Source organism: Ochotona curzoniae, unplaced genomic scaffold (assembly GCF_017591425.1).
Source record: "Ochotona curzoniae isolate NIBS_2020 unplaced genomic scaffold, NIBS_Ocur_1.0 patch433, whole genome shotgun sequence".
NCBI lineage: Eukaryota > Metazoa > Chordata > Mammalia > Lagomorpha > Ochotonidae > Ochotona > Ochotona curzoniae.
In genome coordinates, this window is record NW_024467010.1 from 843,890 (window position 1) to 895,080 (window position 51,191).

Sequence of the window (51,191 nt, forward strand, 5' to 3'; positions counted from 1 at the left end):
GGCTGTCTATTAGCTATTCAGAGGTCCGAAGGCCAGGAAGTCCCTCCTGGAGTTGACCTCGATCTTACTTGCTGCCCCCTAGGCTCCTTCCTGTGGGCTTTGACCCCTATGGACCCCTATGGACAGGGAGCCCCTGGGGTCCACCTTAGCCCCACTGAAGCAGGGAAAGTCGGGCCCTCCTTTTACCTCCACTTCCCTCCCAGGTTACCAGCCTATGCATGGCTATGGACCCCCAGGACCAGGCCCAGAACTGGGTGAGCGGGTGCTAGCCTGAGGTCCCTCCCTGCACTCCATCCTACCCCTTCCTTTTGCCAGCCCAGGAAGGGGAAAGCAATGCCCCTGCCCTTGTCCCTGACCCATGGTGTCCTCCCCACAGGCTTTGGTGGTGGCCTCCCCACAGGCTTTGGTGGTGGCCTCAAGCTGCAGAAAGCTGGTGAGCCCTCTCTCCACACCATCCACCAGCCCGCTCTCCTCTTTCCCATCTGCACTTTCTGACTACCCTGGGCTTCTGGGGTGGTGTGGACAGGTGTGATCCAGTCTCAGGTGAGGGGATAGTGGTGAGCAGTCAGTCAAGGCAGACTTCCAAGAAGCGGTACAGGAAGATGCACCCTGGGGCTAGTGGGCTGAGGGTGAGTGGACACAGCTCAAGGCCCCCGGAGGTCTCTACTGGGCTGTGAGCCATGCCATCCCTGCCTCTCCTCACTCTGGTCCCCTCTAATCTCTCTCCTGCAGGTTTTGGTTATAGAAGAGCAATTCTGGGACTCTTTCCTGATGCCCACCCACAGCCAGGTGCCTGGGGGGCTGGCGTGGGACAGAGCACCAGGCTGGAGGGGCAGGGGGCATTGTGGGAGGAGCGTCTCCCTGATGTCTGTCCTTCCCTTAGGGTTTCCCAGGGCCTATGGCTTTAGGAATGGTGAGCAGGGCCCAAGGTGGGGGCGGTGGGGGGAGACCCCCATGAAGGGGGCTGGGCAGGTGTAACTAGGATCTCTCACAGGGTACACAAATTACAGAGAGGAGGCCCCTGTGTACTCCCAAGTGGCAGTGGCAAGCCCTGAAGGAGATGGTGAGAAATGAGCTATCAGGAACCAGCTGGCACTCAGCAGGGTCAAGGGGGCCGGGCAGAGAGGGTGGGCACTACACGGTTTCATGGGGTGGGCTGAGGGTGTCGAGTACCCATGTCAGCCCTTCTCCTGCAGGTCAGGCCAGGGACCTTATGGGTTCACCTTGGCCTGCCAGTCAGCTCTGGGCAGGCGGCAGTGTGAAACCAGGATATGGATACGCAAGGCCCAGGAGCCAGCCAGGTGCCGCAAGGGGAAGCATGCATGGTGGTGGGGCCAGAGGGGAGCTGTGTGCTGGGTGCAGACAGGGAGGGCAGCAAGGGCTGCTCAGCTCCCATTCTCCTCCCTTCACCCCAGGGCCCTATGGGCAGTTGAGACCAGAGCTGGGTCCCAGGCCCTTGGGTGAGTGGTAGTCTCCCTGGACCTGGAGAGGGGGTTGGGGCACTGTGGGCTGGGCAGAAATCCATCAGTGACTCAGGCTTGTCTGCCCATGCTTAGGGGCCCCTGAGGTGAAGATAAGCAGCAGTGACCAGCCTGGAAAGAGCTACCAAGGTGAGGGGGGAAGCCCAGGGGCCCAGCACCTGTACCTGAAGGGTCCTCAGCTGTCACCCCTCCTGCTGCACAAGGGGGACCCCAATCTAGAGAGGGACACCAGCAAGTGACTGCTGAGTGACAGACAAGGGAGGAGGGAAGGGGCTCTCCCTCGGCCGTGCCTCTCCTCATTCCTCTGTCTCTCCCCAGGGCCCTGTCCTCCTGGGGGATGCTGAGCACCAAGGCCCCCTGTATCACAGCTGGAACACTGAGCCAGCAAGGCCTCTGGGCTTCTGGCGCTGCCTGGCCTGCCGTCTTCCAGCCGGAAGCATGAATAAAGGCAATGTCTTTCCCAGTCTGCCTCTGCGTGTCAACTGGGGTGCTGATTGGGGTGGGGTGGGCTCCCAGGCACCTACAGATGCTGGTGTGGTTATATGCCAGGAACCAGGCTCCTGACAGAAGAGACTCCATACCTGTCCTAGCAGGTAATGGAGCCATGGCCCAGGTAGGGGACCTGAACACAGAAAAGAACACCTCATTACTTGTATTTATTAAAGCTATTAAGCAAAATTCTCTTATTCCTTAAGCCTTTATAGATGGCGTTCCAGATGTCTTTATATGGGTTGCCAACTATGATATTAATCTCCTTTTTACTTTGAAAGATTAAAAAAAAAAAATCAATTGGGTTGAGAGTCCGAGATGGACAGGCAGAGCGTGCTGCACCCACCTGGATGAGCAGGACCAAGCCAGACTGAAGCAGGACTTGGTCCAAGTGTCCCTCAGTGGTGGCAGGACACCCCTACTTGCGCCACCGTGGCTGCCGCTCACCTCTGCAGCCAGAGCAGGGATTTGACCGTAGGCATTCCCATGAGATACGGTGTATTGACTACTAGGCCTGGCCCTGCATGCTTTTGTTTTCTACTTGAAAAGCAGACAGAAGAGGCAGGAATAGCTTTTACAATCAGAGCTGGGCCAGGCGGAAGCCAGGAGCCAGGAACTCCATCTGGGTCTCCACACAGGTGAGCCAGCATCTGCTGCCTCCTTGGGTATGTCTGAGCAGGGACTTCACTCCAGGGACTCTGCAATCAGATGCAGGCATCCATCCTGGACAGCAGCTTGGCCCACCACGCCACAATGTCTATCCTCGCCATCATTTGATTAATGCTCACTCAGTGTTCCCCAGTGTATCGGGAATGATTAGCAGACCTGACTGAACTCCCTTGGACATTTAAACAGAGATGATCAATGCAACCTACTTGGTTCTCCTGTTTCTCTAACGAGACAGAGGCATAAACCACAAACATCTTCCTAAGCATCTACGGGCTCTGCAGCTGAATAAAGCCGACTCAGCACCTCAGACTTCCCAACCGTGCTGGACTGGTAAAGCCACTGCCTGCTACCCATCATCCCATCTGGATCCTGGTTGTGTCCTAGTTGCTCCACTTCCCATCCAGCTCCCTGCTAATGGCCCTGGGGAAGTGGTAGAGAATGGCCCAGATGCTAGGGCCTCTGTACCCACGTGGGAGAACTGGAGGAGGCTCCTGGCTTTAGTCTGACTCAGCCACTGCAGCTAGCAGATCTCTGTCTCTCCCTCTCTCTAATGTTGACTTTCAAACAAATAAGTTTTAAAAATTAAAAATCTAAAATTTTCATTGGAAAGGCAGATCACATTATGGAGAAGGATAAACAGAAAGAAAAATCTTCCATCCACTGGTTCACTCCCCAAATGGCTGCAACAGTTGGAGCTGACCTGATCCAAAGCCAGGAACTTCCTCCGGGTCTCCCACGTGGGTGCAGGGTCCCAAGGCTTTGGGCTGTCCTCCACTGCTTTCCCAGGCCACAAACAGGGAGCTGGAAGAGAAGCGGGGCCTCTGGGACACAAAGGCATACCTATGGGATCCCAGCGCTTGCAAGGGGGAGGATTTAGCCATTAAACCAATGTGCTGGATCCAATAAGTAAAAATACTAAAAACAGCCAGTCACTAACCCCATGTCAGTCTCAGGGCTGCTGGGAGCTTCCTTTCTTCACCCCAGCATCACACTGCCGCTCAGACAAGGACATTCCAGCAGAGAGCAGCCTCAACACTGAGTAGTACTTCTGACCTTCGGTCCAGAGCCTCCAGAATCCAAGCTGACCACTTCCAGCACCACACCTTCTTGTAGACTGCTTTTAAAATATGCTTTCTAAAAGGTTTATTTATTATTTGAAATGCAAAACAAAAGAGATATAGGGATCTTCTACCAGCTGTTTCACACCTCAGATGGCTATGACAGCCAGGGCTAGGCGAAGTTGAAGCCAAAAGCCAGGACTCCAACCAGGTCTCCCACGTTGAGGACAGGGTCCCGAGCTCTTGGCCTTCCAAGTACATGAGCAACGAACTCAGTTGGAAGTGCAGTAACAGGGCTCAGACTGTCGCTTCGACACAAGATGACGTGGATTAGCCTACAGCACCACAGTTCATCTTTTTATAGCATGAGATACTTGGGTTCAGGTGTAGACACGCTCCACGGGAGATAGTTACCTTCAGGTGATTCTGCCAACATTCTTGGAATTCCGGCCAGATTTCACTCAGCCTACGTCTTCAAGGACTTTCCCCCCCTCACAGAATCCGTGATTGCTTCTCCGTAAGGACAGAACCTTGTCTAGCCCTGTTCCCCTTCACCCCAAGCATGCAGGAAACTGCATCCCAAGGTCTTCTACTGGAGAACAGAATAATGGCCTGCACCTGCTCACAGGGCCCACCGAGCAGAATGTACCAGCCAGCACAGGGTGGACATCTCTTAGCCTTAGGAAGGAAGTTCTGCAATCATTATTGCTCTTGTAAACTCTGTATTGCCGTTTCAGTACCTTGTCCTGTCTCTCCTCTTTTCCTTGAGCTACCAGATTTCGTGCACAATTGGTTCTTGGGAACCAAATGTTGCTTTTGAATTGTTATATCCTTTTAAAAATTATTTGTATTTGAAGGGTATATTTTACAGAAAGAGAAGGAGAGGCAGGCAGTCTTCCATCCACTGTTTCACTCATCCAATGGCTGTAACTGCTGGAATTGAGTTGGTTTGAAGCCAGGAACCAGGAGCTTCTTCCCAATCTCCTAACATGGCGGCAGGGATCCAAGGACTTGGGACATCCTCCACTGCTTTCCCGGGTCATTAACAGAGCTGGATGGGATGTCGAGCAGCAGGGACTCGAACCAGTGCCCATATGGCACCCATACCTGCGCCACAGGACAGAGGATTAGCCTACTATGCTACTCACCGGCCAACTAAATTGTTACATGCTTTTACCTTTGTAAGATGACTAGACGGAAATCTGCTTAGATGTTCATCCGCCCACTGGGGCCACAACGACTAAACAGTCAGACAGTCACAGTTTCCACATCTGCTGTGGAAAGGAGCCGGGAATGCCGCCCTTCAGGCCAGGCGAGGGCGCCCACTGCGCGTGTGCGGGGCTGCTGAGGGGCGGGGCGGGGCGACGGCTCCGAGGGCACTGATTGGCTGGGACCAGGCGAAGGCGGGAAGAAGCCCATGACATCCATGGCGGCTGAGGAGCCGCGGAGGGCAGCTTGTGGCTGCCGCCTGGAGAGGGAGCAGCAAGCAGGCGCACTGAGCTCTGATTGGCTGAGGCGCGGCAGTGAGCGTCTCCGATTGGCCAGGGCGCTGGAGCGTGGCCTCCGCGGAGGGAACTGGGCCGCGGGACGCGGTGCGCGCAAGGCCCTGGGGTGGCGGCGACGGCCAAGCTGGCTGTGCGACTGCCCCGCTCCCGCTCGCACCCGCGGCTCGGCCGCGCCCACTCGCGGCTGGGCCGGGCCCGCCCGTCGCTGCGGCTGACCCCGCCGCCCACACCGTCGCTGCCGCATCCACCGCTGCCCGGCCTTCCGCCCGGCCTGAGCGCCGCGTCGCCGCCGCCCTCGGCGCTCGCCCTGGCCGAGCTGCCGCCGCTACCTGCGCTCCCGCTGCGGCCCGAGCCGCTGGCGCCCTGGGGCCCCGGCGCCTACCTGACGCTGCCGGAGCTGCCGCCCGAGGCCTGCGCGCCCGCGCCGCCCGCCGCCGCGCTCGCCCTGCAGGGCCTGCCGCGCCTGCCCGCGCCCGCCCCGCCGCCTGCCCACCTGCCGCTGCCGCCGCTGCCCGAGGCCGCCCTCGCCGCCGCGCCGGGGCCCGTGGGCGCGCGCGGCCGCCCGCCCCTGGTGGGCGAGTTGCCCCCGCAGCCGCTGCCGCCGCTGCCCGCCAGACCCTCGCCCTTCAACTTGCTGGCTCCGCCCGCGCCCCGCGACCCCTGGCCGCTGCCCGCCTTCCCCCCGCCCCTGCCGCCGCCGCCCTTCTTCCTGTCGCCGCCCTGCTGATGGCGCGACCCTCGACAGGAGAGGCAGCGGGCCGGTGAGTGGACGGCCCGGCCTGCACGGGGGCCTGTGCCCCTCGCCACCTGCTCCGCAGGAGGACTCACGAGGCCTGGACGAGAGCCCAGCTGTGGAAGGGAGACGGGTGTCGGTCTGGAAGGAAAGAGCAAGCTTGCAAATAAATTCGATCTGTGGTCCGGGCTCGCTTGGTTTTCTGCTGCCTTCGCCGGTGTGGGGACCGGTGCGGGTCAGGGCCGGGGGCAAAGGGGGAGGGACGTAGCACGTGTGGAAGTGTGAATTAAAGGGAAATAAAAGCCTAATGGCTAAAGTCCTCGCTTTCCACGCGCCGGTTCTAATTTTTTCGGGCCCGCTTCCCATCCAGCTCCCTGTTTGGGACCCTTCACCTGTCTGGGAGACCCAGAAGAAGCTCCAGGCTCCTGGCTCCGGATGGACTCAGCTCTGGCCGTTATGGCCCCCTGGGGGGTGAATTAGCGGACGGAAGGTCTTACTCTTTGTCTCTCTGTACTTCTGCCTTTCCAACAAAAATAAAGAAATCTTAAAAAAAAAAAAAAAAAGCCAAATGAGAGGCTAGGGTGTCCAAAATACCCCACCCCCTTTCCCCATAAATCGTGAATGCCGCAGGGGCAGGGAGAGAATGCGAGGTGGAGATTGCCCAAGATAAAGCCCCCGGGGAAGGTCCACAACTGGCAGGGCTGGGCAAGGCTGAGCCAGGAGCCCACAGCACAGGCCAGGTCTCCCTCCTGGGTGGCAGGGACCAAGACACCTGAGCTATCACTGGAAGGGGTGTTCTAAGGTCGCTGTTCTAATCCCGGGAGCCCCACTTTCCATCCAGCCTGTGGCCTGGGAAAGTAGTCACGGACAGCCTGAAGCCTTGGAACCCTGCACCTGTGTAGGGGCCCTGATAGAAGCTCCTGGCTTCAGACAGCTCAGCTCAGGCCATTGTGGCTGCTTGAGGAGTGAATCAGCGGACGGAAGATCTTCCTCTCTGTATATCTGCCTTTCCAATAAAAATAAATAAATAAAACTGGAATGGGAGCTGAAGCCAGGTTCTGAGCCAGGTACCCACAGGGGTGTCTGCTGTGACTGGGCCCCACACCACCTCTACCTTCCTCCTATCAGACTGTCCAGGGGCCTAGCGGCAAGTCATCCCCAGCTGAGTCCCTATTCAGTCCTGAGTGAAACTCCTGCTGTCTCCCCTGGCCCTGCCCCCACCCCTGCCTGGCCAGTTTCTGGTTCAATAAAGTTCTCTTTGTTCTCTGGGTGGCCTGGGCTCAGGTGACATCCGCTCTCGCACAGGCTCTTCTGCAGCAGCTCAGGAGTGGGCCTGGCAGCCAACCTTGACCTGGGAGGCCCCCAGTACAAGGGCTATGGGACTATAGTAACAACCCCAAGCATAAGTCTCTTGCTTCACAGATCTGGGGTCCTTAAGCCCAGACGTAAGGTGTGCCCCACCCCCACCTCACCTTCCTTGGCTGGTCCGCATTACCACTGGACCTCCATATCTCCCCGTCTCCCATTGGACACAGGACTTGCCCTAATTCCAGGATGATTGTATTTGAGATCTCCAGTTGCATCTGCCAAGAGGCTCGTGGAGTCAGACTGCATTCCTGGGCTCCGGAGCTTGGTCTCGGGGACCATTATCCCATCCCTACAGACAGTTTCCTCAAAGCCCAGCAGGTGGTTCCAGCTCCCAGGACTGTGTCCCCTCAGAGACCATGACCTTTGGCACCAGGACCTGGATAAAGCAACCACTGGCAAAGCCAGAAATAGAGGGTGGTCATTCCTGTTGTGGGGACGATGACCAAGGTCCTACCCATCTGTACATGGTGTCCACTCTGCACTAAGGAGCAAGGAAGACTATGGATGTGTGAGGAGACTGACCGTGGGACCCACCCTCAAAGCTTGGCCATAGAACTGTTGCTGGCTGTTGGCTGAGCAATGGGGCAGATAATAAATAAAGTTATTTGCTAGCTAAGCAACAGTCCTGGACACAATCCTCTTGTCCCAGGCCACACGTACGGCCACGTGCACAATGGCCCTGACTGCCCTGAGCTTGACAGGCAGTCCTCTCGAGGCCTGGGGACTCGCTGGTACCTGCTCACATTGGGGTTTCAGCCTGGGGTGGGTGGTGCAAGAGGGGCTCGGCCCAGGTGGGCAGCTGACCCCATCATGAGTCCTGGTTAACTTAAAGCAGCCAGCTTTACATTAGGGGTCTGGCTTTGCAGTAGGCAGGACCTCTTTCTGTGGGTTCAGGTAGTCAGATTCCCCCCTCACACACCGTGATCCTTTATCTGTAAAGCGCCACCCTGAGCCAGCTTCTAGACATGGACCTCTGTGTGTAACCTGCCCCTTGGGCTTGGGGAGTCCAAGGCACTGGATGCTGCCTCCTCTGTGGTGCTGCCCTGCCTGTCCATGTCCCTGAGGTTCTCCCAAGGAACCAGCATCCATCCAGTGCAGTCGTTCCACAAAGGGAGTGTTGTTAAAGGGGAAGACCTCAGCAGCTCCCCCTTCACCGCCTCCCAGGGTACCTGGTAGGGAAGACGCCCACCTCCCACTGCTTCCCTCTCTCTCAACTGAGGGGTGGGCGGTGCAAGGGATTCCAGCCAATCTGAAGTGCCATTGAGATGTTAACCACGCAGAGGGGTGCCACCTCCATATCAATGATGTTACATTTGAAGCCCCAGCCTTAACTCTTCAATCCCCAGGATCTGACTGCATCCAGGATCTGACTGCATCCGCCCTGCCCCTCCTGCAGCACTGCTTGGCACCCTGGAGGGGTTGGGAAGTGCACAAACCACCCAGAATGACTGCCATAGGTTTGTGGGTCTAGCTGCTGTGGGTCCCTAACATGGCCTGGGCCCAGAGGAGAGCTAAAGGCCGAGCACACCCACCCACTCCTGCATCCACCCATGAGTGGTTCCTCCAGCCTCCCTCGTCCCGAAGCCTTGAGATGGGCTGTTTTGTCTAGTCCTAGAGGCCAAGAGTGTGTGTGTTTGTGGGGTGGGGGAGTGTTCATGTCCACTTCCTCCAAGTGACAAACTCTGTGCACAGTGGCCTGTCCCACCTGCTTGAGTTGGACATATTGGACCAGAGCAGGATTAGGGTCTGCAAATTTGGATCCTCCACAAATTGTGTGTGTCACACACGTGTATATACACACACAATGAAAATGCTCAGGGTCTGGAGTTGCCTGGGTTGCTGGGGGTCAGCCTGAGACAAGACCCAATTTAGGATTTGCCAGGACACAGGATGCAACAGTTAACCTAGGAGCGTGCCGACCAGCTGGGCTGAGTGGAACCCCCAAGGCTGTGTGAGACGGGTTTTTTCAGGGCTTGCAGAGGGTGGTGGGGTGGGGGGCCCTTTCCGAGACCCAGGCTGGCTGCCCAACACCTGCCCAAACCTGTGTAGCCAGATTCCTAGCAGCCCCCAAAGGCAGTGAGGGGGGAGCCTCTATTTGCCCTTCTTTTTAGCCATACCCACCCTTCAAGCCCTGGCCCCACCCCTAGCCTCCCAGCCTTCACCAGCCTTCACCCTGGCCAGCCTCTGCCCACTGCTCTCCATCCTCCCTGCTGCCACCGATCCTGCCCCATACACGGGGAGCCCCAGCTGGTTGGAGGCACTGGGGTGGGAGAGGAAGCGCCCTCTTGATCCTCCCTTGCAGACCTGCGGAATACAGGGTGGGAGACCCAAACCCCAAACGCTTTCTGGGGTCTCACATTCCTTGGCGAATCTGGTGAACGCCAGAACCTTCCAAAGACCACTAAAACCTACGCCCAGCGCCCATGTTCCCACCCTTGGGCTCTGACCCGGAACAACCACTAAAGTTAGAGCCCTTGGTGAAGGCTATTGCTCCCCTGTGTTAGTCCCTCCCTGCCCCTCCTGTAGCACTGCTTGGCACCCTGGAGGGGTTGGGAAGTGCACAAACCATCCAGAATGACTGCCATAGGTTTGTGGGTCTAGCTGCTGTGGGTCCCAGACATTCCTGGTTCACTCCCCAAATTCCTACAACAGCCAGTGGCTAGGAACTCCTCCCGGGTCTCCCACGTGGGTGCAGGGTCGTCTGTACAGAGACCACCATCCACTGCCTTGTCTGGAGCATCAGCAGGTTAAGGCACCACCTGCAGTGCTAGCAACTTGGTTAACTCCACTTCCGGTCCAGCTCCCTGCACAAGTCCTTGGGACCCTACACTCACATGGGAGACCAAGAAGAAGCTCCTGGCTCCCATCTGGATCATCTCAGCTCTGGCCATTACAGCCAAATGGAGAGTGAGCCAGTGGATAAAAGACTTCTCCCTCTATCTCTACTTATCTGTGTAAATCTGACGTTCAAATAAAAATAATAGGTAATTTTTTGGGGGGGGAGCCTGGTGACATAGCGGCTAAAAGTCCTCGCCTTGAATGTGCCGGGATCCCATATGGGCGCTGGTTCTAATCCTGGCAGTTCCACTTCCCATCCAGCTCCCTGCTTGTGGCCTGGAAAAGCAGTCCAGGACAGCCCAAGGCTTTTGGATCCTGCACCCATGTGGGAGATCTGGAAAGAAGTTCCTGGCTCCTGGCTCCGGATCGCCACAGCACCGGCCATTGTGGTCACTTGGGGAGTAAGTCATCTTCCTCTCTAACTCTCCTCCTCTCTGTATATCTCACTTTGTAATCATAAATAAATAAATCTTTAAAAAATATATATAATTTTTAAAGTGAAGAACCAGGGATTCAAATAAGCTCTTTAATTGTGGGACATTGGCATCTAAAACTACCACAAAGTTTGCCCCACCCAAACGGGTTTTTGCCAAGAAAGTCAGAGACTTGACCACTAGGATCAGGAATTGAGCTTTGATCTGACATGTATGACTTCCAGACTGCCCTTGGAAAGAGATCTTTTTTTTGTGAAGCAGAAGGCAGGGTTTGGGGACACTAGGTCTCACGCCGCCCCCCTTGGCCACTTCCTCTAGAGTCCAGCCACCCCGTTATGCACGGGTGAAGGGAGCTGGGCCCCGAGCTGCACCCCTGCCCTGGGTTCCTGCCTTTTCCCCTTCCTTGGCCCCCTTCACACTACAGGTCTGGGTGTGTCCCTCCCCCACCTCCACAATGGGTTGTTTCTCTGGGGGCCTCTGGAAATCTTCAACAGCTCAGCTCAGCCCCCCAGTTTCTGCAGTACAGGTAGCGAGGGCACACCTTAGCTGCAGGGACTGGCAGGAGGGAGGTTTTCTAGGTCGTTGCCAAGGCAATGCCACCTGAGCTGGCTGCCAGGCACCTGTTGCCAGGGGAACTCTGCCAGCGGGGCTCTCTGGGGAGTTGCTGTGAGGGCCCCAATGGCTGAGACTGGAGACAGATCAGATTCCGGAGTCCTGGGTGTGCGGGTGGTGAGGGGGGTAGGGGAGAGCGATACTGGGGAGCTGGAGCTTGTTTGCATCATGAAAGACAGTGGGGCCCGGGGGTGGGAGGCCAGGGAGGAGGTAGGCCCAAGGGGGCATGACTGGGGACCCTGTGATACTTCTTGTATCCCAGCCCATTGTCTTTAGCGGGACCTGGATTCCTTATTTGGCAGTTCCTCCTAGGTCTTCCCAGATCCTTTGTCCCTGTTTCCTACAGGCTGGGGAGTTCTTCCCCTCCCTGACCCTCAGGTCCCCTCATTCCACTCCCTGCCCACGCACTCCAGCCCCCTCCTCTCAGTCGCTCAGGTTTCCCCACTGGCAGCCTCCACAACCTAGCTCCGCTCCTCCCCTGCCTGGGCCTTAAAAGCCCTGCCTGCTGCAGGAGGTGGCACAATCCCCGCTGGAACCCAGAGAGGGAGCAAGAACGGGCCAGCAGCAAGAGGACGCAGCTCCCCTCCCAGCCTGGATGTAGCCGCAGTACACCTGACTGACACGAGCCCCTGCGAGGACACAAAGCCAGGCTGCTGTGCAGGACGGTGAGACGGAAGCCCGGCCAGGGTCAGAGGCACCTTCCCAGGAGGCTGCAAATGACAGAACAGTCCTAGGTCTTCCTGCTCTCTGCACCAAGCAGGCCACCGGGGCTCAGAACGTGTGGCTGAGGGCACAGATGGCTTCGGCAGGCCTGGAGCTCCTGGGGATGACCCTGGCCGTGCTGGGATGGCTGGGAACCCTGGTGTCCTGCGCCCTGCCACTGTGGAAGGTGACCGCCTTCATCGGCAACAGCATCGTGGTGGCCCAGGTGGTGTGGGAGGGGCTGTGGATGTCCTGCGTGGTGCAGAGCACGGGCCAGATGCAGTGCAAGGTGTACGACTCGTTGCTGGCGCTGCCCCAGGACCTGCAGGCTGCCCGCGCCCTCTGTGTCGTTGCCCTGCTGCTGGCCCTGCTTGGCCTGCTGGTGGCTATCACAGGCGCACAGTGCACCACCTGCGTGGAGGATGAGGGTGCCAAGGCCCGCATCGTGCTCACAGCGGGAGTGATCCTTCTCCTGGCCGGCACCCTGGTGCTCATCCCGGTCTGCTGGACAGCCCACGCCATCATCCAGGACTTCTACAACCCGCTGGTGGCCGAAGCCCTCAAGCGGGAGCTCGGGGCCTCCCTCTACGTGGGCTGGGCAGCGGCTGCCCTGCTTATGCTGGGCGGGGGGCTCCTTTGCTGCACCTGCCCCCCAGCCCAGTTGGAGCCACCCCGTGGGCCTCGGCTGGGCTACTCCATTCCCTCCCGCTCGGGGGCTTCGGGGTTGGACAAAAGGGACTATGTGTGAGGTGGAGGCGTGGGCTGCAGGCCACCTGCTCCTTCGGCCAGCCTCCAGATCCAGACTGCCTTCCACCATCAGGAGCCTCACCCTCCTGCCTACTCAGAAGCTCAAAAGTGGACACTGCCTCTTGTTGGCTTTCTTCAGGGGCAACTCTCGTGCTCTTGTTGGGTGCCCCAACCTAGCACTGCCTCTTCCAAATAATTGTTTCCTCTGCTGGCTAGGACACAGGATACCCCTCTCCTGCCCAGGAACCTGAGCCTCCTGGATCCCATGCTTTCCCTACCCAGCCACCACCTACTTAAAGGCCTAGACCACACCTTCTGGGAGGGGTCAGCCCCCCTCCTCCACAACAAGTGCACATGGCCGTGGAGGGCCAAGGTACTGGGAGGCCACAGGTGGCAGCCCAAGCACTTTGGGCCCTGTCACCCATCTGGGAGTCCTGGGTGTTGTTTCAAGTGCCTGGGTTCAGCCTGACCCAACTCTGATTATTGTGGGAATTTGGGGGATGGGTCAGATGATTGCAAGCTCTCGATCCCTTGGTCACACTGCCTTTCAAATAAATAACTCTTAAAATCATAGCTGGATTTCCTGATTGTTGCACCCCAGGTGGGCAGGAACAGTTGGTGGCTTTGCCTGAATGGGGACTTGGGCCATGGCATCCGAGCCAGGGTGCACAGGACAAAATGTGGTGTGTGATGTGTGTGCCCCTCCCTGACCTAGCCACTCAGCAACAGGGCACATGAAGCACATGACCTTTATTCAGCCAGAGATGTGTACACGGACTGCATCGGCAGTGAGTGGGGGTGGGCAGTCTCTACAGCACTTGGGGGCACCTGTGAGGAGGGATGGGGGGCGGTCAGAGACCAGACAGAAAAGTCCAGCTCGTTCTTCCAGGGCTGAGAGGTGAGGCCTCTGCACGTTGCACAAACCTGCCAGGCTGGGGAGGGACTGTGACCGTCCCTGCCAGTCCAGGAGCTCGTGGGACAGGCCACTCTGTCACAAAGCACATCAGCAGTGGCCTTCACTTCCACAGTAGCAGGGTGGCTTGCAAGGCAGGAAAAAAATGCAGAGGTGAGAAAGAAACACAGGTAGAGCCCAGATGGGAGCCTGAGCCATCTCCTTGGGGTGCCCCCCAAAAGAGCAAAACATACAGAAGATCCAATCCCAGAATGAGACACCAGCTGCAGCTCTCAGGGCTCTGGCCCCCCACCCCTCAGACATAATTCTTGGTGGGGTATTCGGAAGGGCCCCGGGGCGTGGTGTTGGGCACAGATGCTGAGTAATGGGCCATGTAATGGCTGGAGCTCCGGGACCCACCAGAGGGACAGGTGCAGCAAAGGAGCCCCCCGCCCAGCATGAACAGGGCAGCCGCTGCCCAGCCCACGTAGAGGGAAGGCCCCAGCTCTCGTTTTTGGGCTTCGGCCACCAGCGGGTTGTAGAAGTCCTGGATGATGGCGTGGGCTGTCCAGCAGACCGGGATTAAGATCAGAACCCCAGAAAGAATGAAGACGATCCCAGACGTGAGCACCAGGCGGGCCTTGGAATCCTTGTCCTCCACGCAGGTGGTGCACTTGGCCCCAGCGAGGTAGACCAGCAGGCCAAGCAGGGCCAGCAGCAGGGCAACGACACAGAGGGCACGGGCAGCCTGCAGGTCCTGGGGCAGCGCCAGCAACGAGTCGTACACCTTGCACTGCATCTGGCCCGTGCTCTGCACCACGCAGGACATCCACAGCCCCTCCCACACCACCTGGGCCACCACGATGCTGTTGCCGATGAAGGCGGTCACCTTCCACAGTGGCAGGGCGCAGGATACCAGGGCATTCACCCAGCCCAGCAGCGTCAAGACGATCCCCAGGATCTGCAGGGCAGCGGAAGCCATGGCGCGGGTGACAGTGTGGCACTGCATGGGCAGAGAAGCAGAGGGATGTTCAAGAGGCAGTGGCAGTGGGTACCACCCGGGACGCCAACGGCCTGCAGAACAGGTCAGCATGGGGCTGAACAGGTCAGCATGGGGCTGAAGGGCGGGCAACATCAGTCCCAGCAGGTGTACTATATAACCAGCCTGTAGCCCTGCAGTAGTTCAGCCAAGTAGTTCGGCTCCACTCAGCAGGTGCTGCAGCCAGGCCTGGCCCGGCCCTGGCGCGGCAGGTCCCTGGAGGAGCGCTCCCTTCTCCAAGGCTAGCCCTCCGCTTCTAGGGGTCGTAGGGCATGCCATACAGGTAGGGCCCCAAATGCCAGGCCAGGGTCCTCCCAGGAGGTTACTGCTGCACCACCCTGGCCTGTGAGCCTACTAAGAAGGCAGTTAGTACTTTCAGGGGTGCAGCCCAGGCTCCCTATTATTTAAAATTTTTCTGGTTCACAGCGCACCTGATCCTCCAACATCCCCACCCCTCCACTCGCCAGTGCCGCGGACCGTCGAGGGAGGGTGCAAGCCAAATCTTCATTCACTTTCCCAGGGGCTAAGCTCACGACTTCGGGGGATGGGGACCGGGTTTCCTCCTCTGAGTGAGCGCATACCCTAGCCCCCTTCTCTTTCCACCCTCGGCAGGCTTAGTCCCACCCGACGGCTGGGCCGCCCACCTAGGGAACCAGGCCGCGCACCTGTGGAGGGCCTTAATGGCGGCGCGGCCAGCAGGGTCGGATCCAGCAGGTGAGGGGGAAGGGCGCCCCGCCCTAGAAAGGCGAGGCAGGTGGGGGAGGGGTGTCCGGAGTTTCGGTGCCTTTGTCTCTAAGGAGGGGGAGGGGCGCTTAACCTCCTCGGGAGCCGCCGCGGGACCCCGATGCCGCGGCTTTAGGCGCAGTACCCCCGGCCCCGGGACTCGGTCGGCCCCGGTGGCCGCCGCCGGACGCACAGCCCAGATCCTGCGCAGGAACCCCGACCCGCGCCGCCCCCACCCTTGCGCGCAGCCTCAGGCTTCTCTTAAGCTCACCTGCAACTGGAACCGGCGAAATTCCTAGGCCGAGTGTGGGGATGCGGGCGCAGGCGGGGGTCTTAAAGAGGTGTGACGTCACGGGACCACCTCTCCTGGGGAGGGGCAAGAGACCCTGACCCCGACTGCAGCGAGTACTGGAATTCCAGCCCGGACAGAGGGGGGCGCTCGGTGGGCTGGTGGCTGCGCCCGCCGGGGTGCGCGTGGTCGCGGACTCAGGCAGGCTGCCGTGGGGATGCGCAGCCGAGGGGAGGGCGCGGTGTGCTAAGACAAACGGGGATGGGGTCTCGGCCCCAGCGTTTCCTCGCGCTGGGACTCGGGAGCGCCCCTCGCCCTCCGAGGTTCCTGTTCCCACTCTGCAGAATGGAGACAGCACGTGTCTAACGCACCAACCAAGAACTGCGTGTATTTATTTTCTTTTTAAAGATGTATTTATTTTTATTGGAAAGTCAAATCTACAGAGAGAAAGAAAGATGTTCCGTCCGCTGGCTCACTCCCCAAGCGGCCACAACGGCCAGAGCCGAGCAAATCTGAAGCCAGGCGTCTCCTATGGGTCTCCCACGTGCGTGCAGGGTCCCAAGGCTTTGGGCCGTCCTCCACTACCTTCCCAGGGAGCTGGATGGGAAGTAGAGCGGCCGGCGCCCACTTGGGATCCTCGCAAGGCGAGGACTTTAGCCACTAGGCTACCGCGCCAGGGCCCCCCCCAGTGGGGTTTTATGTTGTTATTGTTATGTTTCCGGAGTCCAGACAGCAGCGGCGCACCTGCTTCGGGTCTTCCCTGCCTGTCAACCCCGATCCACAGCCCTCGGACTCGAACACGCGGAGCTGTGGGCAGAGCCTGCGTTGCCTTGCCAAGTCTGGGAGCGGCGGGCCGGCGGGGCGGAGCGTCCCGGGGCACACCGGGGCGGGCGGAGCGCGGACCCGCCCCGGAAGGCGGGGGCGGGCGGGCCCTGGGTCCCCGCCGGCGGCCGGCGGGCGCAGTCGGCGGCTGCCGCGGGACGCGCACCATGGCTAGGCGCTCGTGGCGCTCCTGGCGCTCCTGGCTGCAGCTCCTCGTGCTCGGGCTCGGGCTGGCGCTCCTACGTGCCGCATCCGGGGAGAGGGCGCCAGGTACGCGGGGATCAGCGGCAGCAGAAGGACTGCCCCGGGGACTGGGCGGAAGTGGGGGGACCTGACGGATACTGGGGTCTGGGGCCCGGTGGTCTTCAGGAGGCGCAGCCCCTGCTTCGGGAGACCCTATCCCTCTCTCAAGTTCATCCTCGTGTATATTCGGGCTGGGTTTCTCCGCCTGTGCAGTTGTTGGGGGGGGCGGTGTCTGTCCCCAAAGTCCGGACTACAAGTGGAGAGAGAAAGTGAGTTTGAAGGCGAAGTGTGATGTGGTAAGAGAACGCGCCCTGACTGGTCAACTCGGGGACTGTCCAGCAGGTCACCGAAGAGTTAGGGGAGTATGTCGGGAGACATGGGGGCCTGTGCCCTCTATACCATGTGGGGTGCCCCCTTCCATCCGGTGACTTAAGTGCCCAGCTATGCGGGGGGGAGGGGCCGGGGTCGGGCCCGGTGCCCAGGAGTGAGTCACCCGCTCGCAGCCAGGCGGGGGGTTATGAGGACCTAATGCCTCCCCTCCAGCGCTCCTGGGCGGCCGGGGTGGGGGAGCCTAATCCCCGGTCAGGCCGTGCGGTCACCTGTGAGGAATGTGGGGGGAGGGCGCCGGTGACTCACGTTACTGACTGACCCTGACCTCAGCCCCCAGAATAGCCGCGCCCCACCCCCAGTTCTGACCCACCGCCCCCTCCCCAGGCACCGCCCCCTGCTCTCACGGCAGCGCTTGGAGCACGGACCTGGACAAGTGCATGGACTGCGCGTCGTGCCCGGCGCGACCGCACAGTGACTTCTGCCTGGGCTGTGAGTGCGGGACGGGGCGAAAGGACCTCTCGAGTGGGAGTGGGATCTGACGGGAGTGGGGAGAGGCCGACCTCTGACTTGGGTCCTGCCTGCAGGCGCAGCGGCACCTCCCTCCACCTGGCGGCTGCTCTGGCCCATCCTGGGGGGCGTCCTGAGCCTGGTTCTCGTGCTGGGGCTGGTTTCTGCCTTCCTGGTCTGGAGAAGGTGCCGCAGGAAAGAGAAGTTTACTAGTAAGTAAGCCCCTGTCCCGGACCCTGGGTTGGCATCTGCTTGCCGCCCCCCTGCTCAGCACGCGACCCTCTTCTTCTCTTGCAGCCCCCATAGAGGAGACCGGTGGAGAGGGCTGTCCCGCCGTGGTGGCTCTGATCCAGTGACCGAGGGCCGTCTGCTGCCAGCAGGGCCACACCCATTCATTCATTCGTTCCTTCTCGAACCATCCCCTGCCACTCACACAGGCTCCTCCAGCTCTGGGAGTGGGGCACCGGCGAGGCGCGTGGATCACTTCAGCCTGCCAGGGTTCAGAGCTTTCCCAGGGGTCCGAGGGTCCGTCTCTGGCTCCAGGACCCGCACAGAATCAGCTGACACTGACTAGGAAACTGCAGTATTTGCACGAGGGTTCCCCCCCACCACGCCCACTGATTCCTGGGGGCCAGACTGACCCTCCCCCCAAGTACTGAGATTCTGCACCAGGGTCCCAGTTTGGTGGTGGGGAACCCACTCTTAACACTAGGGGGCTGGCCCTCTAGGGGGGCTGTCCCTAAAACACAGACCTCCCCAACCCGCAAAGGGGGAGGAAATATTTATTTTGGGGAGAAGGCTTGCGGGGGAGGGAGGATTTATTAATAAAAGAATCTTAACTTTAAATGGCTTGGAGAGTGCCCGGTCGCAGCCTGCCGCCCCGAGCTGCAGGAGGGAGTGAGGGAGTGAGTCAGCGCCGCGGGGGCGGAGGCGGGGCCCTGACTCACGCATTCTCAATGCCGGGGCCTGCGGCACGAAGGTTTTCCAGGGAAGACCTTGAGAGAAAGCCCCGCCTCCAGGCCCGGCCGGCCCAGCCTCCCCAGAGGCCCAGGTTCCAGATGAAAGCCAGTTTGTTCAACAGTCTTTATTATCCAGGTCTTGGGGAACCACCGCCTCCCTCCCCGCGCTCCCGGCCCTCCCATCCCAGGGCACCCTGGGGCTCAGCATCTTCAGTCCTCGGGTCAGCAGGTGGATGCCTGGGCACCTGGTCCTTTGGTGCTGGTGGCTGCTGGTCCCTGGGATCCACACGCTCAGGGCTCTCTCCCGTCCCCAGTGGGAGCGGCAGGGGAGGAGGGCGCAGGAGGGTCCCCCAGCCTCAGCAGCCGCAGAGCCTCAGGGATGAGGTTCCCAGGGTAGCGCCAGAGAAGCACTTCAGAGCTGGGGCTCCTGGAATGAGAGAAGACAATGAGGGCCTGGTGCTGGCTCAGGCTGCTGGCCTTGCCGGGCCAAGCTCCCAGGAGCACTGTGCAGGGAGCCACAGGACGCAGACCGCTGCAGGCTGGGCCTGGCGTGGCCTGAGGACCCACCTGACAGGAGGCAAGGCGGGGGGCAGAGCCACAGGGGGGCTGCAGTAGGGGTGGTCGTTGTGCAGGCTGAGTCGGGAGAAGTGGGTGGCCATGTTCTCCTCCGACAGGAAGTGCTTGCGCAAAGGTTCCCTGGGGAGACAGGGAGACAAGCAGGCCCTGCCGGAGCGCGCCCGGGTGCTGCTCCTTGCTGACGGAGAGGGGGCCCGGGGCACCCACCCTCTGGGCCCCTTCCTGAGGAGCTGCGCCTGCAGCGCTGGCCAGGCTCCCGCCCCCCCCACCTCGGTCCGGTCATGACTGTCCAGCCGCCGTCATAGGCCGGGTCATCCGGCAGTCTGCCTCGGAGGTGCCCCTCTCCACGACGTCCGCATACCAGCCCTGGCAGGGGCCCACCCGAGCGCCACCACAGCTCACCTGGCATCCAGGCCGCGACCGGTCCCCAAGGTGGCCCGGGGGTCGCGCAGGGCCCGACCTCGGGGGCCTCGCTCCAGGGGCGGCTGCAGGATCATGAGGGTGCGGGGGCTTGCGGGCAGAGGGGTGGGATCCGGCGGCGAGGGGCGGGCCTCTGGGGGCGTGGCCCAGGCAAGGGGTGTGGCTCTAGGAGCGCGCCGCGCAGGAGCTTCTGCGCAGGCGTGTAAGGCGAGGCACCGCGCGGCCGGAGGGCGGCTCTAGTCGCCGGGCTGGGGGAGGGGCCCGGCGTAGGTGGGCTCCTGCGGGCGCCACTGCTCAGCGTCGGGGGTCTTCGCGGAGTTCTCCGTTCCGGGGGTGCGCGGTGACCGCGTTCCTGCCGGCCCGACCCGGGGGACTGAGGCGGTGCGGCAGCGCGGAGGGGAGCAGCTCGCGGGCACGTCCGGAATCGGGCGGCTGCGTCACGCGCAGCACTCTGGGACTTGTAGTTTCCGACATGGAGCGCTCCGTGCCGCTCGCCGTGCCTTTGGGTCAGGTGAGGCGGACGTGGTTGCGCGGTGCCTTCTGGGGTTTTGTAGTCCGTGTCCAGGCCGGCGTGGGATCGTGCCGTGGGCCGTTGGCGTGGCTGTGTGTGGGACTCGGATTTTCACGGAGAGGGTGGGACTGGCAGAGGAACCCAGGAGAACCTCATTGGGCCTACCTGTCAGCTCAGACCTGTGTCCACTTCTTGGGATAATATCTGCTGTTTAAGCGTTTCCCTGTGGCAGCTCTGGTTTTCGTGACACGGCCTCCTGTGAGCGCCTTGTGGCAGGAAGGGCTGGTGCTTGTCCTGGTATCCATTCCTCACCCCTTCATGGAGTCGCCCCGGGATGGCCTGGGAAGTGACCTTAAAGAAGACTGAAGGTCCAGAGTTGTGGCCTCGCTGGCTAAGCTTGCGCATCCCTGTTGGGCTCCTCCACTCCGATCCAGCGCGCTGCTAACCACCTGAGGGCAGCAGAGGAAGGCCCAGGTGCTTGGGCCCATGTACTGGCGTGGGAGAGACCCAGGGGAGGTCCAGGTTCCTGGCCGTGGCCTGGCCCAGCCCTGAAAAGTGACCAGGGCTGCAAGATGAGTCTCTCCTCCCCTCTCTATAATTCTGCCAAATAAAAATAAGTCTAAAAGGGGGGGGGGGGCAGTGGCTGAGCCTTGCGGGCCGGGGACCGGTCTCGCCGTAGATGGAGGTGTTCCAGGCCCTGCAGCGGCTGCACATGACCATCTTCTCCCAGAGCATCTCCCCGTGTGGGAAGTTCCTGGCTGCCGGCAACAATTACGGGCAGATAGCTGTCTTCAGGTACCCCGGGCCTTCTCCTCAACACTCCCACCCCGAGCAACCCCCAGGCACTGACTCCTGAGCCCCCTCCCTGCCCCCTCCTAGCCTGTCTGCTGCTCTGAGCTCAGAAGCCAAGGAGGAAAGTAAGAAGCCCGTGGTGACCTTCCAAGGTGGGTCTGCCCGCAGGGCCCGGCTGAGGGGACCCTGGTGGCAGGAGGCATGGGGGTGGGGTAGTGGGTTGGGCTCACTCAGGTTCTTCATTGCCCTGCATGTAGCGCATGATGGGCCTGTCTACAGTATGGTCTCCACTGACCGTCAGCTGCTCAGCGCCGGAGACGGGGAGGTGAAGGCCTGGCTTTGGGCCGAGATCCTCAAGAAGGTGAGGGGTTGGGGACTTGGGGAGGGGCCGGAGTGCACTGCCCCCGAGGTGGCCTGAGGGTCACCCAGTGTCTCTGCTCACCCTGAAAGGGCTGCAAGGAGCTGTGGCGGCGTCAGCCCCCATACAGGTGAGTCAGGGGCCCAGGGGTGGAGGGGGACGGCGCTGACTGGGAGCAAGGCCCGCTCCCTAATGCTGACACTCCGGCCTTGCTCCCCCAGGACTAGCTTGGAAGTGCCTGAGATCAACGCCCTGCTGCTGGTCCCCAAGGTCTGTGACTGTTCTCCCGGGCCCCTGCCCTGCCCCGCTCCTTGCCCCATGGGTGGTCACACACATCCCTTTCCTCCACAGGAGAACTCCCTCATCCTGGCTGGGGGAGACTGCCAGCTGCACACCATGGACCTTGAGACTGGGACCTTCACAGTGAGCACAGGCCTGGGCTCAGGGTTGGGGCTGGGGCCACCTGAGGTCTCTTCCTGACCCGAGCCCTCTCCGACAGCGGGCCCTGCGGGGCCACACAGACTACATCCACTGTCTGGCGCTGCGGGAGCGGAGCCCCGAGGTGCTGTCAGGCAGCGAGGACGGGTCTGTGCGGCTTTGGGGTAAGGTGGGAGCTGCAGACGGGTGTGAGCAGGCCCGGGAGGTGAAGGTGGGAGCTGCAGACGGGTGTGAGCAGGCCCGGGAGGTGAGCACATGGCTTGCGGCCCTTTCCCCGCAGACCTCCGCACAGCCAAGGAGGTGCAGACGGTCGAGGTGTACAAGCACGAGGTGAGAGCTCTGGCACACCCCTTCCCTCTGCCCTACTCCCCGCACCCCTGCACCCACTGCAGACAGTCCCTGGTCACCCCTTCCCTCTGCCCTACTCCCCGCACCCCCGCACCCACTGCACACAGTCCCTGGTCCCCCCTTCCCTCGCAGGAGTGTGCGAGGCCCCATAATGGGCGTTGGATCGGATGCCTCGCAACGGACTCAGACTGGATGGTGAGCGGGGCAAATGCAGGGCAGGGCAGCCGTTCGAGGCCGTGCCAGTGAACACTGTGGCTCACAGCATTTGGGGTTCCACTCTTCTGCTCAGGTCTGTGGAGGAGGCCCAGCCCTTACCCTCTGGCACCTCCGGTCCTCCACGCCCACCACCATCTTTCCCATACGGGCGCCCCAGAAGCATGTCGCCTTCTACCAGGACCTGGTGAGGCCCCTGCATCTCCCTGCTGCCACCCTCACCAGCCCCTCCTCTCCCATCCTGAGCCGTCTCCCTGTGCCCCTAGATTCTGTCCGCCGGCCAGGGCCGTTGTGTGAACCAGTGGCAGCTCAGCGGGGAGCTCAAGGCCCAGGTGCCCGGCTCTTCCCCGGGACTGCTCAGCCTCAGCCTGAACCAGCAGCCGGCAGCCCCTGAGTGCAAGGTGGGTCCTCCAGCGTGCTGGGCTGGGCCCAGAGGAGGCCCAGGCATGCTCAGGTGACTCACGCCCCTCTCCCACCAGGTTCTGACGGCGGCTGGCAACAGTTGCCGGGTGGATGTCTTCACCAACCTGGGCTACCGCGCCTTCTCCCTGTCCTTCTGACCGCCAGAGGCATCTGCATGCCGCTCCCAGGGGCTAAGAGTTTGTTGGTTTTTTTTTTTTGTTTTTTTACAATAAAGTTTCAGATTTTTTTTCACAAGAATGTAAGCTAGGTCTGTGTTGTGATTTATATATTACTCTGTCGGATTTTGATACATAAATATGCAGTCCCGCGCAAAGGCATGCCAGGGCAGGGACCTCCTGCTTAAAGGTCGGCCTGCACAGACGCGAAAAGCAGCCGGCCCCACCGCACGCGCTCCGCCACCCACCCAGTGCCCAAAGGCCAGGAGCCCCTCCCAGCCGGGGGCGAGGAGGGCACCGACGCTCCTGGGAAGCCACCTGGGCTCTCGGGCCGTCAAGTCCTGCGGAAGAGGTTGCCCAGGAAGCCGTCCCGCAGCGAGAAGCGCGGTGCGGCCCGGCGCGGAGACTGCGCCTGCGCGGCCGCATTCAGCTCCTTCTGGCGCTGCGAGCGCAGCTGCTGCCCAATCACTACCTGCATGTCGTCCTGCGTGGGCGCAGGGGGCGGGTCAGCGCGCGGGCCCCGCCCCGCCAGGCTCCGCCCCGCCGGCCAGGCCCCGCCCTCACCTGCCACGCCTCCAGCTCCTGCGTGAGCGCCACCTTCTGGCGGATGGTGCGCAGCAACTCCCGGGACAGGGAGTCCCGCTCGAGCGAGACGCGGCTCAGCTCCAGGGACAGCTCCAGGGTCCTGGGGGTGGGAGGGCGCCGGAGGTCAGCGGCCTCGGGGTGGGAGCACGCACGGAGCGGGCCATTTCTGGACGGGAAGGTTGAGGCTCACTTGTTCACGGCCTCCTCGCGATCCGAGAGGGCGCTGCGCAGGGCCTCACCGGGGTCGTCCTGTGCCCGCAACTCCTTCTGCCGCTGCAGCTCCTCTCGCAGGGACTGCAGCTCTCCCTGCTGCAGGGTGAGCTGCGGGGCAGAAGAAGGGGGCCGCGAAGCAGGTGAGCCCTGTGCCTGCCAGCCCCGGGTCCTCCACAGCAGGGGACTCAAGAGACGTGGTATACATCACCACCCGCAGCACCCCTGGCCAGGTCGTGGGGAGGGGTATGTGTGGGGAGCTTATGTTGGGAGAGATAGAAAGTGGAACTGGAGAGGCATCTAGGAGGGCTTCCCGGAAGAGGTTGGCATGCTGAAGGCTGACCGCAAGTTTGTAGAGGTGAAGGGCAATCCTGGATTTCGCTGTCAGAAGAATGACAGCCCGAGGGTCTCTGCTTCCAGCTCCACCCACTTGCCCACCTCATCCTGCAGCCGGGCCACCTCCGCCTCTTTCTCCTCCAGTGTCTCGGCTGGGCTGCAGGCTGCTCGCTTCTTGGGAGGCTCCAGGCTCCCCTCCTGGGTTGGGGGCTGTGGGCTGGATGCCTCTGGGGTCTCCGGGCACTCGTTGGTCTGTGCACCAAAGAAGTGGATGGTCGTATGGTGGGCAAGGGGGGCAAAGAGGGGGCCTCAGGCTGTGCCCCTCCCGTGCACCCCAAGCTCACCCGGGGGTCTCCGTTCTCCTTGGCGTGCGGGGCCTGGGCCTGGTAGCCCTCGAGGCTATGGGCTAATTCCAACTGCAGCGAGGCGCCCGACACGTTGGCATCCTGCAGGCGCGATTCTTCCTCCAGCTCGGAGACGTGCCGCTGCAGCCTGCGCAAGGCACTCAGCGCCTCACCGGCCTCGGAGCGCGCACGCTCCAGCTGCAGGGGGGCGTGCGCACAGGCGTCTGCAGGGGACCATCCTGTGCAGGTTGCTGGCCATGCACTTCCCCTTAACCCACATCAATTTCCTCGCCCATAAAGCAGGGTGCGGCTGGGCGTCACCGCTCCCAGACCCACCCCCTCAGGTCATCGAGCGAGGCAGGGCCCAGCCCTGTCCCCTGCTGGCCTGCCTCTGACACCCGGCACCTGCTGATCCTGCCTCTGCCCTGGGAAGTGTGTGTAGATGCCATTAGCAACCCATCTCACAGATGGGGGACTGAGGCTGGGCTCCCCACAACAATAACGGACACCAGGAAAAGAGCCCAGGGTCTCACCTTCAGAAAAATCTCAAGAATCAAACCATGCCTCTTCTCTAATTCCCTTTTCTCCATGGGCACAGCCTCGATGTGGCCTAGGCCAGGTCACTTCTGGCCTGAGCTCCATCCCTGACCTCCCAGCTGACAGATGGGGCGTTCCCCTCCACACCTGCCCTAGGGCCAGTGCCCCTGCCTGGGTGGGCATGATGCAGTCCAGCCTCAGCTTCCCCAGACCTGCTCACCTCCAGGCTGTGCTCCTGCCTCTCTCTGCGCAGAAGTAGCAGCTCCTCGTGGGTGGTCTGCAGCCGGCCCTGGCCTTTTTCCACCTCCTCCCGCAGGCCCCGGATCTGGGCCTCAAGGTCCTGCCTGCGGCTCTGCAGCATCTGGTTCTGGGACGAGGCCACAGGGCTGCAGGTGTGGGCTCCTGGCCAGCCCAGGAGCACCCCAGCCCAGCCGTCCCAGCAGGAACTCACCTCCCCCTGCAGGCTCTCGAGCTGAGTCCTCAGCTCTGCCCCGGACAGCGCCTGCGACTGGCACTGCCCTCGAAGGCTGTCCAGTTCTCTCTGCAGCTCCTGCTCCGTCCGGGAGGCCTGGTGTCAGGGGTGGGAAGTGGCAGCACTAGGGTCCTCAACTGGTCACCAGCCTTTATGGCAAGTTCAGTGTAGCCAGCCCTCTATGGTCCTTCTCCCCTGCCCCAGCACCGGACCCCAGCTCTCTTGTCCCACCTGGGCCAGCTGCTGGCTGAGCCGGAGGTTCTGCTCACTGAGTTCGCTCAGAGCGCGTGCCCGCTCACGCCCGCTGTCCTGCTGCTCTGAGCGCTGCTCTCCCAGCTGGGCCCTCAAGGCCTCCACGTCCCCCTCCAGCTCCATGGCTCTGGCCTCCCACTCGGCTCCCCGGGCGGCCAGACCCCGGCGGAGCTCATGATTCTCCTGCTGGAGCCGCTGTGGGAGCAGACGAGGGTCAGCTATGCAGAGAGGAAGAGGGGCTGGAGCAGATGGACCAAGGGCGGGGAGTGGCAAGACAGACATGCAAACCACAGAGATGGGGCGGGGGTGAGGCCCAGACAGAGGCAGCAGAAGAAAGGTTTGGAGCCAGTAGTGAGGGGGTGACCCCGCATGGGGTCGGGAGCAGGGGCCCTTGCCCAGGCCCACTCACCTCCGGCTGCCGCCTGCACTTCTGGACCCGGGGTCGCAGACGCCGTTTTTGGCGTCTGAGTCTGGTAGAATTGATGCCCCGGCCCATGGCCTCCCACAGCAGCTGTGACCCAGACTACACTGGACCCTCTCTCCCTGCTCCTCCCAGACAGCTCTCTCTAATTAACCCAGGCAGCCCCACCCCGGCCCAATGCCTCTGCTGCCCTCCCCAAAACCTGTCTGACCAGCGGAAGCGACGCGCTTGGCACACCCAGATGCCCAGCTTGGGGAGGCTCAGGCTGGGTCTAGGGGGTACAGGGATGTCCTCTGGCTCCACTCTCCAGGCCCTCAAGGCAAGGAGGGCCTGGGTGCAGGCGGGTGTGACCTCAGCTGTCCCGGTCACCAGCAGGCACGCCTGTGAAAGCGTTTCATCTGCCCACTCTCAGCCTGCAGGTGGGGAAGCCACAGATGGACTAAGGGGCTTGCTCACGGCCACACAGCCCAGGACACTGGGCACCCAGGGAAGAGCGTGTAACCTGAACTACACCACACCACAGGGCCCACACCACAGTGCCCGAGCTTGACTCTCAATTCCTATTTGGATTCTAATTTCCCATCGGTGTAGGCCCTGGAAGGCCGCAGGCCGTGACTGGAGCATCAGTGGGAGCTGAGGCCTGAGCTCCTGACCACTGCAGGCAGCTGGGGAGCGAGCCAGAGAGGGGAGCTCAGAAATCCCAGGATATGATCCAGAGTGAGGATCGGGGTGCAGGAGGGGGCTCCAGGGAGGAAGCCATGTCGGAATTGATCCCTGCAGGGCAAGAAGAAGCAACCAGAAGGAGGGAGCCAGCAGGTACGAGGACCCTGTCAGAACAGGCTTGGGTGGGCTGGGGCAGCAAGCAGCTTCCCCTTGATTCTGAGGGGGCACCAGGGCTGTGGGGAGTGAGGGTGGACATGACGTGGTGGGCAGCATCGGGAAGCCATGGTGCCCCTGACAGGGCTCTCCAGGAGACAAGAGCAGGAACAGCATGGGGGACACAGATCTGGAGGCTGCTCAGGTGTGAGTTCTCCACTTTAGTACAACCCATGGGGTGTGCCGGCATAAGGGAGACCGTGTTCCCTGGGTGTGGGAAAGCAGGCAGTGAGGCTGCAGAGCAGAACCTGCCCAGCAGGTAGCCTGGGAGAGAAGCTTCCAGGCAGCGGCTCCCAGAGGCAGCAGGGGCAGTGACACAGAAGCAGGGGGATGTGTTGGGGTCCAGATGGGGAGCCCCATAGCCATGGGGGCTGACACAGCAGAGTAAGGATGAACCTACATCCATGCTGTGCAGGAAGCCCTTAGCCCAGGCCCGACTCGGGTTAAGCTACCCTATACCAGTGCCCTCCCTTGCCCGGCCTTCTCCGCTCACTTCCTCCCGCTCCGCGTGCTGTGTGCTCAGCGTCTCCAGCTGCCGCCGCAGCTCCTCATTTCGTTCCAGGAGCATCTTTCCCAGCTCGGCGGCCAGCAGCAAGTCCTTCTCCTTCTGCTGCAGCTGCAGGGCCAGGTCCCCTGGCTCCTGGGTCACCGGGCCACCTCCCAGGAACGAGTCCCTCCGCTCCAGCACAAAGGGGAAGAAGCCCTCATCCCCACTGGGGGAGGCGCCCCCCGACAGCAGTCCTGAAGGGAAGCTCGGCCCATCTGGGGAGCTCATGGCCCCTGCAGCATCTGTGGAGACAGGTGTCCACAGGCTTTCCCCCTGCAGGACTGGCCAACACCTAGCCCACCCAGGCCCATGGCCAGGTCTTCCCTGGGCCACCGAGGACTAATGATCTATATTTTGGCACGGCTCCGTTAATGTCCTCAGGGTAAACTGAGTCAGGGAGCTGCAGGACACCTGTCCCTGCCCCCCTCTTCCCTCTGTCCAGGTAGTGTTTGCCCCAGGTACCCGGCTGTGGGGACAGAGCATTCAGGGCCAAGGGCAGCCCCTTCTCTTCCATGCAGCCATGGGGCCCCATCCCCTCGCCCCCAGACATCCAGCCTCCTCCCTGCCCCAGCAGTGCAGGTTCCAGGATCTTCACTATGGGTCCCCAGCCCCTCCCTGCCCTTTTCCCTCCCGGGTGTCTGAACTCCACCCTCCCACTCTTCCCAGAGTGCTCCCCAGTACCGGATTCCCACCCCTGCCCCCAGTTTTTCCCAGGATGTCCCCAATTTCCAAGGTTCTGGCTCCAGGCCCAGGCCGGGGCGAGGTAACAGGTTGTGCCGGTCAGCGCATAGATTGTTTACCTCCCGGCCCGCCCTGGGGATGGGAATCCCACGCTCTCCTGGGCCCGCCCCCAACCCAACCTGGAGTGGGTGGGCAGGGGGGCTTCGGAGCACGGGCTCTATTCACCAGCTCTCTGGCTCAGCCCTTGCAAGGGTCCCCACGACCCCCTGCACCCCTCCCAGCCTTCCTCCGTGCACCTCCGCCAAGTGCCTGCCAGCACAGCCCTACCCTCAAGACGCAGGAGTCCAGCCCCCGAGGGTCTCCTCGACTTGGCCCTGAGGGCCCCCGCTCCGTCCTAAAGACTCTCTTCCCTCCCTCTGCGCTCCGCTGAGTTCCTCCCCGCGGGGGTCCGTGTTCCCCGACTCCACGCAGTCCGAGACGTCCGAAGCTCCAGACACCGCCCCTACCTGCTGGCGCCCCCAGCTGCCAGCAGCCCCAGGAGCCCGGCCCGGCCGCCCCGGCCCCTTAGTTTCCCGCCGACGGTCAGGTCCCAATCCGCCCCGAAGCTCGGGGAGCCCCGCCCACGACACCCCCAAGCTCTCACCTGCCGCAGCTCCCGCCGAGGTCCCCTAGGTGCCAGCTGCTCTCTTCCGGGGGCGGTGCCAGGTGCGGGGCGCGTACAGGTGAGGGGCGGTGCCGCAGCGCCCCCTGGCGGCCCGAATGGCCTCCACCCTCCGGAGGCAAAGAAGCCGCCCCAATCACTGACGAGGCAAGTGACAGCCTGGGGAGCATGCCTGAGCCCCTGCTGCATGCGGACCCCACTCTGAGCGCCCGAGGAGGATCCTGTCCCCTCACAACAAGAGGCAAGAAATCATGGGCGACGATAACAGATCAGACCCGGTCCGGTCCCCTGGCTCAGCTGTTTTTTTCCTGTTGATGACATCCCCATGAAACAGGAAGTTTGTTATGGGGAGGGGTGGGCAGGAGACTGGGGCTATAGGGTCCAACAGACAGAGGTGAGGCAGATGTGACGATCCCACGGGACTGGGCCCCGGACGCTGCCCAAAGTCCCACTCGCAGTCTCCCCTGCGACCAGGGCTGAGTGTGGGGCCCAGGCTTGCCAATAGCAGGGCCTGGGAACCAGGGCATTCCAGTGTACCCTGGGCCTGGATCCGAGCAAACTTTGTTCAGAACGCCTTGCACCCTGGTGCCTGGGCCCCGGGGCTGTCCAACATGAACCTTTGCTTGCCTGAGAAGCTGGGTCCCCATACCTCAGACTGGGGATCAGGTCTTTGGAGTGATGGGAGGTGGGGGAGACAGGTTATTGTGGAGAGCTGGGACTCCTAGGAAAGGGTTCAGTGACTGCTTGGCAGGTGGGTGAGGAGCATGGTGTCTTCCTGGCAGCAGACAGCAAGTGGGTAGGGACAGAGACCCATCTTAGAGACCCTCCAGAGCTGCTTGGGGACCAGGGAGGAGGGAACACAACTCGGCATTCTGCCTCCCATTGTTGCCTGACCCCTGGGAAGTAGACAGATGCCAGAGACCCCTCTCCCAGCCCCACTGACATCATACCCACCCTCAGCACACTAGGGGCTTCAGCAGAGACCAAGTGGACAAGGCCCTTCCCCCAGACCTGGGGAGCAGCTATAGATGCCCTCTACCAGAGGGTCACAGAGTCCAGCTCATGGAGCTGGCATCACAAGCAGTGAGAATGAATCCCAGCTTGACCAGGTAGCACATATGTGTGGCTGTGCCACTCAGAGACCCTTAGTGGCCCTTGGTACCTGCTGGCACATGGGAGAACAAGGATGAAGTGGGGTCAAGGAGCCAGCCCTTGGCTCTTCTGATGACCCTCCACAGGGCCACTGGCGGCAAGCACCCCACACCTTGCCCAGTGTGTCAGCCTACTCTGGCAGTACTCACCACCTACTTCTGGAGGAAGGCACGAGTGTGTGGCTACACAGTGGACCCCTCCACCTGGCTTGCCTAGCCCCCAGCCCCTCTTTAGACACTTGAGACAGTTCCATCCTTGGAACCTGACCATCCTACTGCTGCCCAACAGGAGCATCCCTGCCAGCAAGAAGGAGGGTGGGTAGGAGGGGCTGAGGGTCCCTGAAGAAGGGAGGACACAACCAGAAAGGCAGGGAGCAGCACAAGGCACTATCACCAACAGGCCAGGGTACCTCGTGGGAAGGATCTCCCAGGCCCAGGGAAGCCTGGCCAGTGGACTCAGTTCTCCCTGCCCCCTACCCCAGCAGAGGCAGTCCAGCGAGATGGGCTGGTTCTGGATCAGGGCGCCTCAGGCTTTTACAACATGTGCAAAGTCTATAAACAGTGAGTTGTATTGTTTGCAGCGTCAACGTCTTTATGTGAAACAGTTCCTCTGGCTGCTTTGTTCTGTGACCTGCTTGCTGTTTACCCTTATGTTTCTGAGTGTTTTTTTTCTCAGCTTTAAAAAATGATTTATCTAGTTTTTCTAGAAAGGCAGATCAGATTTGCAGAGAGGAGAGGCAGAGAAAGATGTTCCATCCACTGGTTCACTTCTCAAGTGGCTGGAATCATCAGAGATGGGCCAATCTGAAGCCAGGAGCCAGGAGCTTCTTCTGGGTCTCCCACATGGGTGTATGGTCCCAAAGCCCTGGGCCATTCTCGACTGCTTTCCCAGTACACAAGCAGGGAGCTGGATGAGAAGTGGAGAAGCTGGGACATGAACTGGTACCAATATGGGATCGCGGTGCATGCAAAGGAAAGATTTAGCTATGGGGCCATTACGCTTGGCCCTTTGTCCAACTTTAAAAAATAAATCTCAGTTTTATTGAGATGGACATTGGTTTCCTGGAGCTGGTGCCACACCCTGTCCTTCATTCCAGGTTGCTTCCCGGCTAGCTCTACTGCCTGCCTTTCCTGGCTTCAGGGGTTGGCTTCCTAGCACCCCCGCTCCCCAACACACACTACACTGCCTTGCTCCAAACTCTGCCTCCATTTTAAGTTTTATTTATTAATTAGTTTTTTTATTTATTAGAAAGGCAGAGTGATACACAGAGACACAGAAGGAGATCTTCCACTGTAGATTCACTCTCCATCCAACAGTTGGGGCTCAGCCAAGCTGAAGCCAGGAGTCAGAAACTCCATCCATCCAGGTCGGCTACGCGGGTGGTGGGGACCTGCTCTGCTGCCTCCCAGCATGCGTTAGTAGCCAGCTGGATCACCGCAGTCAGGATGCTAGCTGGCACACTGATGCACCTGTACACAGCAGGGCGTGAGGTGGGGTCGGGGGAGAAGCACTGGGCCCTATCGAGCCCCGGAAGGTGAAGCCTGCTGGTACAGGGCGCTCTGCTGCTTCTTGCTGCCTGGCGGCCATCCCTCCAATTAGGATGAGAGTTAGAGGGTTGGCCAGGTTCTGCCCAGAGGCTTGCTCAAGCTACAGCCAGATGACGGTTGGACTCTCCCTCATCGGGGTCCCTGATGCTTGTGCCTTTGGCTGGGGGTCCATGGGTCCCCTGATCATTTCTGTGCATACAACCTTTGCCTGTGGCCTGCCTGGATGCTCCCCCTACCCTGGGTGGCCGTCCCATGTGTCTCATAGCACAACTCCTCCAGAGAAGGACTCAAGAGGCCAGGAGACACAGACACAAAAATATTTGTTTATCTGAAATCCAGAATAGAGAGAGAGAGAGACAGAGAGAGAATGAGAATCTTCCATCCTCTGGTTCACTCCCCAAACGGCTACAGCAGCTGGGCTGGGCCAGAGTGAAGCTAGGAGCTGCATCCAGGCACAATAGCAGGGAGCTGGATGGGAAGCAGAGCAGCCAGGACAGCAGGTACAGCAGGTGGTAACTGACTAGTCCACAGTGCCAGCCCTGTGAGGTTTCCCAAGGTCCAGCCTGGCAGGTCCCAAACCACCCCTTCTGTTGAGTTCTACTGCCCAGGGAAGTGCCCAGGCCCAGTCCCCGCTGAAGGAGGGAGGCTTGCACCCACTTCTCAGGGAGGGCTGTCACTTCCCTCTGTCACCAGGTTAGATGTCTCAGCTGTGGGTTGCACTGCCCAGTGGGCTTCCACAAAGCAGTTTTTCATGTGCACTTAGTTGGAAAGGCTCACAGACCACATGCCTGACTGATCCAGGCTTGACTCCAGGTCTTTGACCCAGGCCTGACTGACCCTGAGCCTGGTTGACCACAAACCTGACTGACCCCAAGCTGGACTGACCCTAAGCCTGACTGACTACAAGTCTTACTGACCCAGGCCTGACTGACTTCAGGTCTGATGTTCAACTGCAGGGCTGACTGACTGCTGGTCTGACTGACCCAGGCCTGACTGACCCAGGCCTGACTGACCCAGGTCTGACTGACCCAGGTCTGACTGACCCAGGTCTGACTGACTGCAGATCTGATGTTCAACTGCTGGGAACTGTGAGCTACCAATCCTCCCTCTTTCGTTCCCTGTAACCCTGTGTCTGGACTAGCAAGAAGGCCCTTTGGAAATGCCTTCAGGAAAGCCCTGGCCATTTTCAAGGACCTCACCCCTTCCTCACAAGCCATTTTCAGGCCAGCTTTGCTTCCCATAAGAAAATGAAAACCTGAGTGAATGAACCTGTCATCAGCCTCTGGTAGCAGGGCTGCCCTCACTGGTCTCCAGCTTGAACCACAACTGGGACATGGGCTGATTTTAATTTAGGGTGCCCACAAAGCACACTGCCCCTGCAGGGCGTGGGCCTCATCAAGGTTAACCAGGCACCCTCAGATCTTTTCATCTTTTAAACAAATATATATTTTATTTTAATTATTTGGAAGGTAGAGTGACAGAGAGAAATTCCATTCTCTGGTTACTTCCCGACTTGGCTACAAAAGCTGAGGCACGGTCAGGTTGGAGCCATGATGGGGAATTCCATGCAGGCCACCCACCCTGGTGGCAGGGACCTAGGCACTTGGTCCACCGCCTACTGCTTCCCCAGGCACATTAGCAGAGAGCTGAATTGGAAGTGGAGCATGGGCCTGGCACAGTGGCCTGGCAGCTAAAGTCCTCTCCTTGAACATGCCAGGATCCCACATGGGCGCCGGTTCTAATCCCAGCAGCTCCACTTCCCATTCAGCTCCCTGTTTGTGGCCTGGGAAAGCAGTCAAGGATGGCCCAAAGCCTTGGGACCCTGCACCTGTGTGGGAGACCTGGAGGAAGTTCCTGGCTCCTGGCTTTGGATCTGTGCAGCACCAGCCTTTGTGGTCACTTGGGGAGTGAATCATTGGATGGAGGATCCTTCTCTGTATATCTGACTTGTCAGTTGGAGCAGCTGGGACTTGAACTGTTGCTCTGATCCAGTGTGTGTGAGTTGCAGGCAGCAGCTTACTGCACTGAACCACAATGTTGACTTTTACTGCTGGCCAATGGGGATCTGCTATGGACTGAGCTGTGATCCCTAAAAATTCACAAGCTGGAATCTGAGCTTCTAATCACCCAGCATTTGGAGGCAGCGCCTTTGCAAAGCTAAGGAAGCCAAAATGAGGCACTGAGCTGGGGCCAGTGGTCAGGGTCCCGGACAGGGAAAGCCACTATAGCTGTGCCAAGAGTGCAAGCACCTGAGCACACAGTCTTATCCCGGATATCCTCAACTGTGAGAGAAAACATCTCCTTTGAAGCCCCCAGAGGGTGGTATTTTTGTTACAGCAGCTTGAGAAGACAAATACAGGATGACACTTTTTTTGTTTGTTTGTTTTCTTTATTTTTTCTTAAGATGTGATCGTACTTACTTGAAAGGTAGAGCAACAGTGTGGGGTGAGGGAGGAGCGAGATCTTCCTTCTTGCGGTCCAGTCTGACACCGGGAGCTCCATCCGGGTCTCCCACGTGGGTGCAGGATCCCAGGCGTGTGGGTCAGCTTCTGCTGCCTTCCTAAGCACTCAGCAGGAACCGAGCCGGACGCAGAGCAGCGGGGACTGGCACCGTCGTGGGAAAGCAGAGTTGCCGAGCCTGCCACGCGCGACCCCGACCTCTGGGGGACTGCCATGCTTTGCTAGACTGTCGCAGCCCGCACGTCCGGTGCGCGATTTCGTCTGGAGCAGGGTCCCCTCGCTGCCCCTCCCGGCCAGAGGCTTCAACCTCAACTCCTCGCTCACAGGCTCCCCCGCACGGAAGGGTGCCCCACCCGCCCCTCCACGCCTCCTCGCATCTCCGGTCCCTCTGCACCTGCGTTCTCCTGCCTCAGCCCTCCGTGCAGGATCAGCGGCTTACTCGGTTCCCAAGTCGCCTTCCACCTGCCCTTAGCACCAGCAGGGGTACAGTGTCCGCAAGGAGGTCTTGGGGTGAAGGGTCCAGTGCCCGGGACAGGACTCGAGGTCCCAGGAGTGGGGCGCGCTTCGGGATCTGGAGACGCCGCCGTGGGTTTTGGGGAAGAACCAGGGGCCGCTTGACCGGGGGGGTCGGGCCAGGACCCCACGGGAAAGTCAGCTTCCTTCCTAGCTCCCTGCTGCCCGGAATTCCCTCGCTCTCGGCCCGCCCGCGGAGCGGGGTCGTCGGGCCCGGCGGCAGGAGGGGGCGGGGAGGCCCGGGCCACCCAACCCCCGCCCCAGGCGTGCTCTTCGGGGAAACAAGAAGCGAGTCCTGGTCGGCCAGCGCCCTGGAGCCGGGTTCCGGGAAGAGAAACTCGCGGCTGCTGCTGCCCCCCGACCCTGGCGCTCCAGACAACGCTCACCTTTGAAGCGCTCCAAAGACGGTCTCTGGGGAGGGACGGCGAGACCACCGCCCGGCCTCCCTTCTCACTCGACTTTGGAAGATTAGGCCACTCCCCCGACACACCCGCCCCGCGCATCGGGGTGCACCGTTATCTGGACCTCTGCTCCAGCTGCCATCCTCGGACTCGGCGTGTGCCCCCCATCTCCTGGACCTGCTGCCATCGCTGCCGTGCGTCTCCAATCCCCATTTTGTCTCCTAGCACCCCTGGGGGAAACCCAGACCTCTTGTCCACCTTCCCAATCGACGCGGAATCCCCGTGACTCTGCTGGTCCATGACCCATTCCTGCAGGTCCCTAGAGAGGCACGGGGGTCAGAAACCCTCGGAGCCCCGGGGTTGTCCGAGGCTGGAGCGCGCCATGCAGCTGCGGGGGTCGACGCTCGCGCCCCGGCTCCGACTCCTGGCGTTGCTGCTGCCGCTGCTGCCGCCGCCCGTGCGCACCCTAGAGCCCACCCGGGCTCAGGACGTGAGCCAGCTCGTGGTGAGCCCGGGGATCCACCGGGCCGGGCGGGCTGCATGGAGGAGGCGACGGCGGGGGCTGGGGCCTGAGACGCTGGAAGTGACTGGGGATGGGTGTGGGCCTGGATGTGGGTCTGTCCGAGGTTTTCCGACCTTGTTTTAGAGCCTGGAAAGGAGCTTCGGGGAACCGCGCGGGAGGTGGGGGGTGGGGAGGTTTGGGCGGGAGAGCCCGAGGTTTAAGGACCTGGGAGAGGGGTGGGATTTCCAGGATAGGGACGGCTTGGGCAAGTCCAGTCCATTTAACTGTCCCGGCTTTGCTGATCCTCCTTCAGGACTGGCTGACCCGCTATGGCTACCTGCCGCCCCCCGATCCCGCCCAGGCCCAGCTGCAGAGCCCGGCCAAGCTACGGGATGCGCTGAAGGTCATGCAGAGGTTTGCGGGGCTGCCGGAGACAGGCCTCATGGGTAGGTGTCCCATGCCCTCACATCAGTTGGCCCCGGCTCTGTGTCCACCCGACCTTGCGGCCCAACTGGGGCGGCCTCAGGCTTGTGTCTGCTCAGAAGTTGAGGGCCATCTCTCTGCTGGGGTGCAACAGCAAATGCAGGCAAGGTCCTGCTCCCACCAAGGAGCTCCCGGAACTAGAGACAGGGAGGCAGCTAGAAGGACCGGAAATCCACATGCACAGGATCACTCCCCACGGAGGTGGGTGTGCTGAAGTGAAGGAGGGGCTGGGCTGAGAACACTGCACCGCCAAGACCCCAGGGGCAGGGTCGAGCTTGTGTGTCTGGTACAGGGCTCCTGGGCGTTGAGGATCCCAGGGGCATTAATGACCAGGGAAGGGTCTCCAGGAATAATGCATGAAGCCCCTGGGCTTGCAGTTTTAAGATCGCTGCAGTTACAGATGGAGATGGTGGTGCAGTGGCTGGAGACAGGCATGTGTGTGGCCAGAGCAATTGAACTTGGAGTGTGCCTGAAGGGTAGAGGTGTGCGGCACCTCTTCAGGGGTACAAGCGAAGGAAGAGGGAGCTTGTGGGATTCTGGTGGGCTGCAAGGGAAGGCAGGTCCCTCTTCTGTCCTGTCTGGTCTTGTGCGGCCCCACTGTAAGTTACCCTATCAGCACCCTGTGGTGTGAGCTTAGGGAGGAGGAAGATGGTCCTGGAGCCAGGAGGGCCAGGCTTGTGGCCAGTGACAGGGCTGCTGGGATGTGAGGTGCAGGCTACCGGTCACAGGTCTGGGTCCTTGATGCGCCACCTAGAGGAGCTGAGAGATGGAGGACCCAGGTCACAGTCTGGCCAGGAGGAAGCTGGGCAGTGCTGTGCCCAGTATTAAGGGTGACCCCGCCAAGGAGGGCACAGGGGCAGCCGAACCAGCTTTGGGATGAGGGTGGGTCCCAGGTTCAGATCTCTGAGCTGTCCCCCATGTAGGGCTGGCTGGCTGTTGGCTCCTCTCCTGGGCCCACCGCCTGGCTGGCTGACGCACCCCACTGTCTCCCACAGACTCCCAGACGGTGGGTGCCATGCACAAGCCCCGCTGCTCCCTGCCAGATGTGCTGGGGGCCGCGGGTCTGGTCAGACGCCGCCGCCGCTATGCCCTGAGTGGCAGTGTGTGGAGGAAGCAGTCCCTGACGTGGGGGTAAGTCTTGGAGCCCACTGCCTGGGCCAGCCACTTGGCCCTACTTCTCATGGTGGCCCTGTCCCTCCACGGCTACCCTAACAACCCTCTGTCTCCACAGGGTGCGCTCCTTTCCCCAAGGCTCCCAGCTGAGCCATGGCAAAGTACGGACTCTGCTGAAGCACGCACTGGCCGTGTGGGGCTCAGAGTCGGGGCTCACTTTCCATGAGGTGGACACCGGGCACCAGGAACCTGACATCCTTATTGACTTCGTTCGGGCCTACCACCAGGACAGCTACCCCTTCGATGGGCTTGGGGGCACCCTGGCCCATGCCTTTTTCCCTGGGGAGCACCCCATCTCTGGGGACACACACTTCGATGATGAAGAGATCTGGACTTACGGGGTGGAAGGTAACACCTCTTGGGAGATGTCCTTCACCGGGGGCGGGCTCCTGGGAAACTGCTGTTAGTGCAGCTGGCCAGTGGGGACCCAGACACGCAGAAGGTACTGTGTGTGGACTTTAAACATTTGTTTATTTATTGAAAAAGCAGAGCTACAGAGAGGCAGAGGCAGAGGCAGAGATTTCCCTGTATCTGCTGTTTCACTCTCCACACAGCCAGGCCAAAGCCAAGAGCTTCTTCTGGGTTTCCTACATGAGTGCAGGAGCTCCAAGTACCTGGGGCATCCTCTGCCACCTTTCCCAGGCACATTAGCAGGGAATCGGGTTGGAAGCGGAACAACCAGGACTCAAACCGGCACATAACTGGGATGGCAGTGCTGCAGGTAGTGGCTTAACTTGCTACTCCACAGGGCCAGCCCCATTATTTTTAATATTTTCCTTAATTTATTTTATTTCTTATTTCTTTATTTCAAAGTCAAGAGCCAGGCACTCCCTCTGGGTCTCCCATGTGGGCGGCAGGACCCAGCACCTGAGCCTTCCCTTGGGTGAGCACTGGCAGGAAGTTGACATGGGAATGTGTGCTGGGAGTCAGGCAGGCACTGACACAAGCTGCAGGTGCCACCTGTCCAGTGTACTCACTGAGAGGTGTCCACAAAGGAACTGGCCCACGATGAGCACCACCTTGCAGGAGCCACAGGTGGGGAGCCTCCCTCAGAGCTAGCCCAGGGCAGGGGCTAGGTACAACAGCACATGCCCAGCAGTGCCTGGACTCGGGTTTGACCAAACAGTGGGTCAGGTGGCCAGGCTCAGGTGACAGGGGAAGTCAGCCTCCCAGCACACAAAGTCCTTCCCAACAGCTGAGTCAGTAGAGTTGCTCCACACAACCAGTGACACAACCGCATGAAATTACAGCACAGAAGCCCTGGCTGTGGGTGCACGGGGTTGGGGGGGGGGGGACACTTCCTGCAAGAGATGGCTCCCTCACCCGGGTCCCAGCAAGGCACCCGGGTCCCAGCAAGGCACCAAGTGCCACAGGGCCCGCACTGTGGGAGGAGGGCAAGTCCAGGTCCCAGACACTGGGACAACAATGGGACTCTGCAGGCAGCGGGTTCCTTCTGGAAGGATCCTGCCCAGAGGATGCTGGGACAGAGCATGGATGCAGCAACCTCTGTGGGAGCCCTGGGTCTGCAGAGATGGGGGCTAAGAGGTGTCTGAAATGGGCCAGGGTGGGCGAAACCTGGGGTCTGGCTGGATCCTGTGTGCAAGGGTGGGTGCAGTCCGGTGCAAGTCTGGGGGGCTGTGCTCCCTGTCCACAGGAAATGGAACTCCCCAGAGCTGGTGCTCCAGAGGGGAATTCCTGTGCATGTGCTGGAGTGGGGCAGGGGCTGAAGAAGCAATGGAGAGAGGAGAAGCTGAGCCAGGGTTTGGTCTGGCTGGAGAGGAGTGCTCAGTGGATCCACAGCCTCTTGGAGCAGGGTCCTGCTGGTGGGAGACCCAGCTCTGCTCCGTGCACCAGCTCTAGGCAGGGAAAAGTGGTGGTGCCCAGGCCCTGCTGGGGTACTCACACTAGTGAGTGGTGAAGACAGACTACGAGGTGATGTAGGCAGGGCATGGTGGTGTGGATGGTGAGGTGTATGGATGGAGAAGTGATGGATGTAGAGAATGATGTGGTGTAGACAGCAGGTGGTATAGACAGGCAGTGAGCTGGTTTAGGCAGCGATAATGTGGACTGAGTCCGAATCAAGTCAGCCTTCCCCGTCCTCCCCACCCCCACCCTGTCCCTGCAGCATGCAGGGTTACTTAGCCTCGCTGCCTTGGCTGAGTGGAGCCTGAGTGGTGCGGTCTGTGGGTTCAGGAGTGAGTCACCCGCAGCTCTCAGCTCAGTTTACTTGGCGGCCAGGAACGGGGTCTGAAAGCAGCAGCATGGGGGCTGGGAAGGTTCCTGGAAGAAAAACGAAGATGAAGGTCAGGCACAGGGCCGAGGTGGGGAGGGGGATGCCCCGAAGCCCAGGAGCGGTGCGCTGAGGGAGGATCAAATGGAGGACAGTGAAGGAGGACAGTGATGGAGGACAGTGAAGGAGGCCCTCCACAGGCCCTTCTCGGAGCTCAAGGGTCCTCAGGGTCCTCGCTGCTGCAGGCTTGCTGGGGAATCGGGGGGAGCATCCAGACTGCAGAGGAGCTGGGATGGATGGTGGAGAGGGAGTACAGACCATGGACCAAGGACTGGGCTTGGGGTGGACAGAGGGGAGTGTGAACTGGGACGGGGGACTTTAGGGTGGGAGGTTGTGAGTGTCAGACCTGGGTGAGCCAACAGGAAGAAAGGGTTGGTGGACAGACAGGTGGGTGGAGGGAGACACAGGACCTGATGCTGGAGGGGATGAAGGAGCAGATTATTCATCCTGGGCAGGGCCAAAGGAAACACAGAGCCCGGAGTGTGTGACAGCCCGCCTGGGTGAAACAGGAAGAAGCATTTTTGGGTTCACCTGTCACCCAAGGTCTAAGGGGAGAGAGCAGGGGGAGCTGAGGGACAGGAGGTCACCATGTCCTTTGGGGCCGGGCTGCACCGTTGTGTAACTTCCCCCTGCTGGGTAGCGTGACAAGGACGCAGCCAGCCTGCAGCACCCGGAAGCCCGACAAGAGGCCAGGAAGGTACCAGAAGAAACTGAGCTGGTGTGGATACCACAGATCTTCCGGTTTCTTGGGAGAGGGACTTGGGGCCACCATGGCTGCCCACAGTTGCTGCAGGAATAGTGGGCTGCCCCTGACCCTGGCGCTGCTGCTGCTCCTGTGTGCTCCGGGCTCAGCTCCGTGAGATGGGCCGCAGCACCCAGACGGCCTCACCCTCTCTGTACGCACCTGCTTATTTCCCATGAGGCCCTCCCTGAAGGCGTTCAGGGCTGAAGAGCTGGGATTAAGAAGAGGCTATGCCCTGGCACAGGGCTGGATCCCAAGGGAAGAGGCTGGGAGGAGGTGGGCGGCCAGCCAGCAGGCTGTGGCCTGAGAGTGCCTGCTGCAGGGAGCCCCTATTCTGGGCGGGGGGGATGGAGTGAGAGAGGGAAGCTGAGGCCAGATTAGCCAGCAGTGTGGTGGGGAATAGCTGGGCCTGGGGGGGAGGGTGGCGGGAAGACGTGTATGTACCCCATGGAGGCCCCCGAGCTCTCCCCGGTATATACACCAAGCCTTACAGCAGGGGCGTGCGACTCCAGAGCCTGCCCTCTCCTTCTGCCCCCTCTGCCCTGCTCCCCAGATGGTGAAGGGACTGACCTGTTTGCTGTGGCTGTCCACGAGTTTGGCCACGCCCTGGGCCTGGGGCATTCCTCCGCTCCCAGCTCCATCATGAGGCCCTTCTACCAGGGCCCCGTGGGTGACCCTGCCACGTACCGGCTGTCCCAGGATGACCTCGAGGGCCTGCAGCAGCTGTATGGTAGGACACCGTGAGTGTAAATGTGGGGTTTTAGAGGGTTGGCATCAAAGCAGCCAGGACATCGCCCTAGGACACCCAGGACGCCGCAGGCCCAGTGATCCACACCTCACTGTCTCCCCCAGGTAGAGTGCACCAAACCCCACACAGGCCCACTCGGAGACCCCTGGCTCCTCCGCAGCCCTCCACCCAGCCTCCGGACAGGAACAGGTGAGTACCAGGGCATCACCTTGGGTGAGACTGGACGCAGGAGTCCTGCCAGGTGGGACGGTCACAGAGTGCAAGAGCGACTCAGGCCTCTTCTTCCATCCCCAGGCCTTCTGTTCCCACCCAGGATCGGTGTGAGGGCAATTTTGATGCCATCGCTAACATCCGCGGGGAGACCTTCTTCTTCAAAGGTGCCGACCTCAGACGGCCCTTGGCCCTGCCCTCTAGCTCTCCACCCAACTGGGTGACTCTCCTGGGCTCTGGGGGTTTCCTGGGGGAAGTGGGCACTTGGGTGCCCAAAGGGGGACTCTCCAGCAAGTCACAGAGGAGCAGGGATCCCCCTATCCACAAGGGGGTTTCCAAGAGGATCTGGTCCTGGAGAGTGACCCCAGCCTCTCCCACCTCATGTCCCCTGCCCCCAGGGCCCTGGTTCTGGCGCCTGCAGCCCTCCGGACAGCTGGTGTCCCCACGGCCTGCAGGCTTGCATCGTTTCTGGGAGGGGCTGCCCGCCGAGGTGAAAATGGTCCAAGCCGCCTACGCCAGGCCCGGTGACGGGCGCATCCTCCTCTTCAGTGGTGAGTGGGGCCCGGGCAGGGCTGGGGGCTGGGCCCGGGTGTGCAGGGCTGAGCCGGGCGGCAGAGATGGAGGGAAGTGGACCGTCCGACTTGGACCTGACGCTGCTTCCGGCTCCCTAGGCCCGCAGTTCTGGGTGTTTCGAGATCGGCAGCTAGACGGCTCTCCGCGGCCGCTCACCGAGTTGGGCCTGCCGCCTGGGGAGGTGGTGGATGCCGTGTTCTCGTGGCCGTCCAACGGGAAGACCTACCTAATCCGCGGCCAGCGCTACTGGCGCTTTGACGAGGCGGCCGGGAGAGCCGACCCCGGCTATCCCCGCGACCTGAGCCTGTGGGAAGGGGCGCCGCCCGCGCCCGACGACGTCACGGTCAGCAACACAGGTAGGGCCGAGGCTGGGGGCCGGCGAGCCAGGGGGTCAGGCCGGTGGGCACACTGACGCAGCCCTGCGACGCGAGGGGACAGGGCGGGAGCGCGCCCGAAGCGTCCTTCCTTCCCCCTCTCCTGCCCTCCTCAGGCGACACCTACTTCTTCAAGGGCGCCCACTACTGGCGATTTCCTAAGGGCAGCGTCAAGGTCGAACCCGACTTCCCCCAGCCCATGGGGCCCCAGTGGCTGGACTGCCCTGCCTCCACCTCTGACCCTCACGTTCCCAAGCCCCCTCAAGCGACTCCCAGGTCGAGAGCCTGCGATTGCAAGTGCGAGATCAACCGGGCTGCGGGCCGGCTCCCCGATCCCTTGCTGCTGCCCCTATTGCCCCTGCTGGCTGGGGCCGTCGCCTCCCGCTGACCGGCGGACGTTCTGTGCGGAGCGCCCCCAGACTGGACAGGGGCGGGACGTGGCCGGAGATGGCGAGGCTCCGCAGGGCCAGCCGCTGTCTGTTGCCAGGGTCGGTGGTTCTCACGAAGACCCAACAGAAGGCTCCGCCTGGGACTCGACCTCCGCTCCTGCACCCCGGGCCCGCTCGGTCCTCTACGCTCCCGGGCCGGGCAGCCGCCAGAGGGCGGTGCGGATTCGCTCCCAGCCGCGCGGCATCCGTGGCCACAGGTGCGCGCCGCCGGGGTCCAGCAAGGGCCTCCGGGCCTGCTGCACAGGACCAGCCCTGCTCGCCCCCACTCGGGTCAGTGGAAAGGGACGCTGCCCCAGCGGGACCCTCCTGTTGTCCCTGGAACAGCACACCCTGAACATCCCAACCCACCCCACGCCACGCCCTATGCCTGTACGAGTCTGTGGAGGACAAGCCTGCTCCCCGCCCCGCCCAGACTCCCTACTCCATCCTGCTCTCCTGAATTTCCATTGGCCGGCCTGCGATGGGGTCCCCAACTCAGCTGGGAGACTCCTCCCTAGGAACCCATAATCACGAACCACCTGGGAGAGCTCATTTCCATCTCACCTGGTCCAGAGTGCCCCCTGTCCGGTTCCATCTCAAGTTCTCCCACCTGCACTTGTGTGGTCTCAGCTGCCTTGGGGCAGGTGGGGACTGCCACATCTATCAGCCACTAAAGTGGCTGCAGCTCAGGGTGAGGGGTGGTGAAGCCTGGGCCACCTCATTCACAACCCACTCCCAGGTTCAGAGCCTCAGTCATCATCTCTGGAGCTGTGTTTCCGGAATCTTCATTCTGGGGTGGGATGGGTAGTCTGCATATTCACGGGCTGCAGGAGTGTGTGTGGGGTGGGGGTGGGAGCAATGTCTGCCTGGTTGCTGTCTGGGGTGTTGCTGAGTCTCTCATTTGCCCCTAGAGGGCCAGTGCCAGGAATTTGCTACGGATCCCTCCAGACCCTGGAGTTGTCAGCACAGTCTCAGTCATGGGGCAAAATGCCCCAAGTTGTCATGACCTTTGCAGGCCAATAGGGGCACGAGAGCCAGGGGTCCAGAGCTGATTGTGACCCAGCAGAGGATTGACAGACAGACGCTTCTGGCGTCCTCTCTGATGACTAGTGGCATCTTAGGATCGGCTTGTGGGCACTTTGATCTCGTGTGTGTAAGGAAAGCAGACACCTGGCCCAGCAGTTCTCAGCACCAAGAAGCCAATGTGGGTCTCCACTTGATCCCTTTCCAAGTGGGAGGGGATGCCCAGTACCAGCCAGGAGGACAGGACAGGACATGACAGTGTGCCGAAGGCAGCCTGCAGGACTCGGGTGAATGGAAGCAGAGCAGAACCAGGGAGCGGGCCAGGGCGGGCTGTCTGCTGAGATGCTGAGGCGCTTTCAATGTGGCAGTGTCTCTGGCCTCTGAATCGGCTCACCAAGGGTGTCCGTGAGACTCGCATGCCAGGAATGGGCCCAGCAGCCCCACCACCCAAGCTGGCCACTCTGATCCTCCCATGGAGTTCTCTGCTGCTCATGTGTCTGATAAGGGGCTAGCACCACGGCTTACCCCTGGACACATGCTCTCCATCCATTGGCCTGGGGTTTGGAGAGCAGGTGAGGAGAGGGGCATTGCTCTGTGGCTGGGGCATGCAATGTGGTTAGCCGTGGGAAGAAAGCTGGGCTGCTGCCCAAGAGATGAGACCCACAGCAGACCCCGGGGCTAGAGTCACAAGCCAGAGCGTGAGCACGTGACCCTGTGCAGGCAGGCATTCACAGGGGACCCCGGATGGATCAACCCTAGACAGAAACTCGGTGTGGCCGGTCCACTTCCTTCAGCTCCACGAGGGAGGACAGCACTGCCACACACTGCAGTGGAACGCTGCCTGTAGCTGGCATCCCACGGAGCTCTCATTCAAGTCCCGGCTCCTTCGCTTCCAACCTCACTCCCTGCTAATGTGCCTGGAAAGGCGGCAGATGGCCCAAGTCCTTGGATCCCTGCTACTCCAAAGGAGACTCAGAAGAAACACCTGGCTGCTGGCTTTGGCCTTGCCTGGCCATGATGTCCATTTGGAAGATTGAACAAGCATATGGAAGATTCTCTGCTCTGTGACTCTACCTTTCAAATAAACACATAAACTCTAAAGAAAAAGTTTTTTGAACGACTTGGGCACAGACCCACCGTGGGAGAGTCCGTCAGTAGAGGCAGGGAGGCTCGGAACTGACCCCACCCTCATGCATGTGTCCAGGTGTGCACCCCAGCCAGCGGGGCAGGGGCAGGGAGGTCTTGGCTCTGCAGGCTGGGAATGTTGGAGCAGGAATGAACAGGGACAAGCTGTGCAGAGCTGCAAGGGGTCCTAGGCTGGATGCTGACCTGGGGTCTGGGGCAAGGACGCTTGGAGTGGAACTTCAGTCTTCTCAAGGGCCTTGAGCTTCAAGAGAAGTCCAGAGGTGCCCCTGGCACCTCCTTCCCTCAGCCCCTGGCTTCCAGGGCCACCCAGGTGTGCAGCAGGTTCAGGGGCTGCTAATCTTCTCCAGACTGTGAACTCTGCGGTGCCCATCCTGCGGTAACACCTGTCCTTCCCCTGAGCTCTGGGAATCCCTACCTGACAGGCCCAGTCTCGGCTTTCCCACTACCATTTCCTCCTCTCAGGCTGTCTGGGATCAGGGGGACCCCTTAATGTGGTCACCTCAAGTTCAAGTCTATTTTTACCTCTCTCTCTTTTAAAGCATTCTATTTATTCACTTTAAAAGATTTATTTATCTTTATTGCAAAGTCACATATATATAAAGAGAAGAGACAGGGAGAATTATCTTCCATCCGATGGTTCATTCAAGTGACTGCAATGGCCAGTGCTAAACCGATCCAAAGCGAGGAGTCAGGAGCTTCTTCCTGGTCTCCCACACAGGTGCAGGGACTCAAGGCTTTGGGCCATCCTTGACAGCTTTCCCAGGCCACAGGCAGGGAGCTGGATGGGAAGTCGGCAGCCGGGAATAGAACCAGTGCCCATATGGGATCCTGGTATGTTCAAGGTGAGGACTTTAACTGCTACACTATTGTGCCAGGCCCAAAATTCTGCTCTTGAGGAGTGGACACACTGTGCACTTCTTAAAATAACATTTACTTATTTTGAAAGTCAGTTACACAGAGACAGGGAGAGAAAAAAAAATCTTTTATTTGTTGGTTTACTTCCTAGAAGACTGCAATGGCCAGCGATGAGCCAAGCCAAAGCCAGGCACTTCTAGGTCTCCCGGATGGGTTGCAGGAGCCCAGACAGAGCTCCCAGCAGCAAGTGTCTAGAGGGAGGCTCCTCTAGTCCAGGATGGAGGCAGCAGGTGGATATGGTTAGCTTTCTGGACCCGAGAACTCGCCCTGCTTGCAGTGGCACAGACTGGGGAGCCAGGAGCAAGGCCTGAAGGTGAACCAAGTTTAGGAGCTCAGAAGAGCCCCTCTTCCTGTTTCAGGATGAAGCACTGGGTTCAGCTTCTTCCTCCTCAGGCAGCAACCAGCAGCTACTATGAAAGTGGGATGGGGGCCCAGCATGAAAACCTAGTGGCTAAATCCTTGCCTTGCATGTGCTGGGATCCCATATGGGAGCCATCTCCTGTCCCGGAAGCCCCACTTCCCATCCAGCTCCCTGCTCGTGGCCTGGGAAAGCAGTCAAGGACAGCCCAAAGCCTTGCGCCCCTGCACTTGCATGTAACAACTGGAGCAAGTTCCTGGCTCCTGACTTCGGATGGGCTCAGCTCTGGTTGTTGTGGTCACTTGGGGAATGAATCATCAGACGGAAGATCTCCCTCTCTGTCCCTCCTCTTCTCTGTATATCTGATAAGACTAGGGGCTGGCTCAGTGGGTTAAACTACTTAGCTTCCAGTCCAACTCCCTACCAATGCACAGAGGATGGTTCAAGTTCTTGGGAACCTGTCCCCCACATGGAAAGTCAAGAGTTTGTCAGGCCCAGCTCTGCCTGTTGTGGCAATTTGGGGCATGAACCAGTGGACCAAAGACTCCTGGCTGTCATCCAAATAGATCTAAAAGCAAAAATTAGCCACACCTCTAAGCCTAGCCAATCACAGTCAATAACCTTCTACTTTTCCTGTCCCTCGAAACATGTGTTTCCTTCTCCTCAGCCTGGAGTGCTGTCCCCTGGGGCTTTGGAAGTGGCCTACCTGGTGCGTACCAGGCCTCATTCTCCTTCCTAACCCATGCCATGGTCAGAGACCAAGCCTGGACTCCCTGAACCATTCTGTGGCCGGCGCCCAGGCCTGGGGCCCTTCAATGTGTGGATGCCAACTCTGGCTCCTTCTGGATCTCGACACTTTGTCCCCACCTCACTTGGCTGAAGTTAATGTTCTCACGACATCCAGATGTCTGTCCCCCACTTCCCAAACCTCCCCTCAACCCCAGGCTGCCATGGTGCCCAAGATCTGTTTAGACTTTCTCATTGAGTTTGGGTCAGTTGTCCACTGGGTGTCAAGTCCAGGCCTTCCCAATGAAGCTGTGGAGGTAACCAAAACACAGAGTCGATTTCCTGAAAAAAAACATCTGGTTAGAAACAGGAAGGGTGGTATGCTCTTTTACATTTCCTGTGGTTTCTTCGGTTTTCAGTAGCAACTGGCACCGTGGCCGCCCAGGGTGGAGGACATGGGCACAGCGTTGCCTTGAGCAGGCTGTTGCACATCTGTGAAGAGTTCCTGGTCGAGAACAAGACACTGTCCACAATAATCTAGCATCTGGACTTTTACTTAGGTCACGTGTGAGGAGCCAGGCAGGGCTACAGGCTGCTGCCCAGGCTTAGGGGTCCACACAGCACGGTAAGAGGATGAAAATGGGGGGAAGAAGTAGAAAAACTTCAGGGTGAGAGTCCTTTGACAGCTGCCCTCCCCCCCCCTCTCTTGGCGCCCACAGGATAAGGGCTGGGGTTGGGTGAAAAGGAATGTGTGCTAAGGGTAGCAGGTGGGCTTAGAAAGGAACGGGTACTCCATGATTGTATTAGACTTGTTGGCTTCAGAAATCTGACACATTCTAGAAGGGGTGTGGCCAAGTCAGAGGCTCCAGCTGTGCACAGCTGGAGGACAAGCCTGGCAGGGCTAGCCTAGTACAATAACTCCTGGGTGTGGGTGCGCAGGTGGCGCAGCAGGTGCGAGTTGCGGCTGAAGCTGCGGCCACACTCGGAGCAGGGGTAGGGCCTGGTGCCTGTGTGCAAAAGCAGATGGCGCACCAGGTTGCTGCTGCGGCTGAAGGTCTTGCCACACTCCGGGCACTCCTGTGGGGTCTCAGCCTCAGACCCCTGCCCTGTGTGTGTAGCCAGGTGCCGCTGCAGGTGGGCATTGCGTCGGAAGCTACGGCCGCACGTCGGGCAGCTATAGGGCCGTTCGCCAGTGTGACTGCGGCGGTGGCGGGCCAGATTGGAGCTGTTGCGGAAGCGGTGACCACAGGTGTCGCAAGCATGGGGCTTCTCGCCTGTGTGGATGCGCTGGTGGCGTGCCAGGTGGGCGCTCTGGCTGAAACCCTCACCACACTGGCTGCAGCGGCAGGGCTTTTCCCCAGTGTGGCTGCGCAGGTGACGGGCCAGGTCCTGTGTCTGCATGAAGCTCTTGCCACACTGGGCGCAACGGTGGGGCCGCAGGCCTCCGTGGGTCAGCAGGTGGCGGGCAAGGCCAGCCCGCCTCATGAAGCTTTTGCCACATTGAGAGCAGGTGTGGGGCTTCTCGCCGGTGTGTACTCGCTGGTGGCTGATAAGCTGGGAACTTTGGGTGAAGCTTCGGTCACAGACCTGGCATGAGAAAGGGCGCTCCCCTGTATGAAGGCGCTGATGGGTCACCAGGTGCTCGCTACGCCGGAAAGCCTTGCCACAGTCACCGCACACGTGGGGCCTTCTCTTGGGGCTTGGGCTGAGGCTGCCTGAGGATTTGGAGTGCTGGTGACCCTTGTCCCTGGCGTGGATGCGCAGGTGGCGCTTGAGGCTGGAGCGGTGCTGGAAGGTCTGGCCACAGTGCGAGCACAAGATGACTGCCACCTTGGGCTCCTCTGCCTGGGCTTCTGGAATGCACGTGGGTTTCTGGTCCTGGGTGTGCCCCTTTAGGTGCTGCACGAGGCTGCGGCGACGCTGGAAGCCCTGGCCGCACTCAGCGCACAGGAAAGCAGGCTCCGAGGAGTGCGTCAAGAGGTGCTTGCTCAGGTGCGAACTCTGGCGGAAGCGGTGGTTGCAAAGGTGGCAGGCGTGCGGCCGCTCATCTGTGTGAATGCGCATGTGCAGCTTGAGGACGGAGCTTCGGCCGAAGCTCTTGCCACACCACAGGCACGGGAAGGTGCGCAAGTGCGGGTGGCAGCGCCCCTGGTGCACCTTGAGCCGTGCCAGCTGGCGGAAAGTCGTCCCGCACTCCGTGCAGATGAGCTGCACTTGGGGGTCTTCTCCCCTCACTGCTTCGCTGCAGGAAAGGCCCTGCCCTGCCCCCGCATCGCAGGCCTTGGGGTCCGTCCCGTGGGTCTGCGCAGGAGGCTCTCCTGGCAGCCCAGACCCGTCAACCTGCGGCTCGGACACCGAGGTAGGGGGCCGGGAAGCTCCCCTGGCTTCTTCCTGTTTTAACTTGTCCTGGTCTGGGTTTGTGCTTCTAAATCCTAGGAAAGAAGCAAAACCAGAATGGCCAGGGGTCTTCTGAGGGCCCTCTAGGATGTGCCAGGGGTGGGAAAGGCACCCAAGCACTGGGCCGCAGGGGACTCCAACCTGCTTGTCTGATACTCATTGGTATTTTGTCTTAGTTTTGGTAAAACGCATGCCACAGACAATCCATCACAATACCCATTTGGAAATGTGAAGTTCTGGTCTTCTAAGGCTGGCTGCAGTGCTGGGAAACCCTCACCCATTAGTACTGGCCCTACCAGTTTTTTAACCTTTCAACTTTGTATATTTATTTTCATTTACTTGAAAAGTTAAGTGAAAGAGACTATCTTCCAGCAGTTGGTTCACCCTTCAAATGGCTGTGTCAGGCCGGGCTGGGCCAGCGCAGAGCCAGGAGCCAGGCACTGCATTGGTCACTATTGATTTCGAGGTCTCCACATCAACTACTGATGGTGAGATTGTACAAGGGGCCCTCAGGACAGCCAAAAGAGGGCCTGTGACCCTGGCATTTCATATGGACTGCTCCATTTCCAATCCAGGTCCCTGCCGACATGCCTGAGCAAGCATCAAAAAATGGCCCAAGTGAGCCTGCCACCCATGGAGGAAACCCAGGTGGTGTTCTAGGTCCCAGGCTTCAGCCTGGCCTTAATAGCCATTTGGGGAGTGAAGCAGAAGATAGAAGACCTGTAACTCTGAAAAAAAAGTAAACAGATCTTCAGGGAAAAAGAAAAAAAAGAGGTTCAGATCTGGCTACTTCAGCCATGCTGGTGACAGAACAAGAAAATTGGCCTGGGTAAAAAACACAGGTCAGACACGACAAGCACTGAGGGGGAAAAAAGCCATGGCCAGGAAAGAATGGGTGGTCACTCCCTAGGGCAGGATGGGGAGGGGGCAGTGTCTCTTACCCAGAGGGTGCTCAGAGGCAGCCTTCTCCTCTGGGGCATCCTCAAAGGTCAGGCACTCCTGCAAGCAGAGCAGAGACCCTAGGTTAGGCAAGAGCACAGGGGCTTGCTGGAGCTGCAGAGGCCCAGAGAGCTCTGGCGGGGCAACCATCTGCTCACCAGCACGGCTGCCAGCTCCTGGTCTCTGGAACTCTCCTCCAACCACAGTGAGGGGCCCTGGGACACTGACGCTGCAGAGGGAGGAAGAAGAGGTTGTTAGACACCATGTAGACAGCACCCCCCCCCCAGCCATCCCTTGGGCCCCCTACCCTCACACGAACACATCTGGTCCCTGGCTCCCAGGGGCTGCAGCTCTTCACTGCTTCCCTGCAAAGCCTGGGGGTTATTCTGGGAAGCCTGGCTCCATTCGCTGGGGTCAGCAGCTTGGGGCCCTGGCTGGGATGGGAGTAGTGTCTTTGATGCATTTTGGGCTGCAGACTTTTCGGAGGGTTCTTCCTTTTTGGGGCTGTGGCTGGAGGCCTGGGAAGGGTCCCCATGTTGCTCTGAGGGGACGTCTGTGCGGGGGAAATTTTTGCCAGTATTGAAACTAAAATCCTGTTGAAAACATGGAAATGTTAGGTGTCACACTCCCCAGGGGTGTCTTGGCAGCTTCCCTAGGGAGTGAGACAGATGGGAAGGGGTATAGGGAAGGAGGCTGGGAAGGGGGGCAGGCAGGGGTTTGGAGTCTTTTAGGGGTCTCACTGCCTGTTCCCCCCACATCTGGCCTTCCCCAGGATGGTACCACCCCACTCACCAGTGGTCCTGCATGACTGGCCTCCCCGGAGACGCCCTCCAGCAGCAGTACCACCTCCTCCCCATCCCGGAGAGGCTGGCCCTGCAAGCGGTGGAGCAGGTGGGGAGGCAGCACGCTCAGGAACTGCTCAAGCACCAACAGCTCCAGGATCTGCTTCTTGGTGTGCAGTGCTGGCCGCAGCCACTGGCTGCACAGCTCTCGCAGCCGGCCCAGGGACGCACGTGGCCCCATGTCCTCCTGGTACCGGAAGCATCTGAAGAGCTGGTGGGCCACCTCAGGCCGTGGCCTGGCCCCCACCCGCCGGGGATCCTCCAGTCCGATGTCCTCGTCGTCCTCCAGCTTGACGGCACCCAGCTGTTCTTGCTCCTGGGTAGCTGGAAGTGGCTCTGCAAGCATCCTTCACTGTGGGAGCACCTGCCTGCAGCTGGTCCCACTCCTTAGTTGCTTCCACACCTGCGGAGCTGAAGGCCCTGTATTAGTCCCCCTGCAGGGCAGCTGGTTCCTGCCTGGGTGGTCAGCTGTGGGGGCAAGGCAGGTCCACTGGGCCTGAAAGGCAGCTCCCAAGGGCTGGACAGCCCAAGTGGACCATGACACAGAAGGCAGTAACCATAGCTCCAAGTGCCTGGTCCCAGGGTGCTGCGGTACAGGGGCAGAGAAGGGAGGAGAGGTTTCCAGGAGGGACTCTGTAGCAAATGGCAGACTG

General features: G+C 60.5%; 8 protein-coding genes across 13 annotated transcripts; 4 read left to right on the forward strand and 4 right to left on the reverse strand.

Moving 5' to 3' along the window:
- The first annotated feature begins 11,947 nt into the window (after nt 1–11,947).
- Nucleotides 11,948–12,669, forward strand: LOC121167897 (claudin-9). The gene has a single exon (XM_040997600.1). It carries the CDS (start codon nt 11,984–11,986, stop codon nt 12,635–12,637), a length of 654 nt encoding a protein of 217 aa, XP_040853534.1. The 5' UTR covers nt 11,948–11,983; the 3' UTR covers nt 12,638–12,669.
- Nucleotides 12,670–13,844: 1,175 nt separating this feature from the next.
- LOC121167920 (claudin-6) lies at nt 13,845–14,510 on the reverse strand. Its single transcript, XM_040997643.1, has one exon. It carries the CDS (start codon nt 14,508–14,510, stop codon nt 13,845–13,847), a length of 666 nt encoding a protein of 221 aa, XP_040853577.1.
- Nucleotides 14,511–16,568: 2,058 nt separating this feature from the next.
- LOC121167886 (tumor necrosis factor receptor superfamily member 12A-like) lies at nt 16,569–18,003 on the forward strand. Its single transcript, XM_040997589.1, has 4 exons — nt 16,569–16,671; nt 17,359–17,463; nt 17,559–17,693; nt 17,779–18,003. Exons 1-4 carry the CDS (start codon nt 16,569–16,571, stop codon nt 17,835–17,837), a joined length of 402 nt encoding a protein of 133 aa, XP_040853523.1. The 3' UTR covers nt 17,838–18,003.
- A 553-nt stretch (nt 18,004–18,556) lies between these two features.
- LOC121167904 (host cell factor C1 regulator 1-like) lies at nt 18,557–19,681 on the reverse strand. Of its 2 annotated transcripts, none has more exons than XM_040997615.1 (3): nt 19,419–19,681; nt 19,008–19,136; nt 18,557–18,867 (listed from the first exon to the last, which is right to left on the reverse strand). In XM_040997615.1, exons 1-3 carry the CDS (start codon nt 19,511–19,513, stop codon nt 18,732–18,734), a joined length of 360 nt encoding a protein of 119 aa, XP_040853549.1. In that variant the 5' UTR covers nt 19,514–19,681; the 3' UTR covers nt 18,557–18,731. The 2 variants fall into 2 exon arrangements, with proteins under 2 accessions (XP_040853549.1, XP_040853548.1); XM_040997614.1 differs by having other exon boundaries at nt 19,008–19,163.
- A 6-nt stretch (nt 19,682–19,687) lies between these two features.
- On the forward strand, nt 19,688–22,747 carry LOC121167903 (THO complex subunit 6 homolog). 3 transcript variants are annotated; one of them, XM_040997611.1, is made up of 13 exons: nt 19,695–19,947; nt 20,627–20,742; nt 20,827–20,891; nt 20,997–21,100; nt 21,190–21,227; nt 21,319–21,367; nt 21,449–21,520; nt 21,597–21,699; nt 21,816–21,865; nt 22,016–22,078; nt 22,173–22,283; nt 22,363–22,497; nt 22,576–22,747. In XM_040997611.1, the coding sequence occupies exons 1-13, from the start codon at nt 19,909–19,911 to the stop codon at nt 22,654–22,656; spliced, it is 1,026 nt and encodes a 341-aa protein (XP_040853545.1). In that variant the 5' UTR covers nt 19,695–19,908; the 3' UTR covers nt 22,657–22,747. The 3 variants fall into 3 exon arrangements, with proteins under 3 accessions (XP_040853547.1, XP_040853545.1, XP_040853546.1); XM_040997612.1 differs by having other exon boundaries at nt 20,678–20,742; XM_040997613.1 differs by lacking the exon at nt 22,363–22,497 and having other exon boundaries at nt 19,688–19,947.
- A 9-nt stretch (nt 22,748–22,756) lies between these two features.
- LOC121167902 (BICD family-like cargo adapter 2) lies at nt 22,757–27,482 on the reverse strand. Its single transcript, XM_040997610.1, has 9 exons — nt 27,201–27,482; nt 25,390–25,605; nt 25,138–25,254; nt 24,907–25,053; nt 24,150–24,347; nt 23,908–24,057; nt 23,450–23,580; nt 23,239–23,359; nt 22,757–23,158 (listed from the first exon to the last, which is right to left on the reverse strand). Exons 1-9 carry the CDS (start codon nt 27,480–27,482, stop codon nt 23,009–23,011), a joined length of 1,512 nt encoding a protein of 503 aa, XP_040853544.1. The 3' UTR covers nt 22,757–23,008.
- Nucleotides 27,483–34,380: 6,898 nt separating this feature from the next.
- LOC121167829 (matrix metalloproteinase-25-like) lies at nt 34,381–42,325 on the forward strand. 3 transcript variants are annotated; one of them, XM_040997492.1, is made up of 11 exons: nt 34,381–34,863; nt 34,985–35,174; nt 35,485–35,617; nt 36,650–36,785; nt 36,886–37,175; nt 40,413–40,599; nt 40,716–40,796; nt 40,902–40,984; nt 41,216–41,368; nt 41,489–41,746; nt 41,881–42,325. In XM_040997492.1, the coding sequence occupies exons 2-11, from the start codon at nt 35,052–35,054 to the stop codon at nt 42,150–42,152; spliced, it is 1,716 nt and encodes a 571-aa protein (XP_040853426.1). In that variant the 5' UTR covers nt 34,381–34,863; nt 34,985–35,051; the 3' UTR covers nt 42,153–42,325. The 3 variants fall into 3 exon arrangements, with proteins under 3 accessions (XP_040853426.1, XP_040853424.1, XP_040853425.1); XM_040997490.1 differs by having other exon boundaries at nt 34,381–35,174; XM_040997491.1 differs by having other exon boundaries at nt 34,382–35,174; nt 40,413–40,589; nt 40,712–40,796.
- A 4,941-nt stretch (nt 42,326–47,266) lies between these two features.
- On the reverse strand, nt 47,267–50,884 carry LOC121167887 (zinc finger and SCAN domain-containing protein 10-like). Its single transcript, XM_040997590.1, has 3 exons — nt 50,489–50,884; nt 49,699–49,756; nt 47,267–48,792 (listed from the first exon to the last, which is right to left on the reverse strand). Exons 1-3 carry the CDS (start codon nt 50,882–50,884, stop codon nt 47,267–47,269), a joined length of 1,980 nt encoding a protein of 659 aa, XP_040853524.1.
- Nucleotides 50,885–51,191: the final 307 nt, after the last annotated feature.

Excerpts from the sequence above, each read along its gene's own strand:
- LOC121167887 (XM_040997590.1), bottom strand. The coding sequence starts at position 50,884 with ATGCTTGCAGAGCCACTTCCAGCTACCCAGGAGCAAGAACAGCTGGGT. Across the intron at positions 49,757-50,488 it reads CCAGTCATGCAGGACCACTG|GAGTGCCTGACCTTTGAGGA; the intron begins GTGAGTGGGGTG and ends CTCTGCTTGCAG. Across the intron at positions 48,793-49,698 it reads TGCCTCTGAGCACCCTCTGG|GATTTAGAAGCACAAACCCA; the intron begins GTAAGAGACACT and ends CTTCTTTCCTAG.
- LOC121167902 (XM_040997610.1), bottom strand. The coding sequence starts at position 27,482 with ATGAGCTCCCCAGATGGGCCGAGCTTCCCTTCAGGACTGCTGTCGGGG. Across the intron at positions 25,054-25,137 it reads TCGAGAGCCTGCAGGGGGAG|AACCAGATGCTGCAGAGCCG; the intron begins GTGAGTTCCTGC and ends GCCTCGTCCCAG. Across the intron at positions 23,159-23,238 it reads AGGAGCTGGAGGCGTGGCAG|GACGACATGCAGGTAGTGAT; the intron begins GTGAGGGCGGGG and ends GCGCCCACGCAG.
- LOC121167897 (XM_040997600.1), top strand. The coding sequence starts at position 11,984 with ATGGCTTCGGCAGGCCTGGAGCTCCTGGGGATGACCCTGGCCGTGCTG.
- LOC121167920 (XM_040997643.1), bottom strand. The coding sequence starts at position 14,510 with ATGGCTTCCGCTGCCCTGCAGATCCTGGGGATCGTCTTGACGCTGCTG.
- LOC121167886 (XM_040997589.1), top strand. The coding sequence starts at position 16,569 with ATGGCTAGGCGCTCGTGGCGCTCCTGGCGCTCCTGGCTGCAGCTCCTC. Across the intron at positions 16,672-17,358 it reads ATCCGGGGAGAGGGCGCCAG|GCACCGCCCCCTGCTCTCAC; the intron begins GTACGCGGGGAT and ends CCCCCTCCCCAG. Across the intron at positions 17,464-17,558 it reads CAGTGACTTCTGCCTGGGCT|GCGCAGCGGCACCTCCCTCC; the intron begins GTGAGTGCGGGA and ends TCCTGCCTGCAG.
- LOC121167829 (XM_040997490.1), top strand. The coding sequence starts at position 34,968 with ATGACCCATTCCTGCAGGTCCCTAGAGAGGCACGGGGGTCAGAAACCC. Across the intron at positions 41,369-41,488 it reads GCGCATCCTCCTCTTCAGTG|GCCCGCAGTTCTGGGTGTTT; the intron begins GTGAGTGGGGCC and ends CCGGCTCCCTAG. Across the intron at positions 41,747-41,880 it reads CGTCACGGTCAGCAACACAG|GCGACACCTACTTCTTCAAG; the intron begins GTAGGGCCGAGG and ends TGCCCTCCTCAG.
- LOC121167903 (XM_040997611.1), top strand. The coding sequence starts at position 19,909 with ATGGAGCGCTCCGTGCCGCTCGCCGTGCCTTTGGGTCAG. Across the intron at positions 19,948-20,626 it reads TCGCCGTGCCTTTGGGTCAG|ATGGAGGTGTTCCAGGCCCT; the intron begins GTGAGGCGGACG and ends GTCTCGCCGTAG. Across the intron at positions 21,368-21,448 it reads CCCTGCTGCTGGTCCCCAAG|GAGAACTCCCTCATCCTGGC; the intron begins GTCTGTGACTGT and ends TTTCCTCCACAG.
- LOC121167904 (XM_040997614.1), bottom strand. The coding sequence starts at position 19,513 with ATGATCCTGCAGCCGCCCCTGGAGCGAGGCCCCCGAGGTCGGGCCCTG. Across the intron at positions 19,164-19,418 it reads GGTCGCGGCCTGGATGCCAG|GGCCTGCTTGTCTCCCTGTC; the intron begins GTGAGCTGTGGT and ends GCGCTCCGGCAG. Across the intron at positions 18,868-19,007 it reads CCCGCCTTGCCTCCTGTCAG|GAGCCCCAGCTCTGAAGTGC; the intron begins GTGGGTCCTCAG and ends CTCTCATTCCAG.